This window comes from Carica papaya, chromosome 7, assembly GCF_054855325.1.
Source record: "Carica papaya isolate Zhongbai chromosome 7, ASM5485532v1, whole genome shotgun sequence".
NCBI lineage: Eukaryota > Viridiplantae > Streptophyta > Magnoliopsida > Brassicales > Caricaceae > Carica > Carica papaya.
This window is the reverse complement of record NC_142315.1, coordinates 13,718,852-13,790,940: the sequence shown is the minus strand read 5'-3', so window position 1 is coordinate 13,790,940 and position 72,089 is coordinate 13,718,852. Positions and strand designations below refer to the sequence as shown.

The window sequence follows — 72,089 nt, the reverse complement described above, 5'->3', positions numbered from 1 at the left end:
TACATTTTCTATTTATATTTAATTTTTAATTTCACAATTTAATCGTAAATCAACGCAAGACAAACAATACATGCATTAAGAAAACATAACTCAATCATTTTACCAATTTCTGTATATTATCATGCATTTAAAGATATAAAATCAAACAATCAGTTAAATAAGACAACAATAATAAATAACCGGTTTTGTCTCCATTAGTAATTTGTAATTAATTCTCGAAGTTTTCTAAATTATGTAAAATACCGTATTATTGATAATTAGATTTCAATTCCATAACACAGAATAAGGTGGGGGATATATGTGTTGTTCATCGCGATTTGATCTCGACTATACAATCGCGTTTAGAGAGGGAACGAATCTGTACCGTTCATCGCATTTAATCACGATCGTCCGATCGTGCCTGAGGAGGGAACAGATCTGGACCGTCTACGCACGCGGGAACGCATCAGGGCCATCCAATTACAGGCATGGAGATTGCCAGTGTAGCCTCTCGCGTGGCACTGAGTCAGCGTGCCTTGGCACGTGGTGCGCTCTGCTTCGTCGGAGCTACTGGCTTGGTAGTCCTATATGGCGCATTTTTCCTTAATTATGTTTTGATATTCAGTTTTTGATTTTTCTTTTAGAAAGATCTACCGAACCCAAAATTTTACCCTTTTTTTCTAAAATTATTTTCAATTTTATCCTCTACCTATTTTTTTTTTTCTAATTTTACATTAAATAAAAATTTATAAATTTAAAAACTATATTTTTATATATATATTATTTAATTTTAAAATTAATCCCAGGCCAAATCGGGCCCGGGTATTACATTTTATAAATAAGAAAAGATGGTTAATACACATTTATGATAATTAAATGTGTTGATAATCGTTTTTTTGTAATTAAAATATAATTATTATATTTTAATTTTTATAAAATATAATAACTCTGTAGTAAAATATAATTATCATATTTTAATTCTCACAATATATAACAATTATATTTTATTTTAAGGCTACTAGCTCGATCAAGACACGTTTTCTTTTATAACAGTTATCTATCATTTAAGCGTACTTTTAGTTGACTCTAACCATTATAAGTGGAGGAGAAAAATAAAATATTAAATTAGTAAATTATCCACTTAATTACAGGAATTAACATTCTCCCACTTGGCCTACTAATCGATTATGAAAACTATAATATATATAAATGCACATTTTATGTTAAAGTATATTTGTTGATAAATGAATTTAATACATAATCATGATAAAATCAGTCAATAAGTGTAAAATTAATATATCATAATACTGAAATAACTTAAATTATAAATGCGAATCATAGCAGTCACATGACTTCAATGTAAAAGCCCAAACCCCTATCATGGATTTTGAACGTATAACTCAGTAATAGTAAAATAAAAAATACTAAAATTTATAATTTAGCAGAAATAATTAAAGTTTGGAGTTATATTCTTTGCACTTTTAATTAAAATATATAAGAAAGGCTACGAGAATGTTCTTGAAACTTAAACGGAAAAAATATAAAAGAAAACGAATAATGTTAACCTCTACTTGAAACTGACGAAAGAGAAGAAACAATCTCTTAACACGTTTCTTGCCGTTTAAGATCCGAATCTTGGTCATCCTGATCTGAAATGGTTAGTAAAAAAGGAATGAACTACACTAACTCAGTAAAAATATCAACACATTACCATTGATACGAAAAATTAAAGAGTTGTAGAAAACATAAAACAACAAATGGAGCCTGTTTTTAATAAAACTCGAATGCTAGTGCATTCATTATTCGTTTCATTGAAAATATTAGCATTTTTTCGACTAACCTGTAACTTTTCAAATGCCACTCATTAAGATAAAAATCAAAATAGCAATCTAATAGTATACATAACAATGACATATAACAATTAGCCCTTTCATTCAACACTATTAATTCATGCATATCCATTTTTTTATTTACGATTTAGCCTTAACGACACGTATATCCACATTTTAAGAAACACATTAGTACGGAATTCATATTTCAGAGTACGTAAGTGAAATAAATATGCATTATGCTGACTAAAACATATTATGCTCACAATCAAATGACATAAAACATAGATTAAAAAACCTTATTATGTTAGCTATAGATTTAAAGCGAATAAATTGAAGTAAATAAAATAGTGAATAGATAAGCATAATAAGTGACACAAGAATTAACTAACACAGTTAAAACTCATAACAAGCATACACTGACAGGTTACTAACTCCATCGGCAATGTGTATTTAATTAATCAAGGGATCACCAATTTTTTAAAAGTTTTATTTATTATTAATTTGGCTTTAATTTAACTGTAACAGAGAAAATAGGTGAGGAATTCTTACCCTAAGTCGGTGTCCAAAATACCGCCTTTTTCACTACAGTTCTCGACGGTTTCCAGTTCTTGAATTTCTTGAGTTTTCTTGATAAGATTGAAATGTATGTCAAAATTGCATGAAAATAAGCAAAAAATGGCAAAAAAAAGATAAAAATTTCAACGGGGGATTGGGTTAAGGTTCTGATACAGCGGCAGTGCCATGCTTCGCCGCCTGGTCCGCCTTATCCAGCGAGTTCTCCTTTCGATCAGGCCAATTTTGCCTGGTTATCAGTGAAAATCTTTTAAAATCATGGTTAGGGGTTGTTTCTTGACGAAAGAAGGGGAAAAATGGGTGTTTACTGATAATTTTGGCCTTCCGGTGCAGTGGCTAAGTTAGGCTCCCCCGTCCCTCCCTCACGGTTCGTAGCTTTTTTTATTTATCTTACATCAGAAACGTGTTAGATGGCTAAAGGTGGAGAAAATGGGAAGAACATAAGGCAAATACGTCTTACCGAAGCGTTTTTCAGTTTCTAGTGCGGCAGTGCAACCGTGCTCTACTACCTCTTTCTTATGGTCGTGGTCTTCCTTGGTTTTTTCTGCGTTAGGGTAGTTTAAACGACCTAGGGTGAGAAGATAAGGAAACGAGATGAAAAATCGTGCTCACCAGCGCATTTTGGATCTCTGACATGGAGATGCCGACGTCCTCCGGTGGCTGGACTTCTCCTCCAGCTGCCCTTCTCATTATTCTCTAGTGAGGTGTGTTTAGCTAAGGTTAGGATTTCGGTGGAAGAGAGGTTTAAATACCTCTCCTTCTTCAATTTGGGTCATCTGTGTAAGTTCACGTGGTGCAACAGAGGTTGTTCGACCACATCTATTTCATAAATGCTTTTGGATTGTTTGATTGATCAACTCCACGAATTAAGGCCATCAATCATGTGACTGTTAGATTTGTCACGTGGGCGATCAGAGTCGTTCTTTTAAAATATGGGCAGGATATGATTTAGGCCATCCGTGCACACAGGAGTGGACACAGGTCGTTCTATCGCTTTCGCACGCGGATCGCCTGCTTGGCTCCAGCGTTGAGCCTGTGTCAATGGGTTCGCCACACAGCATATCCTTACTTGCTGTGCTGCTGACCTAACCATCATACGTGGCCCGTACTTTTATTTTTACGATTTGACCTATTTTTTCAGATATTTCTTTCAAATATACCCCTTCCTTTATTTACAGTTTCGTTTTGCTTTCTAAAATTATTTTTAAATTTGTCCAAAATATGTATATCTCAAAAAAATCAAAATTAATCCCTATAATTTTTATTATTATTTTAAAGATTAAATTACATCATTCTGAGTCTAAATCTCAGGCTCGAGATGTTACAACTCTCCCTCCCTTAGGAATATTTGTCTCTTAAATTGCTACCCCCTAATCAAACAATTGAGGATAGCTAGCCTTGAAAACTGATTCCAACTCCCAGGTGGCCTCATGGTACGAGTGATTTTGCCATAAAACTTTGTTAAAGGGAATTTCTCTGTTGCGAAGCACCTTACTCTTTTGGTCCAAAATGTTGACTAGTACCTCCTTATAAGATAAATCCTCCTGAAGTAAAAGTGGCTTGTAAGATATAATATGTGAGGGGTCATGGTTATACTTATGCAGCATTGACACATGAAAAATGATATGGACTCTACACAGTTATAGAGGCAGTGATAGTCTGTAGACAGATATTCCTAGTCTGTTCAAAATTTTAAATGGTCCGATGAACTGAAGATTCAATTTTCTTTTTTTTTTCAAACCTGGTGATGCCTTAAATGGGGTGACCTTAAGGAAAACCCGTCGTCTGTCTCAAATTCCAAATCTCTCGTTTGGGGTGTCTGCATAATTTTCTATCTACTCTGGAATGTTTGAATGTTTTTTTTAATTTTGGCAATCTTCATTGTGGTCTCATCTACATGATCTAGGTTAATCAAATTTCCTGTTACGTCCTTCCTCCCGACAGATTGGTGACCTACAAGGTCGACTATACAACGCTTCATATGGAGCCATACCGATACTTGCCTTATAATTGTTGTTGTAGGTAAACTTTACCAGGAGTAGGTGATCATCTCAATGTCCTTCGAAATCTAGAACACAAGCTCTGAGCATATCCTATAATATGCAGATAATTCATTCTAATTGTCGATCTGTCTAAGGGTGGAGTATTGTACTAAGAGATAATTTCGTTCCCATCGTTTATTGAAGGCTACTCCAAAACTTAGAGGTAAACTGGGGGGTCCCTATCTAATACAACTGTCACTGGAGATGCAGTCTGAAGATCTCCATAATATAAATTTTAACTAGCTTGTCCAAGAGATCTGTTATTCTAACAGCCAAGAAATGGGAAGACTTAGTGAGTCGATTAACAATTACCCAGATTGCATCGTGTCCCGAGCATGCCTTAGACAATCTTGTTAGAAGGTCTATGGTGATATGTTTCTATTTCTATCCTGGAATTAGTTGCAGCTGAAGTAGCCCACCTGGATGTTCATACTCTGTCTTAACTTATTAGTATGTGAGGCATTTGGAGACAAAGTCAATAATATCCCTTTTCATTCTGCTCTGCCAAAATCGGGGCGGCATGCTTTGGTACATCTTGGTGCTTTCAAGAAGCATTGTGAACTTCGAACTGTGAGACTTTATCATGATATCTCTCTTTAACTTACTATCATTAGGAACACAAGACTTTTTTTGAAACCTTAGCAACCCATATGTAAAAACTCAGAACTTTGAAATCAAACTCTATTCTATATTATTTCTGATAGCTACTACAGTGAAATCAGGAAGTTAAGCCTCCCTTATTCTCCGGATTAACTCAGGTTGGACTGCTAAATGAGCTAGACATGTGGCCCTTTTCAAGTCTTGGAGTTGTATCTCCTTTGTGGCCTTTATCATCATGTACTTAGAGACTATTATATAAGCTAACATACCTACATTCTTCATGCTGAGGGCATCGGTTACCACATTACCCTTGCCCAAGTGGTACAAGATCTTACAATCATTATCCTTAAAGAGTTTTATCGAATGCCTCTGACGCATGTTGAAGTCATTCTGAGTGAATATATGTTTTAGGCTCTTATGGTCCGTATAGATTTCAAATATTTTCTCATACGAGTAATGACGTTAGATCTTCAAAGCGTGGATAATGGTGGTAACCTCCAAATCGTGGGTGGGATAATTCTTTTCATGAACTTTCAACTGCCTAGACCCATAAGTTATGACTTTCCCATACTGAATCAGAACGCAACCTAACCCTTAATAGGATATGTCACTGTATACTGGATATCCACCTGTTCTATTTGGTAGAATCAGCATTAGTGCGGTAGTCAGTCATTCCTTGAGTTCTGTAAAGCTCTTTTAACATTCCTCATTATACTCAAATTTCATATATTTTTTCGTAAATCGTTTCAGGGGGGCTACTATACTTGAGAACTCTTCTACAAACTTGTAGTAATAACCTACCATACCTAAGAAGTTTTCAATTTCTTTGACCGAGTCAACTACATCAATCTTATCGGAATTTACTTACCCTCCATCTTTTTATACTATGTATCCTAGGAAGGAAGTCTACTCAAGGCAGAATCTACACTTTCTCAACTTTACATATAGTTTTTTTTCTCTGAGAACCTATAAGATCTAAGTCAGATATTGGGCATGTTCCTCTCTTCTCTTAGAGTAAACTAAGATATCATCAATGAAAACAATGACAAACTGGTCTAAGAATGGCCTAAAGATCCTATTCATCAAATCCATAAAGTTTATAAGCGTGTTAGACAATTTGAACGATATAAAATGGAACCCATAACGTCCATACCGAGTTCTAAAGACCGTCTTAGGAATGTCTTCTGCCTTGATCTTCACGTGATGATATCCTGAAGGCAGGTTGATCTAAGAGAAAATTTGATCACCCTGCAACTGATAAAAAAGATCATCAATCCTGGGAAGGGGGTACTTATTCTTAATGGTGATGATGTTCAGTTCTCTATAATTTATACGTAATCTAAAGGACTCATCACTCTTTCTCATGAACGTAACTTCAGCATCCCAAGGGGATATGCTATATCGGATGAACCCGTTATCATTTAACTTTTTGATATATTTTCTCAGTTCTTCCATTTCAACATGACCAATTCGGTATGGGACAACCGAGATGGGTTGGGTACCAACCTAAAGATTAATGGAAAATTTAATTTTTCGATCTACTGGTAGTCCTGCTAGTTCATTAGGGAATACATCCAGGAAGTTTTGGACAACAGAGATATCTTGAATGCAAATATCTTCCTTATGTTTACCTAACGCGGAAAAGAATAGTTAAGTTAAAGGCATTGGATAAATAATACAGCCATTATGTGTCGATAATATCTAAGATTTTATTATTAATGAAATACTCTTCGTTAGAAATACTGAATACAAGTTTCTTGTGATAATAATATATAGTAGCATGATACACCGTTAATCAATTCATCCCCAAAATTACATCAAAATCTCCCGTATCAAGTGCTATTAGATTTACGCTTAATTCCTTACCTGCTATCTCTATAATACAAGTTTCGTATGTAACATTCTCTAGTAATGTTCCGTTCCTAGGTGTAGACACCAATAATACAGAATTAAGACATTCAGACAAAAAATTTATATTTTGAGTAAAAGCATGTGAAACAAAAAAATGTGAAACATCAGTATCGGTCAAAATATGTGAAAGATGTTTGCAGATAGTGTACGTACCTTGTATCACATCTAGGTTGGCTTCGGTATCCTACTGGTAAGTGTGTAGACTTAACCCTGGACCACGGGTGTGGTCTTACTTTGATTCTTTGGGCACTCTCTCGCGTAATGTTGGACACTGCCGCTTATGCAACAGGTGTTGTTTAGACGATAATAAGGTCGATCTCCATGATCCTTGCCATAGTGCTGACAAATCTTGCTGCGTCCTATAATTGTAGCCTAAGGTATGGGTCTTGGTCTCTTATTCTACTGGTTCAGTGCAGTAGGTGCTGACCTGCGATACAAAACTGGGGACCTGGAGTTGCCCAATGCTGAGGGAAAGATGCGAAACTTCCTCTCTATTAACTATGCATTAGCTAAGATTATCGAATAAGTGCCAACCTCGAATACATATGGCTGTTGTCTGATCTCCGGATGAAGACCCTATTCAAACCTTTTTACTTTCTTATCTTCATTTGTCATGTTCTCAAGGGAGTACCGCCCTAACTCCAGGAATTTCAGAGTATATTCTAATACTGACAAATCTCCGTAGACCAAGTGTGCAACCTCTATTTTTTCAAATGTCAGAGATGTTTCGAAAGATACTCAGCATTGAAGGCCACCAAAAATTGTTCCCAAGTGACGAGAGTGGGTAGAGTAGCCTGATTAAGTTGCCACCAACGTCTTGCCTCATCTATGAGCATGTAAGTGGCAAGGATAACCTTCTGTTCAGGAACCACCCCAAGGGTCACGAATGCCTTCTTTGTCTCTGTTAACCAGTAATCAGTTTTTTTAAAAATGGATGCCCCTGTAAAAGTAGATGGATTGAGTCTCTTGCACCTCTCAATGTAGAGCTAGGTCCTGCTGAAGGGAACTAGATTATGTTGGGGAGGAACTGGCTAGCCCTGCGGCAGTACCAAGTTATAGGGTGGATGCACCAAATTGTGCTGCGGCGGTGCCGGATGGTACTATGGAGGAGGTAGGTTGTACTGTGGGGGTATTCGATCCTCTCGGTGTGGAGGTGGCTTATACTGTGTAGGGGTGAAGGGGAATCAAACAACTCTCTTCTCTCCTCCCTAGTCTGTTGGGCAGAAATGAGTCTATCAAGCATCTCGAAGAGCCGATCAATATCATCCCGAAGCGATCCCTCCTAGGCTGTTCTATTTAGCAGAGGCCTTCCTCTCATCTCCTCATGTTCTTTTAGCTACATTTCATAACAATGATTTGAGATTCGAGTTGCATTAAACTTATTCTAACCCTATGCGCGAGGAATAGTTTCGAAGAATACGGCTCTGATACCAAATATAAAAACCCAAACCCCTATAAGGAATTTCGTGCGTATAACTCAGTAACAATAAAATAAACAATACTACAATTTATAATTTAACAGAAGCAATTAAAGTTTGGGGTTACATTCTTTACACTTTTAATTAAAATGCACAATAGGGGCTACGTGAATGCTTTTGAAACTTCAACGAAAAAAACATAAAAGAAAATAAATATGGTTAACCTCTACTCAAAACTGAAGAAGCGGAAGAGGCAATCTCTTAACAAGTTTCTTGTTGTTTAAGATTCGGTTCTTGATTATCCTAATCTAAAATGGTTAATAATAAAGGAGTGAGCTATACTATCTAGATAAGAATATAAACGTCTTGCCACTAATATAGAAAATTAAAGAGTTGTTGAAAACGTAAAACAATCAATGGAGCCCGTTTTTAATAAAACTCGAATGCTAGTGTATTAATTATTCATTTTCTCAACTAACTTATAACTTTTTAAAAGTTATTTATTAAGATAAAAATTAGAATAACAATATAAAAGTATACATTCCAAAAGACATATAATAATTAACCCCTCACTATTTTTCAAAACTGAATTCCTTACCATATTCATCTCTATGATTTTACTTTTTCTTACTAGTGTCGTTGGGGATCCATAGGGATCTTCACTATACATGGACACAAACATTTCTTTACAATCAAATGGTCGTCCCATACCTCGTCTGGTAATGAGCGTCACAACACACAACTGCCTCAATACCACGTCTAGTATGAGTGAAATTAAACCAATTCTCAACCCCGTATGGTATGGGACTTTCTAGTCTTGTACGATTGAGAGTAACATCTACGGTAGGGTTTACCTTGTGCATCAAGTCTGTACACTCTTTTTTAATACACTCGAAAAGCCCTTTTATTCAACATCATTAATTCATGCATATCGCTTTTTTAATTTACTATTTAGCCTTAAACGACACATATATTGGCATCCTAAGCAATATATGAGTATAGAATTCATATTTCAAAGTACATGAGTGAAATAAATATGCATTATACTAACTGGAATATATTATGCACATAATAGAACACCAAGAAACATAGATTAAGAAACCTTATTATACTAGTAACAGATTTAAAATAATAAATTTAAGTAAATAAAACAGTGAATAGATAAACATAAGAAGCGACTAAAAAATTAATTAACACAATTAAAACTCATAACAAGCATAGACTGACCGGTTACTGGCTCTATCAGTAACCTATACTTAATTAATTAAGGGGTCAAAAATTTTCTAAATTTTTTATTTATTAATAATTTGGCTTCAATTTAACCGTAAAATGAAAAAGAGGTGAGGGATTCTTACCATGGATCGGTGTCTAAAACACCACCTTTTTCACTAAGGTTCTCGACGGTTTTTGCTTCATGGATTTCTTGGATTTTCCTAATAAGATCAAAATGTACGTCAAAATGCTGTGAAAATACGTGAGAAACGACAAAAAAAGATAAAACTCCCACAGGAGTAGCTCTTCCTCTTAGTTAGACCAGTTTTAGTCGGTTATCGGTGAAAATATTTCTAAATCATGATTAGGGGGTGTTTCTCGGCAAAAGGAGGGGAAAAATGGGTGCTTACTAGAAGTTTTGGCCTTTTGATGCAACGACTCAGCTGGGCTCCGCAATTCCTCCATCTCGATTTATGGCTTTTTTCAGTTACCCTACATCGAAAAACATGTTAGGCGGCTAAAGGCGAAGAAAACAATATGAACGGGAAGAAATTACAGCTTACTGGAGTGTTTTCTAATTTTAGTTGCGACTGCACAACCGTGCTCCGCCACCTCATTATCGTGGGTCGCTAACCCCCTTGGTTTTTCCTGCACTCGGGTTAGTTTAAATGATATAGGATAAGAAGATAAGGAGAATATGAAGAAAAATCGCGCTCATTGGTGTGTCATGTGTCTCCAATGTGGCGGGGCTGATTTCATCCGGTGGCTGGAATTCTCATCCGGTGACGAGGTGTGTTTGGCTAGGGTTAGGATTTTGGTGGAAGAGATGTTTAAGTTCCTCTTCTTCTTCGATTTGGGCTGTCCGTGTGGGTCCACGTGGTGCAACGGAGGTTGTTTGATCGCACCTATTTTTGAAACACTTTCACACCGTTCGATTGATCAACTTCATGAATCAGGGTAGTCGATCGTGCGACCATTGGATCCATCATGTGGGTGATTAAAGCCATTCATTTGAAATCTGGGTGGGATATGATCTGGGTCATCCGTGCGAGTGGGAGTGGACACGGGTCGTTCGATCGCTATGACATGCAAATCGCCTGCATGGCTCCTTTATGGAGCCCGTGTCAGCGTGTCCACCACGTAGCGTTCCACCATGCAGCACGTCCTGACTCACCGTGCTGCTGACGTGGCCATCCTACGTGGCCCATACTTTTTTTTTGTGATTTGACCCTTATTTTCATATTTTTCTTTCAAATATACCCTTCTTTATTTATAGTTTCGCCATGCTTTCTAAAATTGTTTTCAAATTCGTTCAAAATACGTATATCTAAAAAAACAATCAAAATTAAACCCTATAATTTTTATTATTATTTTAAAAACTATATTACATCATTTCGAGTCTAAATCTCGGGCTCGGAATGTTACATTCAATGTCATATTTTCTTCTATACACCACACATCAATAACCCTCACTAATTCAGTTCATAATGCCAAAATAGCCCCTATAATTTGTCTTGTCAGGACATTTTCTGTTGATCAAATATTAAAGTTGTGGACTCATAATTAAAAATAGAAAAGAACGTAAACAAACTTTAATCCACAAAAAGTCAATTACACAACCACTAAAATATCGATCGTCATGTACATTATGGATTACTTAAAAGACACGTCCTTAAAATATGTTCCATGTATGTCTTTGGAGGTAATTCTTTCATTAATAGATCAACAATTATAAGTATGATAGTAATATTTTTAATTAACACTTGTTGTTTTTAGACTCTTTCTCTACCAACTATGTACATTAAGTCTATATATTTGGATCCACTGCAATATTTGTCATTCTTAAAAAAGAAAATGATTATCTTGTTATCAAAAAATATTTGCAATGGTTTGATAATAGAGCCGACAACACCAAGCCATGACTTGAGATGAAGTTCTGCAACCACAAAACATGACTTAAGGCTTCAAAACATGTTATAAACTCAGCGTCCATTGTGGATGAGGTAGTAATGGACTATTTACACTATTCTACAAGATTGCCCCATTTGCTAGCATAAAGATAGAACTTAAAGTATACTTTAAGGTATAAACGACAACCACCATAATTCGAGTATGAGTATCCAATAACCCCTAATTGTTCTGATATATTATATATGGGCATATAATTCTTTGTCCCTTGGAGGTACCTCATAATCTTCTTTATAGTTTTTCAATGTTAAATTCTTGGATCACTTCGGTACCTCCCCAACAAACCAAGAACATAGTTGATATCCAATTTAGTACAGTTTGAGCCTATATCAAACTTCCCACAATAGATGCATAAGAAATTTTCCTCATCCGTTCCCTTTTTAAGTCATTCATTAAGCATTGACTTTTACTTAATTTGTCATCATTTAAAATCGGCACAACACTAGCTAAACATACTGCATATTGAAACTCTCTAAACTTCAGTTAATATATTATTTTTTAGGCAAACCTAACAATCTTCAAGATCGATCTATTAAGATTTTTCTTCTAATAACATAGGTTGCCTCACCCATATCATCCATCTGAAAGTTTCTAGAGAGATACTTCTTGATTTCATGCAACAAACAAAAATCACTACTAGTAAAATATCATTCAAATATAATATCGAAAATATAACCTTGCTCTCATTAATTTTTAAATATATGCACTAGTCAATAGTTTTTTTTTTAAGTCTGAAAGAAATTATGATATCATTAAAGTTTATATACTATTTTCTAGAAGCTTGTTTAAGACCATAAATGAATTTCTTTGATTTGCAAACTATGTGTTTTTTTTTCCTTTCTTTTGGAACCTTTTAGGTTGTTCCATATAGATATCTTCATCCAAATGCCCATTCAAGAAAGCAATTTTCATATCCATTTGATGTAACTCTAAAATTAAAATGTGTTATAAGTGTCATAATGATTTTAAGGGAGTCATTTTTAGAAACATGAGAGAAGGTATCTCTATAATTTATACATTCCTTTTGAGTGAAATCTTTAGTCAATAATTTCAGTTTAAATCATTCGATATTGCATTTAGCATTGCATTTGATCTTGAAAATCCATTTACAACTAATACTTTTATAATTATCAAACAATTCAACAAGATCTCAATCATCGTTATGGTCCATAGATTTCAACTCTCCTTTTATAGTTTTTATTGATTTATTAGAATTATCACTTTTTATGACTTATTAAAACGAAACCATATATTTTCTTATCACAATAACAAAATCAGATTCTTATAAACATACCACATAATCATATGATATGATAGATTTCTTTTTCCTTTGAGATCTTCTCAGACATATTGATTGAGGTTGTTCTAAAAAATTTTTAATGATGACATCTTCTTGTGGTAATTAACGATTTCTATTATGTAGCTCATTTTCGTAAATTGTTGAGAAGGTTTAGCAATAATTGTTTCTTGAGGTAAAAAAGGCGATGAGATATCCACTCATATTTCCTTAATGTTTACTTCTCTTGGTTCATCACTCCCATTAATTTCATCATTCTCTAACAATATTGTATTACCAGTTTTAACTATTATCGCACCATAGTTATGACAGTAAAATTTATACTCTTTTGACATATTTGGATAGCCAATAAAATATCCAAATATTCTTCTTGAATCTTTTTTTTATTTCTCATGAGGATTGAAGATTCTAGCCTCCGCTGAATAACCCCATCTATATAAATGTCTCAAAGTAGGTGTCCTACTGGTTTATAACTCGAAAGGAGTTGTAAGAATTACCTTACTAGGAACTCTGTTCAAGATACATATTGCAGTGTTTAAGACTTCAGCCCATAAAGAAATAGGGACAGAAAAGTAACTCATTATACTCCTAACTATTTCTGTTAAAATATGATTACGCCTTTAAGCAACACCATTATGCTGTGGCGTACCTAGCATTGTGTACTGAGCATGAATGCCACATTTTTCTAGGAATTTGACAAAGAGTTCAGGATTTTATCATGACTCATCATATATACGATAATATTCATCACCTCGATCTGATTTCATGATCTTAACATTTTTATCTAATTGTCTCTCAACTTCTGTAATGTACAACTCAAAGATGTCAAGGATCTGAGATTTATTATGAATTAGATATATATAACCATATCGAGATAGATTATCTAAAAATGTGATAAAATATCTCTCTCCAATGAAACAATGGATAGAGAGTGCTTCACAAATGTTTACATGAATTGTCTCAAAAAGCTCATTACTTCTTGTGACACCTTTCTTTGTATGCTTAGAATGCTTTCTTTTTATGCAATCTATGCAAACTTGAAAATCAGCGAAGCCAATAAATTATTAAAATTCAATCATTCACTAGACCTTGAGGAAATAAGAGTGGATATCTCTCAAGAAATAATTGTTTCTCTACCTTCTTAGTAAGTTACAGAAAATGAGTTATATAAGGGAAATGATTCATTACAACAAGAAGATGTCGTTGTTAAAAACATTGTAAAATAACCTCAATCAACGTCTTTAAAAAGATCTCAAAGGAAAAAGAAATATGTTATATCATATGATTATGTGGTATATCTACAAGAATATTATTTTGATATTAGGATAAGAACAAATCTAGTTACTTTTTTACAACCCATGAAGAGTAATGATTCTAATAAATGGATCGAAGCTAAAGAAGAGTTGAAATCTATGGGGTATAATGTTGTCTGGAATCTTGTGGAATTACCTGATAATTATATAGTGTCAATTGTAAATGGATCTTTAAGACGAAATACAATGTTAAAGGTAAGATCGAATGATTTTAAACCAAACTAGTGGTCAAATGTTTTACTAAAAAAATGTATATATTATAGAGATACTTTCTCTCTAATTTCTAAAAAAAGACTTCCTTAGAATCATTATAGTACTTACTTATAACACATTTTGATTTAGAGTTACATTAAATGGACGTGAAAACTACTTTTTTTAATGAGATTTATATGAACATATCTATATCGAACAACCTAAAGGGTTCGTAGGAAAAGGAAAAGAAAACCTAGTTTGTAAAATAAAAAAATCCATTTATGATATTAACAAGCTTCTAGACAATGTTATATAAAGTTTAATGATATCATTACATTTTTTAAATTTAAGGAAAATAATATTGATCAATGTAAATATCTGAAAATTAGTAAGAACAAGTTTATATTTCTGATACTATATGTAAATGATATTTTGCTAGCAAGTAATGATCTTGGTTTGTTATACGAAACCAAGAAATATATCTCCAAAAACTTTTAGACGGTTGATATGGGTGAGACAACCTATGTTATTACCATAGAAATCTTCAAAGACTGATCTCAATGATTGTTAGGTTTGTCTCATAAGGGATATATTTACCGAATTTTAGAGAGATTTAATATGTAGTCATATTCAGTTGGTATTGCATCCATTTTAAAAGGTGACAAATTAAGTAAAATTCGATGTCTTTAAAATGACTTAGAAAGAGAAGAGATGAAGAAAATTCCTTATGCATCCACTGGGAGAAGTTTGATGTATGCTTAAACTTGTACTAGACTAGATATAAGCTATGTTGTTAGTATGTTGTAAAGATATCAAACTGATCCAAGAATTGAACACTGAAAAGCTACAAAGAAGATTATATACTCACATATAAAAGATCTTTACAATTAGAGGTGATTGGATACCCAGACTCGGATTATAGTGGTTGTCGTGATAGCTTAAAGGCTACTTCAAGATTTGTCTCTATGATAGTAAATGGGGCAATTTCGTGAAAGAGTGTAAAGTAGTCCATTAAAATCTCATCAAGAATGGAGGCTAAGTTTATAACATGTTTTAAAATCTCAAGTCATACTTTATGGTTGCGGAATTTCATCTCAAAGCTTGGTGTTATTAACTCTATTGCTAACCGCTGAGAATATTTTGTGATAATATTGTCGCTATTTTCTTTTTTAAGAATAACAAATATTATAGTTGATCCAAACAAATGGACTTGAAGTACTTAATTATTAAAGAGAGGGTCTAGAAAAACCATGTATCTATTAAAAATATTAGTACCACGCTTATTTTTTTTTTATCCATCAACTACAATACTACCTCCGAAGACATATGTAAAACATATTGTAAAGTTGAGAGTTCTGAGTAATTCATAATATAACAATGGATATTTCAGTAGTAGAATAATTGATATTTTGCGTATTGTAGTTTGTTTATGTTCTTTTCTATTTTTTAATCATTCGTGCACAATTTAGTATTTAATCAACACAAAATGCCTTGACAAGACAATTTATAGGGATTATTTTGTCTTTATGGACTGAATTAGTAAAGGTTATTGATGTATGGTACATAGAAAAAAATACAATATTGAAGTCATGTGACTGTTATGATTCATATTTATAACCTAAGTTATTTGGGTATTATGGTATAGTAATTTTAGGTTTGTTAACTGATTTTATGGGGATCACGTATCAAATTCATTTATCATAAATATATTTTAAATATAAATATATATATATATATATTATTACAATTTCTTTCATTGGTTTAGTAGATCAAGTAAGAGAATGTTAATTTCAGTAATTAAGTGAATGATCTACTAATCTAATATTTTATTTTTCTCATCTACTCATAACGGTTAAAGTTAACAAAAAAGACAGCTAAAATAATATATAACTGTTATAAAAGAAAATGTGCCTTGATGGAGTGGGAAACCTTAAAATAAATTACAAAATTATATATTTTATGAGAATTAAAGTATAAAAATAGAAATAGTTATCAACACTTTCAATTACCATAAATTTGTTTTGGCCTATTCATTTATCTAGGATGTTACTAGAGTTCTGGATAATCTTTACATCCCAAAATCTAAGTTTGTTTATGGTTTAACTCAATGTAAGAGATAGAATAGTAATATATTTCTTTTTGAATATTATCTCTTTTCTTAAGTGAACATAAACAATTTTTTTCCTCCCTTATATACTCACAAAGAGTCATATCTTTTTATAAGAAAGATTTCTCTCTTATAAACTTACGATGGATCGTGTCTTTTTAAAATGAATGTTGTGGACATTTTTAATTTTATATAACAGTATCATTTATATGTTACATTGAGTATCTATTTATATAACATAAAATAAACCATCAGTTTATAATTAGTAGAAAGTGACTCTCGTTTGGGCTAGTCTCAGTCTTCTAATTATGAATATTGAATATATATATATTATTCCTTTATAAATCTCTTTTAGTTTTTTAATATAGTTTAATTAATGCAAGATTCATCAACTTATGTTACTTTGGTAATTATCTAAGTTAATGAACCTTAAGTCATAAAACTACTCGATCATAATTTATATAAAAATATATACATATATATTTATATTTCGAAATAATACCACAATGTTGATCAAATCCAACTCCACATGTAATAGTTGGTGGAATCAAAATTCATTATGCTATATAATTTATGCATGTTCTCATCATATATTTAGCTGCAATATATAAACATAAGTCAAATATAATAAAATCACAACATATTAACATGTGATGTTTTCCGGAAATAAAAATATGAATTGTTAACAACATTAGAATAAAACTATAATTCTAAACAATATTAGAATAAAGCCATAATTCTAAAATGTATGAATTCAATATGCTTTGATACCAAAAATAAGAAATAATGTAATGATTTAATTTGTCTAATTTTATTGAATTTAATACATGTTAAGAAAAACATAAAATTAGAATTACATACCATTCAAAAATGATGCAGCCATAGCGTGACTAAGAAACCTCTTTGATAAAATCCTTAATTCTCTAACTCACTTCTTCTTTCTATCTAACTATTATGCATAGATATTTTAGAACTTTTGTTGATGGAAACATACTGTAAAATGGAGATATGTGCTTATTTTATAGATAAAAGAAGATGGTTAAAACATATTTATGATTATTGAATGTGTTGATAACAGTTTCTCTATTAGAGTATAATTATTATTATTTAATTATCATAAAATATAATAATTCTATAATTAAATATAGTTGTTATATTTTAATCCTCGTAAAATATAATTATTATATTTTAATTATCATAATATATAATAATCATGTTTTATTTAAGGTTAGCTACTTCGTCAAGACACTTTTTTTTTTATAATGGTTATCTATTATTTATGCGTACTTTTAGTTGGCTCTAACCGTTATAAGTTGATGGAAAAAATAAAATATTGGATTAGTAGACTATTAACTTAATTACCGGAATTAAAAATAATTCCTTCAAAAATATATTAAAAAATTAAGATAAATACATATTTATATAAAGGGATAATACATCAAAAAGTTTTTATACTATTTAAAATTATTTGAATAAGCTTTTGTACATTTTAATTCGACTTATATTTTTAAAAATATTACCAGTATAACAACTATATAATTTATTCTACCATTTTTAGTATACTCTTTTGCAGCATTGTATTTCTAAGTACCACAAAGTTAGATGATGATGCTTAAATGAGCGTTAAAAAACTTGAAATTGTATTTGTATTGAGGATTTCATTCTAATTCTATAGTTGTTATCGGTCTTTTTTTATAAATTTATATTTAATTTATGACAATTCAAAAATAAAAAAAAAATAGAAAAAAAAAGAAAAATTGTTACCAGTGTAATGCCATATGGCAGCTATATAGTTACCATACTAATAATATTTTTAAAAAATATGATGCTTGTGTAGACATATTATCTGCCGTAGGTACCTATTTATTGATATTAGATACACTATTAGTAGTAAATGATTTATCGGAACAAAATTTAAAAATTCATGTTGTGTTTAAACAAAAAAAATATTCCATAGCTCAATTTGAATTTTGTAAAAAATACAATGACTTTTTGATGTATATTATCCCTTTGTATAAATACCGCATTAAAATAAATGAGATATCATCACTTACTATGAGAATTTTACACAAAAACTAAAATAAAACTTATTATTATAATTTAATGTATATGAGTTCTTTGCTTTTATATCTTTATCCCTTTTTAACAATATTATTGTTGTCTCGTTCATTTACAAAATATATAGTTTTATTATTGGTTATAATACTGAGTTTAGTTCAAATCTTAATTTTATAGAATAAAATTATGATATAAATATGACATAAACTTGAATAAAAATATCAGTTTAATCTTAAGTTATATATCAAATTGAAGTTGAATAAAAATTGTATATGAAGTGAAGTAATGTAATATGAGATTCTAAATATAAAAATTATTTAAAATGAAATAAAAAATGGACCAACGGTATATTCTCATCCTAATTTTTTATTAATATCGAATGTTTATTGATCTATTATTTCTCATTCTCTATCTCAACTCTTGTTCAATAAGGTCTTGTCCAACTATAATGCTTCTCTTTAGGTAATTGGTTCTATTTTCAAGTTATTTATATTTGATATATTTAATTTTTTATAGTATTTGGCCTTGTAGACCTTACCAATAAGGGAGTTTGGTGTATGTAGAAGTTGCCAAACTTGCTTGGTTAACATAGTTTGATTAAAACTAATAACGTACCTAAAGCTCAAACTACTTGGAAACTCACTTAAATATAGCTTAGACCATTTGGGCAAATGGATCTTTCTCTAACTTTTTCCTTGGTCTCACAAGAACTCAAGACTATGGACTCCATTTGATTGCATACCAATCGTTGGATTAGAAGTATGCTTATCACATATGTTGGGATTGATTGAGACACTATTTTAAGTATCACTTTTGTACTTGCTTTTGAGAGTTGTTTTATGTTCAAGTTGTGGACTAAAAATACAATTTTGTTAATTAGAAAAAAAAATATTATTTCAAAGATCGTATAATCGTTATTTAAAAAAAAAAAATTTATCACAAATTTTATTCAAACTAAGCCATAAAAAATCCAAGAAGCCCTTGTATTTTTAAAATCTATATCTAACCAACTCAAAACCTAAACCTAAACATAACCTAAATCTATATCATTCAACCTGTAGCAACCTCAGAAACATCATCTTTAACCTAATTAAGCTCATAGCCAACCATTCACTAAGACACCATAATGTCTTCTTTAACCCAAAAGAAAACCCACACAAACCCCAACCTGTTCATTAAACTGAAACCGGCCCATTCAAAATAACAAATCCGAAAAAGGACCCAACATATATAATGACCAGCCTGTCTGTGTTAAACACCCGATACGACGGCGTCTTGGTGGTTGGTTCTTTGTCTTTCTCTAGTTTCCCTAGAAAGAAGAAGAGAGGCCGAGAGCTACGAGCAGCAGAGCAGTGGCCGGAGGAGAGAGAGAGAGAGAGAGAGAGAGAGAGAGAGAGAGAGAGAGAGAGACCGCGTGAAGGAAGAAACGACATCTTCTGTTGGAATAACAGGAGGTCAAGAAGTTGCGTACCTAGCCTCGCGTGAGGATAAGGAGACAGAGGGAGACGCAGATATAAGGGCATTCTCTTTGGTTTTGGAGGAGGAGCTGCAGAAAGAGAAAACAGGAGAACGTAGACGATTAGAGAGAGAGAGAGTGAGCCGAGGAAGTGGAGAGATAGGGAGACGGGTTGACGAGAGAGAAAGCTAGGGAGGAGACTGAGAGGTTGACTGAAGCTTGAGGGCAAGGAAGGGTGAGAAGAAGACGAAGAAAAGAACTAAAGGGGGCCGACTTAGGAGAAGAGGATGTTTTTGGGTTTTGGAGTTTTGATTTGGGGTTTCGAAATTTAAAAAGGAAGAGGCTTGAGCCGAAACAGAGAAGAGGGTGCTCGGGTTTGAGAAGAAAAAAAGAAGGAAGAGCGTCCTAAGGGGGTAAGACGGAATCCAGTTTCCTTTTCTATTTCGCATGCTTATTGTGATCCATTTCCTTAGTCCGAGCGTTCTAAGGGCGCTCGGGATGTGTGTGTGGATTTCTGCTGTTGCGATTTAAATATATTTCTATATTGCATCTTATTTTGAAAATAAAATCGTTCAAAATGATTTCGTTGTATCATATTTCTTCCTCTATTTCTTTTTCTTTTTCCTATTTTCTATTTAAGTTATTGTCTATTTCATTTTGCTTTTGTTTGGTCATCGTGATATTCAAAATCCTGGTTAGCTATGAAATTGTTAAGATGTCTTTATGCATTGCTTTTATAATAAAAAAGATTGTTGACATGCCTTTATGCATTGCCTTTATAATCAAATAGGCTCTGAGTTTTTCTTTCAATTTTTTGGTTACATGATCATCCATTATTCATTTTCCAAATGGTGAGATATGGATATGTGAGAGGAAATTCTTTTTGACGAGAATTGCAGATATGAAGCTATGACTATCTGCATTATTTGTAATTTGATTTCTCAGTTTTTAGTTTTTGGAAGCATTTCCCTCCCTCCCCTCATTAATGGTTTGTAATTCTAGTTGTGTCAATTAGATTTTTGCTGAAACTTTGAGATAAGTTGATGAGTTTCTAGCACTATGAACAAGTGCACTTAGTAGAGACCCCAATTTAGAATGTAGATTTCATGGGTGCCCAAACACTTTCGTGTTTTGTCTTAATCTTTCTTAGTCTTTGTATATGGGCAGTTTGTAAAATCGGTTTCTAGCCCCACCATGATGATGACTTCCTATAATTTATTTGCAAGTTATTTTAATCAAAATGTCTGGTTTCTAATCTATTATGTACTTTTGAACCCTTATATAACTATGCATTTAAGGCTCTTACAATTTGCTCATTTATAATGAACTTTGTGCACTGATTACGGTGCAATAATTAGTGGTTAAGGAACCCTTGTTTATGGTTGTTTGATTTGGATAAAAGAACCTAAGATTACGGTTGTTAAAGGGGACATTTGGTTTGGCTTTTTTCAAGCTTATAAGCACATGGAGCACATAAGCTCCTGAGAAATACGTTTAAATATTACTTCCTTCTCCTTCTGCAAATCTTATTTCTTTTATTGTGATTCTAGAGTTTGAGCATCTTATTTTATTCTTTACGCAGGTAATTCACAATTCATCTATTCTTTTATCAAAACCAATTGAGTTAGGCTTAAGCAATGGCTGATTTCCAAACCTCGACTCACCGATCCAAGTGGATATTTACTCCTCAACAACTGGTATATCTTTTTTTTTGTTGCTTTCTTGATTGTATATTTCTATTTTATTGCCAAGAAATTAGAAAATAGTAAGAGGAATGAAATAACTGATGAAAAAATGAACTATATTTTTCTCTATAACCTTTCTTTGATCCTTTCTAGCGAGAGAAATCCTCTCAGCCAACATTTTTTCCCTTTTCTAGTCAACTAGTTCTCTATCTATGGCTTTTCTCTCATCTAGGAAATTCTCAGTGATACAAAAAGATATTGTTTTAAAAGGTGAAGTGCAAGACATTCTCATAATCAATGAGAATGGGCTCAAAGGCATACACCCTTTTATTTTTTTAACCAGAAAGTTAATTATTTCCTCAGGTCCTTTTTTGTGTTTTTGGGATTAAAGGGCATAAGTCATGGAGTCATGTCCTTGGGGGAGTAAATGATTCCTTGTCAGTTAAGGTGGGCAAGAGCAGAGGTCAATGCTTCCGAGAATTGAAGGAGAGGAACAAGGGGAAGTATAAGAAGACTACTCATCCTGGAGGGTATTGAAGTTGGCAGTTGGTGGAGATTCCTCATGGTAGTTGATCAGGTGTATGATCTGTGTGTGGTAGTAGGAAAGAAGGAGTTTCTTGGCATGCCTTCTTGGGATAGATGAAGAATGTCCTTCTGCTCAAGTGTCTCGTGCTTTAGAGTATTCTTTTCTAATGAATATAGGAGGCATGATTTGTTGCTTATCGTTCAATGTCCTTTAGAATGGTGGAGGAGATCGACTTGGCGTACGTGGAGGTTTAAGGCTTCCAGTCCAGGTGAGTCTATTTCTCTATTGCTCGGTCCACTTCTTCTTCCAATTCCATCATTGAATTCACTAGAGGAGCCAATCTCTTGTGGCTATCTGAAGCTTGGTCTGAGGGGGTGTGGAAGGGAGGTTGTTTTGGTGGGACAAGAGTTGGTGCTGTTTTCGGAGGTAGTCTTTGTCTGATATGTGTTTTTGGATGTTTGAGGTCAAAGTGATATTCTAGAGCTCTAACAGCTTGGTGGGCAACCAAAGGAGGGGTACACATGGAGGCAATGGAGAATTGACAAGGCTCAGATGTAGCATCGATTATAATTGGGAAGGAAAAGGGATATATTTAGTGGGCAAGGAGGAGAAGACTTCAACTCTGGTGGTTGTTAATGATTAATAGGATAATCTCTTGGAATATTGGAAATCTAACCACAAGAGCAAGAGATTGGTTAAAAGTTTCCTAAAGGATTGGGATGGAGGCCTTGTTTGGGAAACTAAGTTCAAAGTGGTTGAGGCAGGGTTGATCTAGAGCTTTTGGAACTATCAAGAGGTCGATTGGGTTGATCTAGAGCTGCTTTGGCACTATCAAGAGGTCGATTGGGTCTTCCATATCTTGCGGTGTCCAATGGCATTTTTGTCTTGTGGGTGTTGGGAAAGTTGATCTCATCAAGTGTTTGAGGGGCAGTTCCCGTTTATTGTGAACTCCATAGCAAAGGCTTTTCTTGTACCTAGGTTTAGGGGAAGGAGTCGATAGGTAGTTGTTATGGAATGATTTGGGCTGGTCAAGAAGTTTTGGAATCTCTCTTGAATTGGACAGAAACCGAACATGGGGAAAAGTTTGGACCATTGGTAGAAGGGAATTTGACAGAAACCAGCTTTTTGATCATGAAAGGTTTCCATGTCAGCCTCTTCTTCTTACACTCTCAAGTTTCTTAACATGGTTAATAGGTTGAACCTTATTGACTTCCCTTTATCAAGTGGTCAATGGATGTGGTCTAACATGAGAGAAAGTATCTCTTTTTCTCACGTAGATAAGTTCTTCGTTTCCCCTAGCTTTAAAGCCATTATCCCAAATCTATTCTAGAAGATCCTCGCAAGGGCTTCTTCCTATCATTATCCAATATGTTTAGAGCTCAATGGTGCTATTTGGGTATCCCTATCCATTTTGAAAATAGATGGTTCAAGATATAAGGCTTTTTAGATCTAAATGTTTGTAGTAGACGAACCTGAATGTAGAGGGTTTTGATAATTTCAGATTAGCTAAGAAGTTGCCTATGTGAAGTCACATAAAGAGTGGAACAACAACTTTCAAGCCAATGAATTTGCCTTGAAAATAACCTGACTTCTGAAATTGGTGATTGATAAGAAGGAACTGCTAGGGGTTTATCTAAAGTCAGATAGGGAAGGATGCAAGTATTAGAGGATGAGCTTGCTAATGCCTTACATATGAAAGAGGTGGCTTAGCGACAGCGGTTAACAGTCTTCTGGTTCAATGAGGGGGATACAAACACTAACTTTTTCGATAGAATTGCCAACTATCTCTGAGAAATAATTTCCTGTCCAAGGTTGTGGTGGATGGGTGATATATGAATTAGCAAGTGGTTTGAAGGAAGCTATTAAGGGTAATTATCAGGATTTGTACGCTTACGAGCAGACTTAGAGACCAAATCAAGATGGAGTTGGTTTTGACAAAATTGAAGATCGAGAGATGCTGGGCTGCAGAGACCTTTCTCAATAGAGGAGATTCATAGAGCTTTAATGAGTTGCAACCGTGATAAAGCACTAGGCTCAAACGAAATTTCTGTTATGTAAAAAAGTTGAGATTTAATTAGGAATTACGATTTGTCTCTTTTTCACAAATTTTCATGATACAAGAGAATTTATGGCCTCTTTGAGCTCAGGTTTCATTGTCCTGATTCACAATGTGGATGGTGCTTTGGATTTACATGACTTTTGGCCTATTAGCTTCATGGACAGTATTTACAATTTGATTGCCAAGGTTCTTGCCTACCTTCTGAGTCATATTATTGTTCAGGTGGTGGGGGAGAGTTAAAACACAATTTTGGGAGGTCGCCAAATTCTTGATGTTGCTTTAATAGCCAATTAAGTGGTTGATTTTGTTCTCTTTTTATTTTTTTGCAGAAGAAGTGGTCGATTTTGTTCTTAAATCTGGGAAAGGTAGAATCTTGTGAGTTGGCCATTAAAATAAGTCTCATGATCTCACCTCCTAGACTTTCTTGCTTTACTTGTGAGGATGGGTTCGGTGATAGGTGGTGTAGATGGATCAAAAGATGTATCGCTTCATCTTCTTTCGCTATCTTAATTAACGGGGGCCTCACCAAATTCTTTTTGGTGTCCGGAGACTTGAGACAATGGGATACCTTATCCTCATTTGTCTTATAATGGAGGCCCTTCACTTAAATGATTCAAAAGGATAAGCTGGAAATTTGATTCGGATATTGCATGTCCGTAATAGCACTTCTCATGAGAGATTACTCATCTAGTTTCTGCAGATGAAGTTCATTTTTTTGGTAATCCTGAGAGACGGTACATGGTGATTTTGTGGCTCAAAATCAATTTGTACAAGTCCTAATGGTTTCCTCAGGGTGGCTGTTTCCATCATGGATTTGGAAAGGATTTTACGGTGCTGAGTGGCTTCCCTTTCCATTGAGTATTCCTCCTTGTCTCTTGGTGCGAAGTTCAAGAATCTAACTATGTGGGCACCAATGATCTCCAAGATGGAAAAAAATGTTATCTACCTGGAAAAGGAAGTACCTATTGAAGGATAGGAAACTCACATTAATCAAGGATGCTCTCTCTTTTTTGCCAATCAAGTATCTCTCTTTCCCATCCCTTCCAAGGTTGTTAAAAGGGTAGAGTCTATCCAATGATCAGTTCTTATGGGGTGATTTAAACGAGTATGCATGGTATCACCTTGGCTTGGGAATCTGTTAGATGTTCTCTGGAATTAAGAGGGCTTGTTATTAGATCTTTACTGGTTGTGAACAAATCTGCATTAGTTAAGTGGCCATGGAAGGTTATCTTTTCAGAGGGTTATTCGTGTCAAGAGGTCATTACTTGTAACTAAGGCTTGGAAGGGAGAGGGTGGAAAACTGCCATGAATGGATAGGTTTACAGTACTAGCCTCTGGAAGTGGATCCACCGGGGCTGGAACCTGGTTTTCGAGCTTGGGAATTTTAGGATATGCAATGGTCATAAGGTGAGTTTTTAGCATGATAGTTGGTGTAGGAGTTGGCCCTTTAAAGAGTAGTTATCAAGATTTTTGAAGCTTGCTAGAAAGATACATCAGTTAGGGATCTTTTGCTCACTAGTGACCTCACTATTCTGTCCTGGAATATTGCTTTTTCTTGTAATTTTTATGATTTTGAGATGGATGACTTGGCTGCTTGATTGCTTTGGTTGTCTTGGTGTCAGGTCGATCTGAATGCTTCTGATTTGACAGTGTCATTGCTTCCAAAGATTGATGGATTCTCTGTCATATCCTTCTACCTTACTCTTTTTAGCCAATCTTATGATGCTTCCTTGGAGACAAATTTGGAAAAAGAAACCACCACCTCATATTCCTATCTTAGCTTGCGAGGCTGCCTGGGGCAGACTCCTCACCTGTAACAAACCTAAGAGAAAGGGGAGAATCATAGCGAATGGCTGCCAGTTGTGCCTCCTAGAGAATAAATTTCTGATCTTCGACTCCTCTGATGTCCTGAGTCTAGACCATCACGGTTTTCAACTCTTGGTCTCTTCAACCTCTCTTAGGTGGCCAACGGTTTGTTGGTGGATGAACTTTCGGGCTTGGAATGGTACTCTGCTAACAAGGATAAGAAGAGGTTCATATCTATTATTCCTTTGGTTATGGTCGGTGACATGGAAGGAAAAAACAATTCAAATTTTTTTGTTTAATGGGAACAATTGAGTTTTTGAGGACACTATTTTGTCTTTTGTAAGTATTAGGGACCTTTGGTTCCAGATTTTTAGTAATTTGTCAGAGGCCCATCCATCATTTGTTGTGAGGATCTTTTAATCATTGTGAATTTTTGTCTTCTTTTGAAGACGGCACCACCTGGTGTTGTCAATGTTCAAATTCTATTTACTCCTGTTTTTCTATACAGGCATCCATTTTCTTATTCTATTTTTCACACGATAATTTGTTACAAATACAGATTTAGGGACTTGGCAGGTTCATAAAAAAAGAACCTCTCTTAATGCCTTATCAGGAAACTTTGCTTAGAAGAGCAAAATGAGACTAGATGAGACATTGCTGATAATTAAATTGAGTCAGTAAATGTTGCTTTCATTGATGCAGGTCGAGAAATATAAAGCTGCTAATCAAAAAGCAATGCAAATGATTGAAAAGGTGTGTCTTTTTTTGTTTTCTCGTTGCTTGTTCTAAGCCATGCCATAAATGATTTTTTTCATTACTAAGGTGGTGAACTGTTTCAAGTAAATAAAGAAGTTATGTTGTTATGATACTAACCTAATAATATGTTTTGAAGTATGGTACAACACAAATGGAAGTAGATGTTGATGGTTCGTTATCCTACCCAGCACCTCAAGCTAATGCCAGAGATAATGGTAAAAAAGTCTATTTCATTTATATAAGCCATTTTTTCAATCATAATATCTCGATAGCTATTCTTTATGTACCTTACCTGGGTGAATATTTACCAATGTTTAGGATTTCGTTCTCTCTCTCTATATATGTTAGGTGACAAGCATTCTCGTCCAAAGCCTCTTAGTTTTGAGGAAGAAAAGTTTTTGCGAGTGTTTTATGAGGCTAAACTTCGAGAAGTATGCAGTGCTTTTTTCTTTCCTCATAAAATTCAGGTATGCTTTTCTATTTCATACAATCATAATAATCATAATTTTTTTTTAAAAAAGGAACAATGGTTGTGTTGTGTTTACAGACATCATTCTGAGCTCCATGTTTTGCAGGCGACGGCTCTCATATACTTCAAAAGGTTTTATTTGCAATGGTCAGTCATGCAACATCACCCAAAACACATAATGTATGATATTATGTGATCCTTTTAACACCCATGCCTTAGAAGTTGGCTGACACTTTTTTGATTACTTTGAGTATTACTTCTATTAATACATTAGATGCTTTCAAATAGAAGGCAGGAGGATAATTCGCTTTGTACTCATCGCTCGGCTCTGTATCACCTAAAATATGTAACACGTGATTTTGTTTGATCCTTTTAACACGCATGCTTTGGAAGTTGGCCAAGACTATTTTGATTACTACGGGTATTACTTCTATCAATGCATTACATGCCTTTGAGAGTGCATTAAATTATCATATAAAAATTCTTAATACTTTGTAAGAGCATAGCAGGTTCTTTGTGCAGTAACTGGATTCTTTGGCTTGGTTAATTGTGTTTTGTCTGAAACTATTGCTGCTTCACCTCTCATCCCCTGTGAAGTTTGCCCACTTAATTTTTTCTCACCATCACCAACTTCTAGTTGTCAATTCTGATACTTCTTTGTCTTAAAAGTTTCTCTTTTCAGTCTAAGTTGTTGCTTTTGCAGATTAACGTGTGTATATGCAGCCTGTAAGATAGAAGAAAATCATGTATCTGCGGAGGAGCTTGGAAAAGGGATTCAGCAAGATCATCAGATGATTCTTAATTATGAGATGGCTGTTCTTCAGGCATGATGGCTCCAAAGAACCAGTTTTTTGGCCTTTATCCTGCTTTTGGGTTATATTTATTTTAAAAGAGATATCTATCTATTTTGTGCAGAGTTTGGAATTTGATCTAATTGTTTATGCTCCGTATCGATCTGTTGAAGGGTTTGTCAATGATATGGAGGTCAGTTTAGTTAGTTTCATCTTAAAGTACATGTTCTTACTTCTAAGAATGTGCAAGAGAATATCGACTTACATCTTTTTTCCACATTTGATCCCACTCCCTTACGCTCTTATATTTCGACAAATATAATGCATCCAAGCAAAGCAAAATGGAAGAGGGAGGGTATAAATAAGTTGTGGAGCAATAAAAATAAGAAAATGTTGTAAAATAACTCCTAATCTTGGGAAAGCCTGGAAAGCAATTTCCCTATAATTCAGTAATCTTTTGTCAAATATTATGACTTTTTCCTTGATCCTGTTTTTGTTTGCTTTAATTGATGGACATTTGGAATTTTGTTTTCTAGGAATTCAATCGAGCAAAGGATGAAGAAATTGAAAGGCTGAGAGTGAGTTAATTTTTGTTGTTGAGCAGTCTTGCTATGTAAGTGTTCTAGTTCAGGAGAGAAGATGCATGGATTAGCTCAAGAGTCTTTTCAGCTTGATGCTACATAATTTGGATATTGTTGAAGTTACAGTCAGTCGGACATGTGATTCTTGGTGTACATGGTTATCACAACCGTTGGTTGTTTAAACTTGAATGCTCAAGTCAAGTATTTGACTTGAAATTTCAATAAAAAGAACATTCTGCTTTCCACATGGAATTTAATTGCCTATGGTTTATCAGTAACTGTCTATGAAAAATTGATAATCTTTCTACCAGAAAAGAGACAAGAGAAATAATTTGTTTAGTCTGTCTGTTATGTACTTGATCGCAACTCTTCATGAAAAATTGGTAAGTTTTCTACCAAGAGAAAAAGGATTAGGCAATTAACAGCAAGACATATGATCAAACATAGGAAGTGCATGAATTAAAACCATGGCCTCCTTTTTGTTCCCATTTCTCTGCAGCAATTATGAAAACATTGTTCATTCAAAAATACATATAGAAGTGCCCTTTAATATGGTTCATTTGCTAAATATGCAGAGAAGTCTTTGAATAGTGTGGTTTAATTGCTATCTGCAGGATTTGCATGAAACTGCAAAATTGGAAGTTGATAAGATCATGCTAACTGATGCGCCACTTTTGTTTTCTCCGGGACAGGTATTGCTTGGTGGTTCAAGCTTTGCTTGAGAATTTTCATTTTTCACAACTCAAAGTTGTGACTTCTTTTCATTATTTATCACATACCTAACACTCTATAATCAACATTTTGAAGAAACTAGATACTCTCTTTAGCATCTTTTTATAGAAATACTAGGTTTTATTTATGTTATAGCTGTATAGAAAATTTGTAGCACCAGGTGACTGTTGTAAGATAAATGGAGATTGGATGCCTTGAGTAACAAATACTTGGCCTGGGTGCTTTAAGGTCTTGGGAATCAAATTCATAGGCAGCTATCCAGGGAGGAGAACAGGAAAAAGTTAGAAGGATTATCACGGTTAAAAAAATGATATTTATATTTGGTAGATGAAATAATTCTGTTTCTGATTGCTAAACTTATTTATTGATATTGTGCAGTTGGCATTGGCTGCTTTACGGACTGCTAATGAGGTGCACAGGGTTCTTGATTTTGAGAGGTTTTGACTTCTTTCATGAAGTCTTCTATGAGCATTTTTTATGGGAGCGGGGAAGGGAGCCTTTAAGTATTTACATTGTTCCTTTTTTTTTTTTTTAACATACTTAAACAAGTGTGCTTTTCTGCAGATATCTGAGCAGCATCGTCTCTTGTCAAAATTCTGCACACGCTGTTTCAGAACTTACCAAATTTTTAGATGCCATAGATTCTTTGGTATAGACAAAATCCTGAACAAGTTGTGATTTTCACAATCTCAATACAAACTTTGAGCAATGCAATTGTGTTGGAGAAATGTGGTTTTTTTCCAGTAAGTCCAAAGACATTTGCCTAACTATTTTGTTTTTCCACAGGTAAAGAGCTATAAATTCCCAACTGAAAAGGATATGAAGCACATAAACCGCAAGTTAAAATCTTGTTGGGGTCATAATGCACATGAAGAGTATGTTCTTTGCTCTTGTTTTACATAGAAACAATTGGTGTTAATTCTGGTAACCTGCATTTTGTCTAAACCAAGAGATTGCTTGGCTGCAGTAAGAAACGGGAGAAGAAGTCCAAGCACAAGTCCTACAGGAGTTCACATGAAACACAAAATGCTTAACTATTGTTATGCTGTGTGTATTGGTTTTCCCTCCTTTGGATATGATACCACACCATGTTTGAAGGCAGGCTTTAAACCATGCACAGGAAATGGGTGTTTTTGCAGCATGCATGGAAAAAGAATCATTGCAGAACTCTCTCCAGTGATATTTTGGCCATTAGGACTGTTGATTGAACACTAAGGGAGAAGCTAGAGAGAAACAAAGACTAAAAATGCATTGCTAGTACGTGAAAGATGAATGTCAGTATCATGTTCTCATGGAGTAACTTACAAAATATACCATAGGCAAAGAAGGTTGTGGTCTAGAACTCCATGATTGCAATTGAATTCTTCTAAGGCAATTAATGTTGAGTCAAACAAGAATTTGATGACTGCAATGGAATTGTTCGTTTATCATAAAGATTGTGGGTCGGTGAAGAAGATGTAGAATTTATTTGGAAATTAAAATTTAATTTCATAAAGAATTTATTGAACTTTTCTTTCAACTCAGGAAAAATTTATTAATTCAAAAATTAATTACATAGACCAGGTGCACATTCACAAAACACATGGCTTGCTAAATTGTAGATAAAAACAATACAAGTAGGAAAAAAGGACTGACATCACACCATAGCCCAACTTTTTAAGTTTTTCAAATAAGACTAAAACCTAATTTAAAATTTCTAAAATGATAAAAGAACAGCTACAAATGCCTATATATTCCAATTCTGCTTGAAATATTCTCTCCAGCTTTTAATACACCACGTTTTGTGACCTTGTTTCAATAAGTTAAACATCCATACATGTACAAAATTGAGGCCCGAATAACAAGATCGCTATCAAAACTGGACTTAACCATCACTGCATGAACCTCTCTACCAAAATTTGGATCAAAATAATCTGCACAAGCTCTTAAAAATACAAGGATATGTAAATTTAGAAAGAAATTTCAAAATCTGCACGATGATGGGTGGTGGAGGATGCAATATTGAGGTCGAGATGAGAAAGACTAGGAAAAGGGAACAACGATTACTGGTAATGATTGTACAGGCATACTGTATTTCAACTGATGAGAAAGCAAAAAAAAGGAGAATTTTACTTTTTAAAGTCTTAAGAAGAAATGATGCGGATGCCATGTTTATAGAAAAATAAGGTGGAAGTCATGTTAGATGCCATATAGCAATATTTTTAACAGTCATTTAATAACAGTTAAAATAAGGGGTTTATTTAAATATTTTTGAAATATACAATGAATAAAATAGACGAAAAAATTCTATAAGAACTTAGGAAGAAAAACAGAAATAATATAAAAGTCATTTAAATATTTAAGATAAATATTTTTATTATAGAGTTATTACGTTCTTTAATAATGTTTTTGTTAACTCCAGACCATCACCATCAAGAAGAAGAAGAAGTTAAGAGCAAGTCGTACACGTAACCAGAGAAGATATGCCTATGACCTCCAGCGAATTTTCAGCGGTATAGTAAAAATCAATTCACAAAATTTTTGGAAGATTTTTCGGATGGAAAAATTGATCTTCAAGGCTTCCCTCGTATTGAAATTGATTCTATCAAATTCTCCTATTTTGTACACAGTGAAGATATCTATTATGGGTGTAGCATAGTAAAATACGATTGAGTCAACAACACACTCAATATCAGCTACAATTTTATGCTATCGTGAAAAGAGAAAAAAGAACATCCTTAAAGTGTCTTCACAATGACAATGGTGGAGAATACACTTTAAAAGAGTTTGAGAATAATTATTTACAGTATGGAATCAAATATGAGAAGATTATTCTCACTATCCTCAGTATAATGGTGTTGTTGAAAGAACAACATAATCATACTAAAGAAGGTTAGATACATACTGAAAATGTGTAATTTACCAAAACCATTTTGGAGTGAAGCATTTTACATCGTCTGCTTAATGAATTGCTCTCCGCTAGCTGTTTTGGATTTTAATATTTCTAAGAGAGCATAGTCTGGAAAAGATAATATCTACTTTTATTTGAAGGTATTCAGGTACAAAATATTTATGCATGTGCCTAAGGAGAAGAGACAGAAATTAGATGACATAACTATTCCATTTATTCTTCTAGGCTATGAAGATATAGAGTTTGGGTATAAATTATGAGATCCAGTGAAGAAGAAAGTCATCAGGACCAGAGATATGGTCTTTAATGAACACAATATCCTATTAGACTTTGAGAGATTAGATAGGACTACAAAAAGTGAAGACATTCCTCTTCTTGTACTGACTTCTCTTTCAATCAGAGATGCCACTAGTGAAAAAGATGAGATTAATTATATGTCAACACTAGTAGATGTCAATGATGATCTTAAGTAGGAGAAACAACCCCTTCCTCCTCATATTGTAGAAGAACTTTATGTTATAAGGTCAACCAGAACACATCATCCAACTACTAGATATTTGAGTTTTGAATATGTCACTATTACTAAAGAGGGGCAGCTAAATAGTTTTCAAGAAATTCAGAATTATAAAGAAGAAATTCAATAAATAAAAATCATGTATGGAGAGTTGAATTCTTTGAAGAAGATTCACGCTGATGAGAATCCAACTTACCTGTTGACTAAGGTGGTGGCTTGTGATAAACTTTTATCTTGCACCAAGATAGTGGGACTAAGTGATAATTAAGCAACAGATGTAGAGGCATTCCCTCATTGGCTGGATGGGGAGATTGGTAGTTCCAGCTCATCACCATTAAGAAGAAAATAAGAGTTAGTCATACATACAACTAGAAAAGACATGTATGCGACCTCTTATGGATTTTCAACAGCATGGTGAAAATCAATTTATAGGATTTTTTGAAGATTTTTCAGGTGGGAAGATTGATCTTCAAGGCTTCTCTTGACTATAAAAGGAGAATGCTTGAAACAAAGAATGACAAGCTGAGAGGTGAAGAAAACAAAAAGAAAAAAAAAAAAAGAGAAAAGTTGTGTGGCATGAAAAAAGAGAGAAAAAAGAAAGAGAAGAGATATAGAAAGAGAAATGTTCCATATATACATAGATACATATATATATATGATTGGTAGCCACCTGTAAAAAAAAACATTAGGCAATCACAACTTATTTTAATATTTTCTTCTCTCTCTCTCTCTCTCTCTCATCATTATCACGACCCACCATATTTCTTATTTAGTTTCCTCTCTCACACATACACAAGAAGAGGAATAATTTTTTCCTCTCTTTTTGTTTCATTCCGGTGAATTACCTTGTACTCAGTTTCCAAATATAGTAGATTTAGCCTGGAGTTTGGTATGTAGTTTTTTTCTCTACATTTTCATGTAAAATCTTTTGTAGTCATTTTCTTTTATTATTATTATTATTATTATTTTCTTTGATAATTATTTTAATTTACACAATTAATTGTTTTTCAATTGGAACCCAACAAGTGATATCAAAGGTTGGTTAATCTATGGGTCGAAATTAATTTTGTAAATTAAAATGGAAGAATTTGCAGGTATAATGATTAAGTTGAAGACTTTAAATTATTCAATTTAGAAGTTGAAGATAAATGATCTTCTTTATTACGAATATTTGTATGATCATATTAAATTAGAAACTATTAAACCATGCAGGATATCAGAAAAAGAATGAGAAAAAATGCATAAAAAAACTATCAAAACTATCCAATAGTAGGTAGATATCAGTGTCTACCATCCAACAAATAAAGGAATTAATGCAAAGGACTTGTAAAAGAAATTGAAAACTATATATAAGCAAAAATGTTCAAAATAAAACTTTTGTTATCAATAAATTGGTGAGCATAAAGTTGCGAGATAGACGGTTAATAGCGAAACACTCAAGTGAATTCTAAAACTTAGTAAATTAATTGAACACCATGAAAATAACTCTAAATGATAAAATACATGTATTATTGCTCTTGAGTTCGTTACTAGACAGTTGGGAGACCTTGATGATGTCTCTAAATAATTTTGCTCCAAACGAGCATTTTATCCTTATTATTAGAAAAAGATAGTCTCTACAATTAGGAGACTAGAAGAAATGATATGAGTATTAATATTTTACAGACACTTATCACAGAGAGCAGAGATAGAAGTAATAGCAAAAATCCTAAAAGGTAAAATAAATGAAAATTCAATTGTTATCACTACGGCAAGGATGGACAAAAGAAATGAAACTACAGAGCCTAGAAAAAAGATAAAAATAATGCGAAAAATCAGAGAAAGACGGATGATTAGAATACCAGGATCACTATAACTGATGATGAAGGGCTGATTGTACTTTTTTCTTTGTTGAGGATCATGACCATATTTTTTATCCTTATACTGAATGGGTTGTTGTCTCAACAATATCCTACCATACTACACCCAATATATATATATTTATTATCTACAAAACATGAGATTTTAGTAGAGTGAAGATGAGTAATACTAGTTATGCAGATATAGTGAGCATTAATGATATTTGTATACAGACAAATGTTGATTTCATGCTAGTTTTGAAAAATGTATAGCATATGTCCAACTTGTACTTGAATCTGATTTCTACTTATGCTCTTGATTTAGATGATTATTATAAGTCTTTTAGTAGTAGAAAATAAAAATTCTCCAAAGGTTCAATTGTGCTTGCTAGAGGTAAATTGTATCACATATTCTACAAAACTCAAGTGAAGATAATCAAAGGTGGTTTGAATGTAGCTAAGGATGATGTTTTGCCAGACTTGTGGCAAGGGAAGCTGACTCATATGAGTGAGAAATGGTTACAAATTCTAGTAAAGAAGTTTCTCATTCCCTTTACCAAAGACACGAGTTTAAAACCTTGTGATAATTATTTATATGTCAAACAACACATAATTTCTTTTATTAGTTTTTCTAAAAGAGAAAAAACTGTACTTGAGTTAGTCTATTATGATCTTTGTAGTCCCAATTATATGGAATTATCAAGTAGTAGTAGATATTTTATTACCTTTATTAATGACACTTCACGAAAAGTTAGCGTGTTTATTTTAAAAATAAAAGATCATGTTCTATAGTACTTCAAACAATTTCATGTTTTAGTGAAAAAAAGAAAAAAAAAAGATCATTAAAGTGTCTTCATAATGACAATGGTGACAAATATACTTTAAAAGAGTTTGAAAACTATTATTTACATCATGGAATTAAATATGAGAAGAATATTCCTAAAACTCCTCTGCATAATGATATTGGTGAAAGAACAAACATAACCATATAAGGTTAGATTTATATTGAAAATAGCTAATTTACCAAAGCCATTTTGAGGTGAAGCACTTTACATCGTCTGCTACCTAATGAATCGCTCTGTATCAACTGTTTTGATTTTGATATTCAGAGAGTATAATATAGGAAGGATAATACCTACTCTCATTTGAATGTATTCAGATGCAAGATATTTGTGCATGTGCCTAATGAGTATAGACAAAACTTGGATGATAAACTTATTCCCTATATTCTTTTGCGCTATGAAGATGTATGGTTTGAGTATAAGTTATGAGATCTAGTGAAAAAAAAAGTCATTATGACTAAAGATGTGATCTTTGATGAACATAAGATCCTATTGAACTTTGAGAGATAAAAGAAAACTAGAAAAAATGAAAACATTCATCTTCATGTATTGATTTCTCCTTCAATAAGAGATATTACTAGTTAAAGAGATGAAATTGATAATGTGTCAACACTAATAGACGTCAATGATTATATTGAGCAAGGGGAGCAGAAGCTTAGAAGATAAAATTAATGCAGGAGAAGATGAATTATTTGAAGAAGATTCACGCTAATGAGAATCTAACTAACATGTTGACTAAGGTGGTTATTTGTGACAAATATCAATCTTATACTAAAACGGTGGGACTGAGTAACAAATGAGCAATGAATGTATTGGTATTCTCTCACAGAATGGAAGATGAGATTGTTAGTTCCAGCAGATCACCATTAAGAATAAGATAAAAGTATGTCGTACATGTAACAAAAAATGATATATTTATGACCTCTTACAGATTTTTAGCGGTATAGTAAAAATTACTTCACGTTATTTTTTGAAGATGTTTTGGGTGCAAAATTGATCGTCATGACTTCCCTTGGTTATAAAAGGGGAAGCCTTTTAAGTGGAGAATGACAAACTGAGAGGAGAAGAAAGTAGATAAAAAAAGAAAAGAAAAGTTGTATGCACTTGAAAGGAGAGAGAAGAAGGAAAGAGAAAAGAGAGAGAAAGAGAAACAGAAAAGTTATATATATATATATATATGTGAAGATTGCTTCGCGGGGGCCTCGAAAGAAAAACAATGGACCATCATAATTTATTTTAGTATTTTCTTTGCTCTCTCTCATATCATTTTTTATTTGATTTTCTCTCTCTTTCTCATGCACAAAATGGGAAGAAATTAATTAATTTTTTCATCTTTTCTATTTTATTCTCAATGATCTTGTACTTGTTTATAGATATAATGGATTCGACTCGAAGCTTAACTCATATGTTTTTTTTTTTTTTTATATAGAAAAGTTTTTTTACCTAAAATTATGTATTAACTTTTCTTTTACAGTAATTTTCTTTGATAATAATAATTATTATTTTTTGATAATTATTGTAATTTATACTATTAATTATTTTTTTATTGGGACTCGACAGTTTTTATTTTAAAAAATAAATTATTTATTAACTTTAAAAAAATAAAAATTTAATAAAAATCTAAAGATTGCAAAAATAGTAAATGTAACTTTCACGCAAACAAGAGACTTTGAAATAAACAATACATAATTTTTTGAACAAATATCTATACTTTTTTAAATATCGATATGTAAATACATATATATAAATATTGATAGATCGTATATGACTTTTTTTTTTTAATTTTGAAACAAAAAAAAAATATTAAACTTATTTATTAATATATATTATATAAAAGAAAATTATGATATTATTATCTACTCATATTTTGTATTTCAATGATATTATAAATTTAAATTGACAAAAAAATTATATTTTAAACATCTATAACTCATGAATTATATATATTTTCTTCTTATATATTTTTCTTGTTATATAATTTATTTTTATATTTAATTAATAATATTGAGGAGGCGTCGATGAATACGGCTGCCATCTATCTTGATGGTTCAGCCAAGTTCTGGTGGCAGACCAAAAGACGTAAAGAACGCGGAGCGTGAAGTGCAATTAGATCCATTTTGAGAACGAGTTTCGGGCAGAATGGAGGGTTCCTGTCCGGTTGTGGTCCGACATGTTGATGAGCCTGAAGCAAAGAGGATACTGAACTTATTAATAAAGGTTATATAAAATTTTTAGACGGTGTGATAAATTTAAAGAAATATTCTTATTTATTTTTTATTGTTCTCTTATTAATTTTATATTTTTGATAATAATAATATTATTATCATAATTTAATTAACTTACAAATATTGTTATTTGTGTGTAATATGAGAGAGAAATTTAATTTATTATAGAATGCATATTCAAAGTGAGAGTATAATAAACTTTCACCATCTATAACTTACAAATATGTATATATTTTCCTCTTATATATTCTTTTTATTTTAATATTTAACAAATAATTTCATGGAAAGACTATAAATAAAGTTATATGAAGTTTTTGTTGTTGTCTTATTATTTTTTTATTCTTAATAGTTTGTAATAAAGTTTAATAGAGTTTACTTTAATTTGATTTCAAAATTTTCCAAATCAAATTGAAACCTAATTAAAAATTTAATTTCGTTTTTGAGTTTGAATTAAACAGCCAACCCCACCGGTCACTCAACCTAGCTATACATACAGTTAAAATGTATTTACCGCCTCTAACCATTGTCCAAAATTTTGATTCAACCCGGTCTAAACCCTACCAGGCATCCCTGTAATTTGCTAATCTCTCTCGCGCTCGTCTCCGACTCTCTTCCAGACTTTGCCTCCAGCCTCCCTGATTGGAATATCGCTCGGCGGTGATCGCTGCTCTCAGTACCGGCAGCACCCTTATCTCGCTTCTCAATCTAATCTCTGGTTCGTTTCTCCGCGTAAGAACTGTACTTCAGTTGCCTCCCATCACTTGCATGTCTGAATTTGTGAAGTTTTCTCGCACTTTCATCTAGGTAATTATGATAAAGATTATATGTCTCGCTACTAATAATTATACCAACGCAACAACCAAACATGTTAGCAGCTATTACACATGTAATGACTATTCCTTAGTTGTTCATCAGGTTTTATTCTGTAAACCAAACTTGCCATAAATTTTTTCACCATCGCGGTTCTTCTTCTCTTATTTTTCCGTTTTTCAGGTTATTTTGTTGTTTTTTTTTTCTGAAAGTTCTTTCGATATTTGAGTTGGTAAAGATGCATGTCGCCATTGGTGTCTGCTATGCGATTGACGATAGGTGCGAGTTAAGGACTTTTGCTGGCAACTGCATTAGAATTCTTTCTTGTGCAGATGATTGAATATTGTTATTGGGTATACCTTTTGTTATATCTTTTATCTATTCATGTTGGCGCAGAGGAATTTGATGTCAGTTATTGAGTTAAGTATTATCTATTAGCCAGTTATTGGGTACTTTGGATAGAAGAAAAAACAGCTTTTGACCTTTTCCAGTTAGCAGTTATATTCTATGATTGTTCAATGGGTTATTATTGCCCCTTGAAAAGTACAATTTATCTGGTTTTTTCCCGTCTGTAATAACTAATGCTTCGGGTTGAAGTTTTTCATTTTAAAATAGTAGTTGTCTTCTTCCTTCTCCATTTACAGCATGCTCAAATGCCATCTGGTATCTGGATCCATTATTTTTTGACTCATTTTCTTCTTCCATCAGGTTTTTTGATTCGTACAAGGTAGTTTAGTATGGCAGAGGAGAGTGAAGAAGTGAAGTCCTTTAAAGAGTTGGGATTACGAGATGAACTGATAGAAGCTTGTGAGAATTTGGGATGGAAAACTCCTTCAAAGATACAAGCAGAGGCTATTCCTCATGCAATAGAAGGTTTATTATCTCTTGCACATTCCACAACCATGTTATAAGAGTCTTTTCTTTTCTTCTTATTTTTTTTTTAATTTCCTTAATCACATCTTTGTTATTTTTGATTACTTCTTTGCCTGACTTTTGAAAATCAAAGAAAATGAGATAATGTGAAATCTCATATTTATCACAGAAAAGTTGTTTTTGTGATTCCTGCCACCTAATTTGTTTTTGTTGGGGCAACATTTTTTTTTCCTTTTCCCCAGTTGGTGCACCTTTTTGTTTCATTGTTTTGCTTTCTTCTTGTTTTTCTTTTTTTTTTTTTTGTTTTTTTTATATTTCCTTTTTCTCTTTAATTGGACAATTTGTTTTACCTTCTGTTTTAGACTTTTGGTAGCCTATCCCATATTTGGTCACTAGTGGGCTTTATGTTGCTTGAAAGTTCAATTTTATTGCCATGCCTATGTTGGATATGATACGATATTGATATCGTTGTGGATTCTGTATGAAACACTTGATTGTATGTTTAAAACTTGATGTCTGGAACTAGTGGTTATGGTTTATGATAAAACGTAGATAATGATAAAGACTCTGAGGTGAAAAGTTGAAAAGGAACAAAGAAATAGGAGTACTGTTTCTTAAGTGCCAAGAACTTTTTTGTAAGCAATACACAGTAGTTGTGAATCTAAGTAGCATCTTACTTTGTTTTTTCTTTTTCATTTTCACTACATAACTGAAACTGCTGTCTTTCTTGGTTAAAGGTTGTATTTTATGTATATGACATTATGTCAGCTACCTATTGGGTTATATTAATTATGTAATTTGATATACCCCTTGGCTTAATTAATTTTATAATCTTTCTATATCAAACTAACCCAAGTACCTGTGTCCATTTGTTAGACCCTCTTTTTGACTGTCATCATATCTTTAACTGTAAAAAGTTGCCAAAGTCAGACACTTATATCCATTACTGTACCTGAACTTGCACCAGAATCTAAGCAATATGTTGGTGTTTGTTCTATGCGATAGATGTTCTGTTATTTAGTCATCTGAAATTTTGATATATGTAAGTGCTTTCCTCTGTTTAAAGTTCTTGTTTGTTATGATGTTGACGTGCTGATTACTCAGGCTTGGAAGTTAATTTTATGTTTTCATAGCTGTGTTTCTCTCTGATTTTCCATCCCTTCAGTTGTTGTTGGAAAATGAAAGGTCAAAGAAAGAGCTTCTAATCCTTATCACTGTTGGTTGTTTTTGGCTAATAAAGTGGAAATATTCATTTTAACTTCCTGCAGGGCTGTTCTCTCTCAGCTATTTAGTATTTGGTTGTCATTTTATTTTATTTTTTTGATTCGATAGTGAGTTTTTCTCTTTTATCTTATCTTATGGCAATGAGATGAATTTTGTTTTTTCTTATGGAGTCAGGGAAGGACTTGATTGGACTTGCACAAACGGGTTCTGGTAAAACAGGAGCTTTTGCTCTTCCAATATTACAAGCTCTTATTGACTATGTTGCTGAACGAGAGTCTAAACAAGGGCACAAACCAGATCCTGTATTCTTTGCTTGTGTACTCTCTCCAACAAGGTATAACATCTGATCAGAGGTTGCAGTTATCAAAAAATATCTGAATGGACAGGTCATGGGTTCATGACTGATTGTGTTTTCTTTTTGTTGTGACCTTTAATATTTTGTTGTCTCTAGAGAGCTTGCGATTCAGATTGCTGAGCAGTTTCAAGCTTTGGGATCTAGCATTGGAGTTAGGTGTGCAGTGGTAAGTTGATACGGGGATTGGATTAGACTTGCAGTTATTTGTGTTGTGTGTTTTTTGTATCTGTTTCTGGTTGTTCATTGCTTCTTTCTTGTTTCCCGTGATGCATTGAAAGGATTAGTTGCTCTATTGAAATTAAGCCCCCCTTAACTCTCAACTCCTTGCTATGTTGAGTCTGATTATTGATGCCTTTTTTTATCTGGGAAAAGATAAACATGATATTGCACTACAAAGTCTACTGCCAGTGAAAATGAAATATCCTTAATATTTGTAAAATATTGAAAATAATGTTATTGTCATTGATTTTTTGTTCCAAAACTCGAAGTTGAAATACTTGTGGGCATTGATAATGCCTGGAAAAAGTTTGCAAGTGATTGGCTTTGATAAAATTCTTTACCTTTTTTAGCTTGTTGGAGGGGTAGACATGATGCAACAGACTCTTGCCATTGGGAAACGGCCACACATAATTGTAAGTTTTATAATACTTCTTTTCATTGAAGGAAGAAGATTTTTGTATTGCCAGTTTTTTGAGTTTTAACTTCTTTGATGCGTTCTGGATAAGATGATGGTTGCAACTCTTGATGATATAAGAGACTTTATTGATCTTTCAATTGAGCTGTAAATTCTTTTATACATGGATGGCATCCCCTTGATATCTTCTTTATATTATTCCTTTTTTCCCTCAAAAAAGAAGATGTGTCTAACTGTGTCTGTGTGCTTGTTCCCTTTCTCATAGCCATGTCTGATTTAAATGCAAGTTTGTCTGTTTCTTTTGTTTTTTATTTGAGTAACACAAGGGGCTTTCTAAATGAAATTTGATGTTCATATTGCATACCTATGTCCTTTGGCATTTATCTTTTCTTGTGCTTACTTAGTTGAGTAAAGGGGCTTTCGAAATGAAATTTGATGTTCATATCGCATTCCTATGTCCTTTGACATTTATCTTTTTCTTGTGTAGGTTGCAACACCTGGGCGCCTTCTGGATCATCTTTCTAGTACCAGAGGCTTTTCACTTCGCATGCTGAAATATTTGGTATGCTTTTCTAATGTTTATGACAAGAACATTAGAGTCTTTAGATTCTTTTTTCTGCAATCATGGATTTTGATCTATTGCCCATGTTTCTTAATAATGCATTTTAAGAAATTCTGGTTGTTTCTATGAGCCTGCAAAGAATCCAAGGTGCTTTTAGGGAAAGTAACTATTTCAGTCCCTTAATTGTTTGACATGTTACAATTAGTCCATAAAAATTTTTCTTTTTTGGGTTACGATTTAATCTTTCCACTTAAAAAATTGCATTAGTTCATGATTATTTTATACAACTGCAAGAATTTTGACAGAAATGACCAAAGTTCTTTTTGTTTTACCTCCATCTTTTTTAAGCAAATTACCGAATTAGTTCTCAAAATTTAGCACTTGTGAAAATTTAGTCTCTAATATATTTTTCGTTACAATTTGATTACCAACGTTTTTTATTTGTTTCAAATGTTCAGTTTTCTTCCATTGGCTAATGAAAAAAGTTAAAGTTGTTAGGTCATGTTTGGATGCTTGAAAAGAGCTCAAGAGAATGATTTTGATTAATTAATTAAATTAATAACAATAAAAGTATGTCTATTCTTATTGTTATTAATCTAATTAATTAGTTAAAATCATATTTTTTGTTTTTTTTTTAAATATCCAAATACAAACTAACCATTTTAGTTTTTTCTATTGAGAAATGGAAGGAAACTGAACATGTGAAACAAATAGAAAATATCAGGGACCAAAATATAACGAAAAAACATTAAGGACCAAAATTATGACAAGTGCCAAACTTCAGGAACTAATGATAATTTACCTTTCTTTAATATAGTTTTGAAAGTTATAATAATGGAAGACTAACATTAATAAATTGAACTTTAACAATCAATTTGTTAAACTATGCAAATGATTGTAACAAATATTATGGAAGAAAAAGAGACTGCAATAAATATTTTTTGAATTTTTTAGTTCCCTAGTTCTAAATAAAGGAATTATATTTTCTAAGTCATTTTATGGCACCCAAGCAAAATAAGAAATTTTGCTACTTATGTAAAAAATTTCATTAAAAAAATTAGGATTGAATTGTAACATATCCCATAAGAACCGAATTGGTAATTTTTTCTTAGTTTACTACACTTTTAAATCGTTTATTAGGTTATAGCTTTAAATAATGAATAACAGTTTCCAAGAATTCCTTTTAATGAAAAAAAGAGTCTTATTAGATAGCAAACATAAAAAGCACATTGGAGGAGGCAAAAGATTCTTCTAAATAAAGAGAAAAAAAAGAAAAAAGAAAGAGGATAGAGAAACAAAAATCAAATCCTTTTGCAACATAGCCAAAGAGATATGCCTGCAATACTCGTGTGCCTTAGCTCAGAGAGATGCCAAAATTCTATCCCCAAGCAAAGCAGGTAATCACCAATCTTTAGAAGGCCCTGCATTTTTTTCCAGCCACAACACCCACAAATCAGTAGAAAAAGTACTCCAGAACAATCATTCTTATTTTTCCCAGAAGCCAGGACTCAAGAAAGTGTGAAAAAATTTGGCCCAGAGTCTCCAGACCACATCAGGATATAGAGAAAGGAAAGGTGATTATGGGATTCAACCTTCTAATAGAACATTCTAGGCATAGTTGGTGGAAAGCATGCTTTGGCCTTTGAATATGGGGAAAATACTTTGATTTGAGACTATTAAGAACAAGAGTCCGGATAGGAAAACTTAACTTTGAGCGAGCATTCACCCTGCGAAAGGCATTTGTGAAGGCTATGTTCTTATTGGTATGATTTTTGGTAAGGAGGTAAAGGAGTTGCAAGAGTAAACACCCAAAATTATCAAAAGTTCAATTCTTTGATTAGGATATAGGGCAACAGAAAACTTCTCAAGGAGGTGATGATCTCAATAAATAAGAGGAATATTAATGTCCTTTGTCATTATATATATGTATAAATATTGATTGTTTGAACTTTATAATGCTGATAATGGCTCTTGCTCATTCATTACATGATACTAAAATAAGATGTGCATGTAGTATGTGGCACTTGAATGCGTGTTGATAAACCTACATCTTTTAAAACACTAAACTGAAAATCGACATTGGCCTTTTCTCTTTTTTTTTTACTACTAGAAAATTTTGCTTATCAGTTTCATGATTACTGAATTCTGAGTAGGTCTTGGATGAGGCAGACAGATTACTGAATGAAGAATTTGAGAAATCACTTGATGAGATTTTGAAAGTTATCCCTCGCGAGCGAAGAACATTTTTATTTTCTGCAACTATGACGAAGAAGGTACATACTTAAATACCTTAATTGGGAAAGCATGCTTTTCAAGAGTAATAGTCTGACATTTAATAAAACATTTTTTTTTTTAAATAAAAAGTGTGAAATTCTATTAACATGGTACCAAACAATCAGAGGTATCGCCCCTATTCAAAAGCTTTACAATGTAGTTAGCGAATCAATAATATGTTCAAAATCCACATCGTTAATCATGTCATGCCCTAACAATAAAAACCCAAAATAATGCAACCACTTGTCTCTCAAACTATATAAATCATTAGCTTTACCCTCAAAAGCTCTAGAATTTCTCTCCTTCCATAGAATCCAAAACAAAGATAAAGGAATTAGATTTTTCAACTTCTTCTCTACATGCATTCCTTCCCAAGCCCACAATTCCTCATTAATAGATCCAGCCATCATCCAGTTAACACCAATCATACTAAAAATAGCATTCCACAACCCAGAAGCCACAGGACATTGCAGCAGAACATGCACACAACTTTCCTCATTAGCCATACACAAATAGCACTGGTTTGGAATGGCCAACCCCCTAGTTTTAAGTTTATCAATTGTCAAGATGCATTCTCTATTTGCTTCCCATGCAAAAAAAGCAATTTTAGGGGGGTACTTTAGCCTTCCAGATATGCCTAGAGGGAAAATCAAAACTTATCACATTGTTTTTGTCTATTAAGTGCTTGTAATAAGATTTGACTGAAAAAAACACCACTATTATCTAATTTCCACAACACCTTGTCCTCCCCAGCAGACATCTATTGAGCAGCCAATAAAAGTAGCAAATTTTCAAACTTGCTGAGTTCCCAATCCTGCAAATTTCTCGAGACATTGATCAGCCATTCAACACAACCATTGTTAATCTTGTAAGCATCCTGAATCAGCATATTTTTTGTCTGAGAAATGGAAAAAATTATGGGAAATCTCCTGATTAAACACATATTATCTATCCAAATATCCTTCCAAAATCTGATTTTATTGCCCCTGCTAGTCTTCCACAGCAGATTTTCCAAGAAAATAGGCCATTGCATCAAGATTTTCCTCCACAAACTCATTCCATGGGCTCTTCTAAACCTTGTGACCCCACTCGTTCCAAGACATTTAATAGAACTTTATGGAGCATGAATCAGAATTATAGAAATTTGCATTTTAGATGAGTGTGAAATATGTTTTTATGAAGTTAATATTTCCCTATAGTTATGTGAAGTAAACTTTAATAGTTTTTATGATTTGAATCTTCCCATAGATAAAAAGTTATGGTTTCACAGTTATTATTGTGGGCCTCTGTTAAGAATTGTAAAAAAGAATTTTAACCACCTATGAAATACGGTTCACCTATACTATTAAGGTTGTAGTCTGCTATCTTTGCTTCTTTTATCATGCTTTTTCATGATTGTTGTTGCTTTTTCCAAACACGGAATGTATACTATGTATTAGAAGTAGGGTGGAAATGAGCCAAGCTGAATATTGGGTGTTTGCACTTGATTTAATTGAATATTGCTTAGCTTGAGCTTGACTTTGTTTGGGCTCTTTTTTTGATCAAGAGCCCAACTAGTAGATTGGGCTCAGTTCGATTCACACAAGTACCGAGTCAAATCAAGCTTGAGCTTGATTTAAAATGTGTTCTAGCTTGACTGTACAAGCACCAAACAAATATATATGTGTCTATGTTCTGAAAAGAACAAACATATCCAATAAAATATTAAATATATTAATGTGTTTAGGAAAAATAATATATATTTTTTGAAATAAATATATATCATAGCAACATATAAAATGTTGTTATGGTCCTGAGTTTGTAATTTGATTTGGGGCCAGACAGTGTGAAGTCCACTACAAGCTGGCTGCTTGCTCCTTTAGAATTCCGGCCTTGACAGCCAATAGGGAGGCTTGTTAAGGAGAGCTTCCAATATCCTTGGAGTAAATTCTAAAATTTAGATTGACTAGCTTATCAACTTAATAGGTAATCATAACTTATTTATGGGGAAGTGATTTAGAATTGGATGCCCATTAGATCTACTCCTAATTCAACTTCTTGTTGGAAAAATTTAAATACTGTATAAAATAGAACACTTACTATAATAGAGACTCCTACTCTAACCATCCCTCCTAGCCGACTCAACCTCTATGGATTAACCTTTAGCTTATCTAGGAGGATAAGGCTAAACTTTAGTTGTCACATGGACCCCCCTGCATAGTAAGCTGTTTGAATATTTCTGGCCTAATTGCTAACTGCTTTAGTTACCTTAACATTTCTCCCTCTTTGACAAGGTTTTCCCTCAAACATCAAAGTGAAATTTTGTCTAAGGATGTTATCTGCTTTCTCCCATGGGGCATCTGCTGGGAAAGCCTCCCTTGATGTATCAGCAATTAATGCGGAGCCCAACTGCAGTTGGCTGTCCCAGTACTACTTATAAGGCTGGTCGAATTTCTCCTTTAACTGCTGGCACTAGTGATGTTCAGGTGCCTTCATTCCCACGAAATATTTTAAGATGCATGTTGTTCTGGCAATCTAAGCATTAAGCAACAACCCCAAAACCTTTCTGTTATTCAAAGGGGCCATAAAGTCTTGGACAAAACTTCTGGTTGTGGTGGCAGCCTAAGGATAGTTGCTGACATGTTATAGGCTGAACAAACCTTTTCTCCTCCTTGGAATTGTACTTCTCACTGATTTGTATCATAAACGCCATCATTGCTTGGGCATGGACAGTGCATTCCTGGAGGTTCCTTTAAAACTGTCCCAAGACTGTAGCTCCGAGTCCACCACCTGCACTCTTGCTAGCCAAGACAATAAGAGAGAGGTTTGGGAGACAATAGGTCGTAAAGTACTTTAAGTGGCTTCAAAGATGAGTGGTACCTTGTCTTATAACAAAACTCAGACCAAGATAGCCGTTCCATGGAACACTTCGGTTTGCCGCTTGCAAAGCACCGAAGATACATTTCAATTGTTTGGTCAGCAACCTCTATTTGGCCATCCGATTGGGTGGTAAGCTGAACTTGAGGCCAACTTAATGACAGAAAAAAATGAAGTTCTTTCTAGGAATGTGCTTGTAAAAGTGACATCATGGTCACTTATTGTCGATTCAGGCAACCTATGCAACTTAAATTTTTTTGTCAAAGAATGTGTGGGCGGTGCTTATCACGACATATTGGTGGGACAATAGTAAAGAAGAGCTTGCTTAAAAATGTTGTTAAACAGTACACGGGTGGGACAGTGGTAACAAGGAGCTCACTTGACGAAGTGGTCAACAACCAGTAATAACACATTCTTGTCACATGATGAAAACCAAACTTCTACAAAGATGTTGTCAAAGAATATGTGGGCGACATCATATACCATGGTATATGGGTGAGACAACGGTAAAAAAAACTTACTTGGTGAAATGGTCAACAGACAATAATATAGTATTCTTTCCACATGATGAAGGAAGGTCTTCTACAAAGTCAATGGAGATATCCACCCAAAATTTGTTTAGGAATTGCCGAAGTTGGAGGATAACTATGGATTGTAGTTGTTCCATGTTATGATGTTAGCATGTTGGCCAAAGTGCCCATGTCTCGAAATTGATGGGATAAGGCATTGATAACAATGTTCTCCTTCCTATACCGGTACTCAAGTTGAACGAATCCTATCAATTTGCTTAGCCAATGTAATCACCACCTGTTGGTCTAGTAAGAACTTGAGGCTATAATTTTTTTATGCAGACCCTAAAGAATTTTCTTCATGATAAGGTCTACAATGGCAGACGATTTGTGATAACTCAATCAATTCCTTCTCATAAGCAGGCAAGTTGTAGTTCTTAATAGAGTCTTGATGATGGAGTTGGTATGCAATCTCAATATTAGGAGATTGATAAATATGTTAGCTTAATTCAATTCGTATCATCTTTTGGGAGCCTATCCATAGCGTTGGATGCACCTGTTTGGAAGATTAGCAGCAGAGGGGACTTCATAGTAAAATCATATTATAATGTTTTGAAAGGAATGAAGCAGCGCTTGAGGGGTTCTCATGGAATTTGATATGGAGGGTTAAGGAATCTCCCAAAGTGGCTTTTTTTGCTTGGGAAGCAGTAAGGGGCCGCGTTTAAAGGTGGACAATCTTATCAGAAGGGGAAAGGTCATTGTGAATGGATGCTAATTGTGCAAAAGGGGCAGCAGTGACGGTCAGTCATCTCCTTTGGTGTCTGGTATCCTATCAACTATGGTGCTTGGCTTATAGTCCATTGGAAGTGAAATGGGTTGTGGCATGTTTGGTCATAAAAGTGTGGGTATGGTGAGGAATCCTAGGGGATAAGTGCTATAACAAGCAATTAGGCATTATCCCTCTGGCTACCTTATGAGTGATTTTGAAGGAGAGAAGTAGGAGAACTTTTGAGGGTATTGAATTGTTTTTTAATAGAATTAAGGATACTTTACTCAAAACCCTAGTTTTTTTAAGGTTATCCTCTCTAATCTAATGAGGATTTAGGGGAGCTAATTGATATTTTGATACACTTGCATGTAGCTTTGTATATAGGTTGCATTCTTGGTGCTTCTTATTACTATACTATTTTTTTTCCTTAAGAAAAAGCGGCTGAGTTATACTGTCAAGCAGGCAAAGTCTTGCTAAATAATGCCACAAGTTTCTCCCCATGTTGGATAATTGCTTGGATTCTATAATCCAGTGCATCACACTCTATAATAGAATTTTCTGAGAAGTGGAAGAGAGCCAACACTAGAGTTGTAGTCACGGCTTCTTGAGGCAATCAAAAACCTTGGAGAACTTCAAGAGTCCATGTGAATGTGTTTTTCTAGAGCACAGAAATGTGTGGTGTTGCTATCACCCTATAGTCTTTCATAAATTTTGATAGTCCCTATTAGACCTAAAAATCCTTGCAACCCCTTGATTGTCACGGGCTTCAATCATTGCAACATTGCTGAAATATTTTCTGCTTCAGTAGCCACTCAATCATTGGAGATTGTGGTTCCTGGAAAGAAACCCGAGTTTGTTTAAAGAGGCATTTTTATTAAAATGATTTTGCAACCATGAAAAAATTGACCTGAGATCTCCCAAATGTTCTACCCATGTTTTGCTGTAGATGAGGATATCATAAAAAATACTAAAACAAACTTACGCATATCTACTTAAGAAACTATGTTTATAAGGGTCTCAAACATTGAAGATGCATTAGTGAGGTCGAAAAGCATGGCTAAGAATTTATAATGCTCATGATGGGTTCTAAAAGCCGTCTTTGGGATGTCATCATAATGCATTCAAGTTTGACGGGATAGCTTGAGCAAAGATCCAGCTTTGTAAAGTTCGTGCTCCATTTTTTTTTTTTTGAAATAAAAGTATGAGATATATTAATGTGTTGGCGGCGCTAATGAGGCGTGACCCATGTACAAAAAGTTTACAGATCAATTTAAATATCTACAATGGAGCCAAAATCATCTAACCTATCAAGGTTGTGCCCCAATACGATTGAACCAAAATAGTAAAACCATCTATCATTGATAGTAGCAAAATCTACTTCTTTTCCCTTGAAAGCTTTATTGTTTCTTTCGTTCCAAATAGCCTAGAAAATAATTAGTGGGATAAGTCTGAAGTGTTTGTTCCTGTCGACAAGTCCCTCCCAAGCAAGGAGCTCATTCATCGCAGAACCAACCATGACCCATGAGATACTCAGCAGCCCAAAAACCAGAGCCAAGAGATTGTAGGTGAAGGGGCACCAAAGTAAGAGATGGTTGCAGGTTTCCGAACAATTTTTGCAAGATAACGTCTATCAGCTGTAATTACACCCCTTTTCATTGGGTTGTCCATAGTGAAGATGTGTTCCTTCACAGCTTCCCAAGCAAAAAATGATATCTTAGGAGGAGCATGAGCTTTCTAGATTAGCTTTGTAGGGAAGTACCTCTGTTTGGTAGAACTATGGCCATTCAAAAATCTGTAGAGGGGCTTTACAGAAAAATCCCCATTTTTCCTAAGTTTCCAACATAATTTGTCTTCTTTGTTGCTTAGTTGAATATTAGCTAAAGTTTGAACCAGATTTTCATATTCATCCACCTCCCAATCCTGTAGATTTCTATTAACCACCATATTCCAACCTTGATGCTGCTATCATCATAAGCTCTCTCAACCATTATATTTTTGTCTCTAAGGATAGTGAAATAAGGGGAAAACAGGTCTGGAGCTTATCAGAGCTGCACCAAGTAACTCTCCAGAACCGCACCTTGTTTCCTTTTCCAACAACCCATTTAGTGCAGTCAAAGACATGTTTGTTGCATTGCATGATGCTTTTCCAGAGGCTCATACCATATGGACTGGTCTCTAGGATTGTTAGATCATGTTTGTCTTTCCCAGATCATTTACAATCAATGACAAATTTCCATAAACAATTGCTATCGTTCCAGAATCTCCATATCTATTTACCATGTAGAGCTTTGTTAAGAGCACAAATAGATCTTAGACCCAGACCAATTTCTTCAAAAGGTTTTTTAACCTCATCCCAACTAACAGGATGAAGCTTCTTCTTTGTCTCGTTGTCCCCACAAAGGAAATTGCGTTGAATTGATTCAAGTTTCTTAGCAACTTTCACTGGAATAGTAAGCACCTTGGAAGATTAGAGAGAGTATTTTTGACAAGTATTAATCTACCACCTTTGGAGAGGAATTTTCTTTTCCAGCTTGACAATATATTTTGAAACAACTCAATGATTGGATCCTAGCACCTGCTATCCTTATGCTTATCGCCCAATGGGATACCCTAATATTTCATAGGAAGCTGCAATGCTTTGCAACCCAAAACCTGTGAGACAGATTGGCCGGAGCTATTATCACCGCACACCACAAGTTTCAACTTTTTCAGATTTATTTTGAGACCAGAGACTGCCTGGAGACAGAGGAGAATGCACCTCAGATTCAGGAGGGAGAGTTCATCTGGCTGGCAGAAGATTAAAGTGTTGTCGGCGAAGAAAAAGTGGGTGATTTCAATTTGATTGCCATTATTTCCCACCATGATGCACTTTATCAGCTTCAAGTCTTTAGCTTTTTCTATGAATTTGTTTAAAGCTTCCATCACAATGATAAACAATAGGGGAGAAAGGGGATCAACTTGTCTTAAGTCCCTGGAAGCTGTGAAGAAGGAAGAGGGGCTTCCGTTAACCATAACTGCAAAACTCGTAGAGGTGATGCAATTGTTGATCCATCTTCTCCATTTTTGGCCATAACCAAGTTTTCCAAGCATGTAGTCGACAAAATTCTAGTAGACATGATCGAAGGCCTTTCCCATGTCCAATTTACATAAAACCTCACTGCCCCTGTTTCTATATATATCATCCACAATTTCCTTTGCAATAAGAATGATATCTGTGATCTGTGATTTGTCTCCCGAAAACGAAGGCGTGCTGTCTTTTCTCAATAATCTGACTTAGTACTCTTGATAATCTTTTGGCCAAAACTTTAGAGAGGAGCTTTTATAGCCAACTAACCAAGTTAACAATGTGAAAGTCACTGATATATCATCGACAATTTCATTTGTAAATTTCCTATTTCAATGATTGATTAACTCTTGGAAGAGTTGCATGGTAATCCACTCAAAAACTCCAAGTACCATGTGATTTCTTCACAACTAGGGATGAGTAAGGAGAGTGACTTGGTTGGATTCTTCCTTATTGAAATGTCTCTTCCACTTGCCTCTCAATATCATCCTCTTGGAGGCGAGGGTATCAAGATGGTTTGACCAAAACTAGATGGTTGTTGGATTCCAGAATGATCTTGTGATCATGGGAGCGTTTAGGAGGTAATGCCACCAGTGTTACAAATATTCCCTCAAAACTTTGGAAGTAATTGAAGGAGATTGGCCTAGTGTAGTCGTTTCTATGGTGGTGAGGTGCGTCTTGTTTGATTTCTAGCATGTCTACTACCGTAAAACTACCTTGGTGGTTGAAGGACATTTTCATTGCAGCAAAATCCCATTAAATATGCCCTAAGATTTGGAGGCAACTTACACCTAGTATTGCACCAAAACCACCAACCAGTAATGTGAACAGATCCAATAGGAAAAAAAGAGTGTCATTCAACATTATTTGGATGCTCTGATATTTTGATTTCTCCTGTATATCATTGGTACCATTCATACGGATGGTTGCATATGGATTGAATTGCAATGTAGTTCTCCTCTCTTATGGCATGATCAACCCCAATGCCTATAGTGAAAACTAGATAATCAGATGTGTTTAAAATGTAAACTTAGAAAAGAATGTCTGACTGAAGTTTATGATCAGATATGAAAGGAAAGCATTGGAGAGAAAGGAGGATAAACCTTTTCATGGTGATCCAATTGCTTGCACCAGACAAAAAGAAGAGGACTTAACTGATCTAAGGAATTAAGGACATATTATATGTCATATTTAACCTATCTAGATGGAAGTATTATTATCCAGTAATGATTAGCTCTTTTAGGCAGCAAAGAGAAGTGGATTTCCTTTTCTGTAGAAGGTTTGGTGCTGTAAAATGCTCATACATACATCAGTTCCATATCCAAGTTCTATTGGATCCGTACCCAAACTGTGATTGTATAGCTTTCCTCAGGCAACAAAACTTAATAAAAGGTGACTCAAATCTTGGAATTGTATATAAGCAATTGTTACTAAATATGTGGTGGCTGTTTTTCCAAAAGCCTTTTTGGCTCTGTTTTTTTGTAACTCTATGTTTGTATTTATATTGAGAAGTTATATATCCTGGCATATCGAAGGTCATTTTAACATTGCTACAGTTAGTTTTATTTAATTGAAATCTTTGGTGACTTTAGAATACAACTGAAATGGAAATTTTAATTTTTTTTAACAATCTTATAGTGATCGACAAACTTCTAATGACAAAGGGAAGGAGGGAAGATATAACATGGGTGAGAATTTGACCAGTTACTTGTGATTTTTACAGGTGCGGAAGCTCCAGAGGGCATGTCTAAGGAACCCTGTGAAGGTTTGTCAATAAATACTAATGTTTAGTCACTCCGATTAACTTTGCTTGCACTTGTAACAATTATAGTTTTCTGTTTTTTCAGATTGAAGCAGCTTCTAAATATTCCACTGTTGACACACTGAAGCAGCAGTTTTGTTTTCTTCCTGCAAAGCACAAGGTTTCTTCTTTTATCAATGTTGAATGCTTTTGGAGATGTCATGTTGAAAATGCTTGTAATTAGTGCAAGAAAACTTGACATGTAAATTTACATCTGATTGGGGGTAGGGAGAGATATTTTTGTTGTTTGATTTAAAAAATTTCATCAGAAGAAGGCCCTTTAAGAGAAAGACTTTTCGGAAACAGTTTATCTAAAAAGAACTGTGTAAAAGGCGGAAGCTTTCAGTGGTTTCATATTTCAAAGATTTTACTTGCATCGAAGAAAGACACATGCACATATACTTTGATAATTAGTATCTTAAAAGCCCCTTGTATTTTATCTATCGTATCAAATTGCTCTTTCTGTTTTTTTTTGTTTGAATCAATCAGCCCAATTTGTTAAGTTGTAAAAGTTTTAGTTGATTTCTGAAACATATTTCTTTTTTTTTTTTTTTGTGTGGATGCATAACATAATCGTTTTATGTTCAAGTTCAATTGATTTTATGGTACCATTTAATACATCTTATAAAATGATGGGGTTAATTGATTTAACCCTATATTTAGACACAGATTCATGCACATATTTTGTCTCTGAACACATTTGCACAGATAGTTTTGCAAAAGTCAGCTAAATAATTAAAATCTGCTTTTATTCATTAAATCTTATGTGGATGCGGATGATTTGTCTTTATTCGATCAGAAAGCTGATTGTTTTACAGAAGTAGCCATATATGGTGATTCTAAAAACGCCTATTATTTGTGGATGTTTGAAGCCCTTCTTAACTATAAACAGTTGAGAAATCTTTTAATTACTTGGAAATGTTTTTGTTATTCATTTTCATCTTCAAAGCTTTTCCTCCCTCAATCATGGATTTCTTACGTTTTGGTGTGTCTTTTGGGGGCTGGAAGGGCCGCACTGCAGTCTCAGTATTTTGCCTTTGAAGAAAATTGAAGGAATTTCTTTTGGGAGAACCCCTGGTTCTAGTTCAGGCATGTGCAGTATTATGAAGGAAATGCTAACTTGAAACTACATTTGAGAAATTCAATTTGAAACTGGATGCTGTTGCACTCTTTTAATTGTTTCACACTATTATTCTATTGATGGTTAACATTTCTCTTACATGTATCTTCACTTCACCATGCTTACAGGATTGCTATCTTGTATATATTCTGACGGAGATGTCTTCATCTACGACAATGGTTTTCACTCGAACATGTGATGCAACCCGCTTTTTAGCTTTGGTTTTTCGAAACCTTGGTTTAAGGGCCATTCCTATCAGTGGTCATATGAGCCAGGTATGTATTGAATGTGTATGCATGAACTTGTTTAACGAAGTTGTAGCTTGTTTCCCCTTTCTTTTTGCTGCATTGATCTTGGTGACCCAAAATCTGTCGATGGAATTTTCTTTCAGTCGAAAAGACTTGGAGCGTTAAACAAGTTTAAAGCTGGGGAATGTAACATTCTTGTATGCACCGATGTGGCAAGTAGAGGGCTGGATATTCCATCTGTGGATATGGTTATTAATTATGACATCCCTTCAAATTCGAAGGTAGGTAGCTATCTTTATGATCCTTACTGCTGGACTATACATGCTATGTAGTTTAGCATTGACGTCCAAATTTTCTCCCTGTGAAGGAGTTTGTTCTTCCTATCTGAACTTTATGATTATCTTGTGAATTTGTTACTTTTGTAACTGGTAGCTGTGAAATCATGCATCCTGGCATTGCAAATGTATTTGGTAGACAAACCATGGAAGATCTCATTAGTTTCTGACTTATATTTCCTTCTAGTTTTTTTACCAAATTCAAGTGTCTTAACAGGATTACATCCATAGAGTCGGACGGACTGCACGTGCTGGACGATCGGGCGTAGCCATCTCACTTGTAAATCAGTATGAATTGGAGTGGTACTTGCAGATAGAAAAGCTTCTTGGTAAGTTATATGTGTACCATTGTTGCAGAAAACCATTTTAAATGAGTGTGCCAGCACTAAAATGTTGGTTGTACCTCAGGCAAGAAGCTACCAGAGTACGCTGCTGAGGAGGAGGAAGTCTTGCTACTGCTGGAGCAAGTTACAGAAGCCAAAAGATTGTCACAGATGGTATTACTTGTATCTTTCGTTTTGTTTTCTTTTTCCCCAGAAAAAAAAGGAATTTCCAATACCAGATGCTGAAATCTGTTGGCAGGCAGTGATAGTTTAATATTCACATAATTAATTGGTCATTTAATTTGTATATCTACTATAAAAGTTATTTGACATGATTATCATGCTTTTGTAGAAAATCAAAGAGATGGGCCATAATAAGAAAAGGAGGGGAGGGGATGAAGATGACGTTGACACATACTTGGGAATCAAGGACAAGAAGTCGTCCAAGAAGTTGAAAAGAAAGTGAGCTCCCTCTTATGGGTTTTTTTTTTTTATATTCCTACAGCATAATCTGATTTGCTTAAAAAAGTATATTGCACCATGGCAACGAGGAAGAAGACCCTGGATCCTTGGTTATTGGTTATATGTCCCTGATCAGTGTTACTTGAAGTATACCATCTACGACTTTTTAGGGTTAGATCTAATAGCAATTTTGGGTATAGCTAAAATTTCATTCTCTTATCACTCTACTACCAGAGTTTTTGTTCTGTTAGCTTAGACAAATTTTGATGGTGGTGATTTTTTTTTTTTTAAATTATTGTTTTCTGTCATGTTCTAGTGGGTAGAGGATAAGGTAATACATTACCTGCTGTAAACAGAATCAGCCAATAACATTTTTGTTTGGACGGATCAGTCAGTTTTGTATTGACTGTCTGATGATAGAAGATTGAATTATTTCAATGATAATTATGCGTTTCTTATAGAAGGATGTTTTTGTAAATTGCTATATAACACACTCGAGATTAATTATATAAATATTTTTAATAATTAGCAGTGTATTATTATGGGATGTTCATAATCTAGTGTGGATTGAAACCAAATTATGTTTATTTAGGGTCTAAAATTCTATGAAAAGTAATTAAAAATTAATTATGAACTGATATCAAATAAATTATTATTAATTGTGGTTTGAGAATGATTATGGTTTATAAATTTATGTTTGTTTTAATTTTATTTTTATTAATTAAAAAAGAGAAGTTGAAAAAGAAAACAATCCAATTCAGTTTCTATGTCAATGAATTAGTCTCATTTTAGCTCTGTAAATAAGATGTATCTTGATAATTCAAAGAATTTAACAGGATGAGAACAACAAGGCAAGGTGGCCCGAAGAAGAGGAAAACACTGGAGTAAAGAGTAGTTAAGTAGGTAGAGTTTGTTTGGGTTGGTAAAACGTGTAAGGGTTTTTAAATTGCTTAAGCTTATATTTAGGCAAATTACTACTTTAATCCATGAACTTTATCCACAATTTTATTTTAATTCTAAAGATCTTTTATTATAATTTTATTCCAAATTTATTTTAAAAAACTTATTTTTCTCCATCTTCATCATTAGTCCTTCAATCACCCTTGAAGGATTTTCAATTTGTCTTTAATTCTTTTAAGTCTCTCTTCCTCTTCTTTATTATTTTGCTTCTCTTATCAGTTTTGCTTTCTCTATATGTAAAGCTGCAAGTAGTTATGGTGACATCTGCATTGAAATATACGTAATAATTTTCTCATAATAACAAAAATCATTCTTAAACTGAGATATTATCTGTGTTGGGTACTATTGGATTGAAAAAATTCAAAATTGATCATTGCATTCATGAATAGGATTGCCAAAGGGGAGCTTGAAAGGAACATGATGTTGAACGCTGAGGCTTTGGAGTCTCAGATGCTAAAAGTGATCTTGTCTAAACATTTAATAGATGTGTCATAATTTGAAGTATATAATCTAACTTTTAAACGAAAATAATGCTGTATGTACAACACAATATTGAGAAGATATGTATTAAAGAGCATAAAAAGAAATATATTTCACAAAATATTAATTTTAAAACATGATCTTTAAAGGAGTGATAGATATTAAAATTTGATATATTTATTAAAACATAATTTACATTACATTTGAAAAAATCAGTATACAATTTAAAATTATATTAGTTTAAAGAATAAGAGTGATATATTTACCGAAAAATATATTATATTTTGTATTATTTTTTTCTTCATAAGATTACATCTCATTAAGTTATTCTTCTAAAATTTTTAGCTAGAAAAAATTTTTTATTTGAAAAATAATGATTTTTTTTTTCATTAAGGTTGCACCAAAACATTTGTTCTTATAAAAATGAACAACTAAGGGGAAATATCTTGAATTTTCAAATTCTATAAGGTATGTAAGTTATACATCTTCCTCCTCTTTCATAAATAACTCATTAGTCTGTAATTTTTTTGTTATAAGAATTCATAACTTAATGTGAGTTTTGACTAAATCTGATGAATTTAAAGAAATAATTTTATTATTTTTTTGTGTTTTTTTTTATTTGTTATATTTTTTTATTATGTTATTTATATATATTTTTTAAGATGATACTCATTATTTGATAAATAATTTTAGATCAACTAAAATTGATATAATTATAATATGCAATATTCATATTATTATGTTTAAACTGATACTAAGTTGTATCATAATATATGAAATATTTGATATTACATTTAAATTTGACTCGTATTAAAAAAAAAAAATATATATATATATATATACAATATAATCATACATGCTTATGTTGTGCCTAAACATAATAAAAAAAAGCACAAAACATATCGAAGATACGATATTCTCTCTTCTCAATATTCATAGACGAGTCTGTCTCATAAGCAATCTTCTATTTGCAAAGTTTCATCCAGTTAACGAGTGAGTCCTTTTTTAAACCTGTTCAGTTTCTCTAAGCTCACAGATACTTTAGATCAATTTCCTCATTGTCAATTCTCTTTTTGAGTTCGTTTGTGAAGATTATTTTTATTTTGAGTAGTAAGCAAGAGGCCTAAAAGATGATTAGATATAAACAATTACTGTGTATTTGAATTAGTCTTGCATTTGCTAAGAAACCTCATTTTTCATTTTCTTTAGGGTTATGTTATAGCTCTCATACCCCAAGTTCGCAGTTCATGTTTATGTATTGACTCTTAAAACATTAGAAATTTCTTTTCATTTTGATATAGTCCCACTCAGAACAGAAACTCAAGAACATGTTTTTCTCTTAGGGTGAGAAAGAACTACAATTTTCATTAATAAACTTCACATACATTTGACCACCTTGTACATTTTTAAATAGAGGAAATAACATAACTGCTCCTTGCTAATCATGAGTACGATTTAGACAGTTTAGAAATGAAAAAGAACTGTTTGGACGAACTACTTAGGGATAACGGGAAACTGCTCTGCAACTGCCCTTGTTGACCCAGTCATGGAAAACGGTTATTGGAGGACGATTGGTTCTTGGTCGAATAGCAGGGATTGGGTACAGGTTGCCGCTGTGATCTCCATGGTGTATCATTACTCCCCCTTTTATCGAGAACCTTCTCCTCAAGGCTCAAGTTGGGGAATCTTTCTTGCAGGATAAAGGTTGATTCCTAGGTGGAATCTTCAAGAGGAAGGTGTGCCATTTGATGAGGCTTTCTTCCAAAAATTTAGACCCTTTTTTTTATCCATGTGGTGTCTAGAATCGATTCTGGTTGGATTATGAGGTTGCCTTCTTCACTTGTAGGTGGTAATATGTCAGTGGAAGGAGAGGAATCACAAAGTTTCTTTTGGAGCATGGAAATGTGAAGGACTTGATGAATGCAGAATTTTGTTGGCAACTCTAACTTGTAAGCCACTGGTCTTATGGGTTGAACAATCTTAAAGGGGCCATAAAAGCAGCATGCTAGCTTCTGGAATGCCCGTTTGAAGATAGTGCGTTGACAATATGACCGAAGTTTAAGGAATACCCAATCACCTTCTTGAAATTCGGTGTTACGCCACTTAGAGTTAGCTCTCTGCTATAGACAGTTGGTGGGGGCTTGTAAGTTTATTTTGAGTTGATGCAACGGTTCATCTCGGTTGGTCAGTCGAATATCCACCTCATTTATAAGAGAAGTGCAAGTGTGGTAAAAGGGAATAGTAGGAGGTGGTAATCCATATATTGCTTGGAAATGTGTTATTTTGATGGAATAGAATGTTGTGTTGTACCACTACTCTACCTATAATAGTGAGGTACTACAACGGCGGGGTTGCTAGTGACATAGACATCGTAGATATTGCTCCAAATTCTAGTTAGTTACTTTGCATTGTCCATCGGTCTAAGGGTGATAAGAGAAATTGATATTTGAGTTAGGTTTTAGACATCTTGAAAACAAGATTATGATCATTACTATGGAGCGAGGCATGCCATGCACCTTTACAATCATGTTAATAGAAGTCTCAGTAATGGTTTTGGCAGTATATGAATGAACTAATGCTATAAAATGCACTAATTTACCTAGGTGATCCACCGCTACTACAATGTTACTTTTGCCATGTGAGGTTAGCAATCTTTCTGTAAAATCCATAACAATATCTTCCCAAATTTGGCCTAGAATGGGTAATGATTGAAGGAGACCAGCAGAAGTGAGGGTATCTGCCTTAGTTCTCTTGCAAGTGTCACAGGAGGATACATATTCATCAGATGGCTTTGTGCATGGATGGCCAGTAGAACTGCTGGGTGGGCCGTCTGAATGTCCTTTGAACTCCTGAATGTCCCCAACTGGGTGAGTTGTGAAATTCACATAGTAGTTGATGCATGAATTTTGACTGAGGAGGAATAACTATGTGGTGTTTGAAGTAGATAAATCCTCTAATTTTTTCTGTAGAGTTTATTAGGGTTCTCTGTAGCTAGTTTTCTCAATTCTTTGCATATAAGAGTTTGTAGTGAGAGTTTGGCATAGGTTGTCCCACAATTGAGTTTAAGGAACATATAGGGCATCCGAGGTTGGACTATCATCCCTTTTGGAGAGTGCATATGCGACAAACTTTTTTTTTTTAATTTATAAATGACCTCATAATCATACTCAAATAACTTGGAAACCCTTTTCTGTTGTTTGGAGGTGGAAATACATTACTCGAGCATATATTTTAAGCTTCTTTGATCGGTTTGTATATAGAACTTGTGACCCAATAGATATGGTCTCCACACGATTGCAACAACAATAACTAACATATCCTTACCTTTATTTGATCATGCTTGTTTAGAAATCCCCAGTACTCAGCTCATATATGTGGTTGGTTGCTCTTTTTGTGGGAGAACTACCGCAATACCATTGCCTGAAGCATCAATATTGACTATAAAAGGAGTGTTGAAGTTGGGCAATAGGTGTCGAAGATAGAGCTTGCTTGAGTTGTTTAAAAGCTTGTTCGGCTTCTTCTAACCATCTAAATTGTCCTTTCTTCAAGAGGTTGGTTAATGGTCTAGTTAAGATCCCATAATGATGGACGAATTTTCCATAATAACTGGTGAGTTCAAAAAATCCCTAAAGTTCAGTAATGTTGGTAGGTCGGGCCATGATTCCATTGCTTGGATTTTATTTTGATCGACCTTCACCCCTCGTGATATGATGATGTGCCCCAGATACTCGAGTTATTATTGGCCAAAATACACATTTTTTTAGCTTGATAAAGAAGTGATGCTACTTTAGTATTTGTAGTGCCTGCTTGACATGATCAATGTGCAAAACTCAACTGCTACTATGAATTAGAATATCACCAAAAAATACCAACACAAACTTACGTAAGTAAGGTCGGAAGATGAAATTCATGATAACTTGGAAGGTTGATGGGGCATTGCACAATTCAAATGACATAATCATATACTCAATAGTATCTATTGTGAGTATGAAATGTTGTCTTTTGAATATCTGACGGATGAACTTTGACCAAGTGGTACCCGATATTCAAGTCTACTTTGGTAAAGAATTGAGCTCCGGGTAATTCATCTAACATGTCGTCTATCGTGGGAATAGGAAACTAGTCCTTAACGATTGCAGAATTGAGAGCTCAATAGTCAGTGCGGAACTACCATGTTCCATTTTTCTTCCGTACTAATAAAACTAAGGATGAAAATGAACTTGTGCTTGGTTTGATCAACCTGGAATCCATCATACTACTGACTTGCCTCTCGATCTTGATTTTTTAGAAATATGCATACTACTAGGACTAGACATTAATCAGTTTTGTACCTTCCTGAAGGATGATTTTATGTTTAATTTCCCTGACCAGCGACAAACCTTTTAGTTCACAAAAAAGGTTGCCGAAATCTAATAGTAACTTCTGCATCTTCGGGTTCATTGAGGGTTGTGTCAGTTCTGATTTGGTGGCCATGCAGACAACGAGCATGGAGTGTTTCTATTGCATTTCTCTGCTCAGTTCCTTCATTGACGTCAGCCGTATGGTCTGGTGGTTAATTCTATAGAGCTGTCATACTTGCTTGTCCAGACAAATTCTATTGTCATTCGCTTTCAATCACATATGATGGGGTCTAACTCCGATAACCACAACACTCCCAATACCAAGTGCAAACCGATCAATAGAAAAACATAAAAGGTGAGATGAAAAGTGATATCTTGTGTCTCGAGGGGAACTTGCTCGAACCTCCCTCGACAGCTGATCGATCGTCTGCTCGCCACCTTGACCAGAAAAAGATCAATCGAAATCATGGATAGGTGTATGAGGTTTGTGAGTCGCTCACTGATGAAATTGTGAGTGGATCGACTGTCCACGAAGATCAACATCCACTGTTTCCCAATGTAAGCATCGATCTTCATGCTTCAGGTGGACGACCATCCCGAGATAGCATGCAGAGAGATCTCCAGATCCTTGTTTGTGACTGCAACTTCTGCTTCCTCTACTTTCCAGTAGCAACAATTGCGACTTATGACATTGATGACCGGAGCCGAACATTTCATTGCAGTTGAAGCACAAGCCTTGTGCTTGCTATTTCTGCATCGCCTCCCAGGAAAGATGTTTGGTCGCGATAGTCAGCGAGCTCCAGTTGATGAAGACGTGATGACTAAGGTTTGAGTTTGTGAAGCAGGAGCGAACCACCCGGTTCGGGCAGAGTGTGGTTGCCGGTCTAACTGATCCTCCCTCAATCGGGCCAAACTGATGGCCTCTTTAAGGGTCTTGGGCCGAAATAATCTGGTACCATCTGCGATGTTGGGCTTAAGCCCGCTCATGAAGGTGCCCACCAACGACTTTTGAGTCAAACCTTGAAACTGGTTGCCCAAACGTTTGAACTCCTTTTGGTATTCGCGAAGCGACTCAGTTTGCCTTACATTGGACAAAGCTTCATCAAAATCTTCACACTCTATCAACCCAAAACAAGTCTAGAGCTCTTCTACAAACTTGGTCCAACCCAGTTCTCTTTCTTTTTCGTTGACCGGCGACACTTTGTGCTCCTCTGAAGTTTCCTTAAGTTCAAAAAATTGTTCAAGCCGATTAAGCCATTCATTGGGATCAGTGCCGTCGTAGGTGGAAAAATTGATTCTAGCGAGTCAGGATCCAAATGCTGGTCAGGATCTATTATTTTGTTTCGAGCTGCCTGTTCTGGTCGATCGCTCTTGACTGATTCGGCTGGCTGTGTTGCTGCTAGAGCCTTTCTTATTCAAGCTCAGTGTTTTGGTCAACATGTCTGAGAGTTTCCTCAATTGAATGGAGTTTATCTGCCGTTCCGGCCTCCATTTGGCTGAAGTTGTCTTGCAGGCCACCCATACTGGCCTCTTAAGTTTTCTATCCTCTCATTGTTTGTCGCCAGAACCTATATGAATTGATATGGTCCTAGTCAGAACAGAAACTCAAGAACACGTTTCCTCTTAGGGTGAAAAAGAAGCACAATTTTCATTAATAAACTTCACATACATTTGATCATCTTGTACATGTTTAAATAGAGAAAACAATATAACTGCTTTTTGCTAATCAAGAGCATGATGTAGACAGTTTAGAAATGAAAAAGAACTGCTTGGAGGAACTGTTTAATGATCATGGAAAGCTGCTCTACAACTACGGCTCTGCAACTACTCTTGCTGATCTAGTAATGGAAGATGGTTATTAGAGGACAATTGGTTCTTAGTCGAATAGTGGGGATTGGGTAAAGGATGCTGCTGTGATCTCCATGGCGTATCACACTTGATATATCATTATTATTTTAATCCATAGCTATTGGGAAGATGGATAATAACAACTCATCACCTGGGTCTCCAAAAGAAAATCCTGAGATTAACCCACTTTACGAAGATGATAGCTCATTCGAACCCATACGTATTTCAAAGGTTGCAAGATTCAATTTCCAAAGGCAAGAAAACAAGTTCTGGGAAACCCAGCCTGTAGGGCAGTTTTAGGATAATTAAACCCCCAACACCATTATGTTGGGTCAAACAAGAGCCCTATAACTTGCCAAGTTAATATGAGTGGGCTACTTGTGATATGAACTCATAACTATTAGGTTGATAATGCATCAATGACACTGCTTGTTAACATTTGAGCAAAAAAAACCTTATATCAAAAGGGGATTTTATTTGTGGAAAAACACATATTCGTGTGACAGCACACATTATTAAATTGATCGTGTAAGATGATTTGGACAAAAAATAATATTAGCATTTGACTTTCTACGCGTGATAGTTAAATATGTTAGACAGTTATTTGGTAGGTTGTAGAGGTTTAGAAAATGTATAACAATTGAAGAGGAATACAAAGTGAGACATTTTTCTTTCTTGATTTTCTTACACTAATAAATTTCAATAGATTAGATGAAAAGGAGAACCCTAAAATGCTCTTAAGAGGATTAACGAATTGTTAGAAAATTTTTACGACATTATTTTATGTATTTATGGATCTTTTAATGTAATAGCTAATAATATATTTCTTATGAAAATAACTGTAATCTACTTAATTAATTGATAAAAAATGATGAACTCCATATAAGAATAATATCATAGAACATGTGATAAAAGTTTGATAAGTATTGATGTTAGATTGATAAAATGGATATGCTAGTTTGCATTGCATTTATTCTTGACCTGATGAACAACTTAAAAATTTTAAATGCTACCTTATATACTCTTTATGAAGAGGAAAAAACTTATAAAATTTTGAACATAGTAAAAAAATATCTTTAGGAACTTTGTGATAAATACCCAAGGTTTTATTCATTTAATTTTGTAAAAGCAATTATGTTGGTGAAAACTGTCTCTTATTACCAATATTTGAAAGAGAATAAAAGATCTACCTTTATTAGTCGCTCTCTTTATATCCATGTGGTAGAGTTGCAAGAAGTCAAATATTAATTTTATGGGTGAATATATTTTATAAGAATGAAGTAGACAAATATTTAGTAGAATAATAGAAAGTGATGATGTTAAAGAGTTTGATATACTCCTACAATTTAAAGTCAATAGTCATAGATTTTATATTCTCTCATTGATAATGTGAGATGTATTATAATCCTCATATTTCTAATAGCTTTTAAAATAACATTTCGTAATGGAAGATACATACATAATTAATTTAAGGGTTCTTTAAACACGAAAATACAATATAATTTTTTACTAATTTTTTTTTTTTAAAAATTAGAAACATATACAAATTGTTACCACCATTTATGTATTAATTTTTTTTTTATTTTTTTTTTTAAAATATAGATGGGGAAAACACCAATTGGTGCAAAAATTGGCTTTTGAGAACAATTAAAGTAAATGAAGATGAGGATTATAAGGATAAAATGAGAAACTTGAACAAGGTTTTAGCGGTACTCATTTATCATATGTGCCATTTGTTTTCTTTTTAACTTCAATTGTACTTATTACTTTTAAAGATTGATCGCATGAGATTCAATAACTTAGTTGAGTTGGTTATTATATTAAAGTGAGTTTAGTAAAATAGATGTTGACGAGGAGGACGTGATGAAAGCTTTCTTTAATTGGATTTTTTTTTTTTTTTTTCCTGTAATCTTATTAATAATCAGTGCACTTTATTTTATAAATGAAATAAATTTGAACATTAAGGAATGAAAGATTACCCATTATTTAATAATTAGTACATGTTTTATTGAAGAGGTAATGAGACTTATTTTTTGGATTTTCTTATCATAAATGTTTTCGTGAAACCAAATTTTTTATAAGTTTGTGTAGTATCATTAATGTATTTATAAAATGAAAACTACGTGGGTTACGGGCGAGTCCATTAAGTCCTCAAGCCCGGAAAAAGACTTGTTTTGCGGCACAGATCCATGATTCACGTCAAAACGCCCAGTTTCATTTGCGATAGGAAGTAACTTTTTCAAACAGGATAGCCAATCCAAAACGTCCACGTGGCAGCATGAGGATGGCGGTTTAAACAGCTCAGCAAATCATAAAGACTAGTGGCCTTCCCTTCTCCTATCTGTTGCTGAGAAACAGAGACTTGAAGAAACAACAAGACGAAGAAAAAAGAGGGAGAAGAATTTAGATTTTTTCAGCGCATTATTTTCCTCCCTCCGCAAAAAGTCTTCAATCACAGTAATGACGTAAAAACATTTCTCATTTGAAAGTTTCTGTCCAAGGAAACAAGAGAAAAAAGAGTAGAATATGGAGTGCATCGGAGCTCGGAACTTTGCAGCAATGGCCGTCTCCACTTTCCCTACGTGGAGGTCTCGAAGGAGAATACTAAAAGGCGAACAGAGACACCTAAGCAATCGGTGTAGTTGGTGCAAAGTGAAAGCGAGTGGTGTAGGAAGCGAGAGCTGTGTGGTTGTTAAAGAAGATTTTGCAGACGAGGAAGATTATATAAAGGCCGGTGGCTCTGAGCTTCTTTTTGTGCAAATGCAGCAAAACAAGTCTATGGAGAAGCAGTCTAAATTAGCCGATAAGGTCATTCTGTTTCTCTCTCTCTCCCCCCCTGCTAGTTTTCTTGGTTTATGTTGTAAGAAAGTTTTGATGAGTAAACTAATTTGTCACTGTCTTCAAGTTTCTTCATTATCATTCGCTTCCGTCAATTGTAGAAGGTTTATACAGTGTCTTGCTCTGCTCTGTCTATGGAGTTTGTCATGGAACCGAATTACAACTGGTTTCAGGATGTATTATGTTGTTTATGTCGCTCAGTCTTAGTTATTTACTCGAGTGATTTCCGTTTATTGTTTTTTGATTGTACGATGGTGGATGTTATTTCCGAATTACGAATTTCGAATTACTTTATGGAAAGCCCGTTGCCTCACCATACTGGATTTATTTCCGAAGATAATAAAGTTATCACAACATAGCATTATGATGACATTGATTGCTAATCAATTTGTTTATCTCACGCTGTTATTTTGCACAATATTACGTTAGTGAGAGTGGAGCCATGGCACCAATGAGGCACCGGGGTAACACCCTTTCTTTGATTTGTTTCACAGTTACCACCCATAGCAGTTGGAGATGATATACTTGATTTGGTGGTTATTGGCTGTGGCCCAGCTGGTCTAGCTTTGGCTGCAGAATCAGCTAAGGTAGGATTAAATGTTGGACTTATTGGTCCAGATCTCCCTTTTACAAATAACTATGGCGTGTGGGAGGACGAATTCAAAGGTATTAGTTTGTTGCCATCAATTATGCGTTTTTTCTTAAATAATATTTTGATTTTATTATTCTTTCTATGTTTTTGAAGTTTTGTTCTTAGTCTGTCCTAGAACTTTTCTATTGATGACATAGAATAAGCTTTGGTTGTGCATAATTTTTGTTTTCTTTAAGGAGGGGATTGGTTGTTCGATTCCCCTCGTTAAGTAAATGTAAGTTAATGCAGTTGTGTATGATGCTATCTTGCTAACATCTTCATGACCTGATGGAAAGACTATCTTCGTTCCTTCTCTAAGTTGAAATAGGTTATTATACTTTCAGATCTTGGACTTGAAGGGTGTATAGAGCATGTTTGGCCAGACACGATTGTGTATCTTGACAATGATAATCCTATTATGATTGGGCGTGCTTATGGAAGAGTTAGCCGGCATCTACTTCATGAAGAGTTGTTAAGGAGGTAAGGCTGGCTTAAAATAATGTTTCAGGCTGTTGTTATTTTATACTGTTGCTACATTTCCATTATTAGCTTGTTAACATTGTTGTTTGGATTAGATGTATAATTTATATTAATTTCTGCTAGGTGTCTCGAGTCAGGTGTTTCATATCTTAGCTCGAAAGTGGAAAGAATAGTGGAAGCTGCCGATGGTCATAATCTTGTTGCCTGTGAAGATGATATTTTAATTCCCTGCAGGTACAGTAGGATATTCTATGATCTTCCTTAATGTAGACAATTTGCTTATATTTCCATGACTATATTATATTTGAAGCTTCTAATATGTATTGCTGTAGGCTTGCCACTGTCGCATCTGGAGCAGCTTCAGGGAAACTCTTGCAGTATGAGGTGGGGGGTCCAAGAGTTTCCGTTCAAACTGCATATGGTGTAGAGGTTGAGGTAGGATTCGGATATAATATTCCTTAGTTGTTGGAGAATAAAATATAGGGTATAGGTTCTTGCTCAGCATTCATGATATGGCACATTGATTTGTCCGATAGCGATTGTATTTTTTTTTCTTCTAAATCTTAAAAAAAAGGGAGTTCCATGCTAAACTTTATTTGAAGAAGGTTTGAAGGGCTAGTATGCAGATGATGTATGCTTATAAATTGAACATTTATTCATTCCATAACCATTTTGTGTAGAAAATAAAAATTGTTTTGTTTTCTCCTCGTGTAAGTAGAGATTTTACAAACTATACTGGACACAACTTTTATTATTTAATTTCATTAGTTTTCTCTCGCAATTTCAGGTGGAAAACAATCCATATGATCCAAAGCTGATGGTTTTCATGGACTACAGAGATTATGTTAATCAAGAAGTTCGATCTTTAGAAGCTCAATATCCAACTTTTCTATATGCAATGCCCATGTCGTCAACTAGAGTCTTCTTTGAGGTTTTCCCAATTGGTTCATCCTCTGTTTGACATCGTTTATTTCCCTGTATTAACAATATGGGAGTCATTGGAGAACATTTTCTGCAGGAAACTTGCTTGGCTTCAAAAGATGCTATGCCTTTCGACTTGTTAAAGAAAAAGCTCCTGTCAAGACTAGAGACAATGGGAATTCGAGTTTTGAAAATCTATGAAGAGGTAATCTTAGTGCAAAAACACCGTGTTTACCTTAGTTCCTTATTTGTATCTGTATTTGCATTTTAAATTAATGACAGCTTTCGCCTTAAAGCCAAAACTGGGGCATTAGACAATATAAACCAGTTATACCTTCAGATTCATCCATTTAAACAACCCATTGGTCCAGCAACCTTCATTGAATTTCTTTTCTCATATGATGACCTAGATAGCACGTCACCTATTGATGTGATAGTATACAAACCCCTGTAAGTCAAGAAGGACGTAGTTTGAACTTTTATGCTGAAGCCTACAGAAACTGATGCATAAATGTGAAGTTATTATTGTTAGTTCCCAGCCAGTCTCAAGCAATACTTGTGTTTTTAATGGAAAATATAAATATTATAAAGAAGGCACTAAAGGGCTATGACCCCAGAACAAAAGAATTACATCTTTCCAGAATAACAGAAAAGGTTTGTAATGGTTCCGATATACTTCCTGCAACGCATAGATTGATCTTCAAACAAAATACTCAAGATCCAAAACCAATAATCTTCCATGCTACAAAAAAAAAATGGCCAGTGTCCTTTAGCACTCTGTTTTTGCTTTCTTCCAAATGACCAAAATGATAGCCAAAGGAATATGAGTTTCTTTTTGTCTTCGTAGGGGTATTGCCATCCCAAGCCTAAGTTTCTTTAGTCACCGAGCCACTAACCCGAGAGAGGCTGAATCTCATAATCTTCTTGCCTCAAAACATCAATGAAGAAATGACTGGGGGATTCATTCTCAATGAGGCAAAACAGGCACCACTAATAATGGTTCACTCTCTTTTGGTTAGGTTATGATAGGTGAGAATTTTTCCCAAGCAAAGAAAGTTAAATGCGATGATCCCTTGTTTATTTCAAATTTGTTTCCAAGGAAATCTAGAAGCAACTTTAGTTTGACGAAGGAGATTTAGATAAAAGGATTTAGTAGAGAACTCTGCATTCCTCGAGAGCAGGGTAAATTGGGCTCTCAGATACAGTGGGACCAAGATAACAATAGCCATCATGGGGAATAGTTATAAATGACATTTGAGGGCAGTGACCAAGGTGAGGGTTATTTGAGCGTCTGGAAAGTTCAGGTTCAATTTGAATTTTAAAATACAATATCGACCAATTTAAATAAAATTAAATAGTACATGGGAGAATTAAGTAGTTAAACCTTTATTACTGTTAGCTGCACTATCTTCAAGTTAATGGACGATAGAGTCACCAGATATCTATATTTAGAACTTACTGAAATGTACCAGGTTCATGCTCTGCCAGTATTTTGACCCTTGCTGGACTGGAAGGTTCTAATTGTGTATTATAACACAGAACGAGCTAGGCACTGTAGATTGAATCATCACTACATTATGAATAATTGATTATCTGCCATTCATTGATTAAGCCTATCCGTTCTTTCTTATCTGTTAAATTCTTATCAGTATTATATTCCAAGAACCTTCCATGCCTATGTGCAGTTGATATTGTACTAGCAAAAAACGTAAGATGTCAAAAACAAATCATTTTAGAAGAGCAGAGTTTCTTTGGATACACGAAATTAAAAAATTAGTCTTCCAATTCTTTATATAGGAATGGTCTTATATTCCAGTTGGTGGTTCTTTGCCAAACACTGAGCAAAAGAATCTTGCTTTTGGTGCTGCTGCTAGCATGGTGCATCCAGCCACAGGTAAGAAAAGAACGACCTAATTCATTCTTCTTTAGTGATTTGGACTTTAGGTGTTCATTTATTTATCCTGTCAACAAACAGGGTACTCAGTTGTTAGATCATTGTCCGAGGCTCCAAAGTATGCTTCAGTAATTGCAAAAATATTGACACAGGATCACTATAAAAGCAAGCTTACCTCTGAAAGGAGTAATACGAACATCTCAATGCAAGGTTTGCTAGCACAATCTTCGAACCTTTATATCTCGCATACTTTAATATTATGAATATACTTTCAGTGGTCAAATCTTTAAAGGTTGCCTGAGGATGACAAATGCATCTTATCTCTTGGTGTGTGTATTTTTGCTGGTAACTTGCATCTTATATCTTGGCGTGTGTCTTGAGTAAAGCACTATCAACTCTATTGGCTAGTATTTCCATTCTTGACAACTCTTGGGAAGTCCCAAAAATTTATAGCCTCAACTTCCTAATGCATCCTCATGTCAGGGTAATTTCTTGGCTCTGCTTCTACTATTTGGCAGATAAAAAAAAAGCTATGATAAGCAGCTCAATCTTTGCATTATTATATATTTCCTTTTGCCTTTAGACTTGCTAAATGTTCCGCATTTTTTTTCCTTGGGAAACTTGGAACGAATTTAGCTGAAGCTCAACTTATGTAAATTTAATCTTCTACTACCTGCTTTAAATTCCCATCTTTCACTATTCAGTTGGTCCTTAGGGAGCCCCTTGATCTGGATGCAGATCATCAAGCTAGAAACTTCTTCTTTTATTACAGTTATTTCTTTTTAGGAATTTGATCCTCAAATTTCGTGGTATCCTTATTTTCTAACGTGTGAATGCAAAGTTCTGGATATGGAGTTGAGAAAGTACTTTAATATCAAAGTTTCTTCAAAGAGCTAAATCTCAAACTTATTAGTACTTCAATGTCTACGCAATTTTTGCAACTTGATCAACTTCAGAAGCTGGCGCTTTTCTGTTCAAGAAACATGTTCTACAGTTTTATAATATCAACCTTTATTTGGTCTCGTACTCTGTTAATTTCTTACTTGGAAGTCCCTCTTACATCTCTGAACACTTAATCTTTATATCTTTGCTTGAAATAAATGCATAAATAACTAGATTTCTGAACTTGAACACAAAGTTGAATTTGTTGTTAGTTTTACTTATGTTCTGAACATTAGTGAAACTAAAAATTGGAGTAATGTTGATCTGTTGATTTTCCTTTGCTCAGTGATGGAGAAATTAAACATAACAACCAACTTTTTCACTTTTTGTTAATAGTTTAAACATATTATATATTGCTGCTGCCAATCCATTTATTCATGATAACCTATTGACGCAAATATTTTTCATTTTTCGCATCTTGTAAACTGAGAAAATGCTTGCTGACTAGCATTTCTAGCTGGAAATAAAACTTGTAAATTTATATTCTAGAGGATGCAGCTTAGAGTGCAGATTCCGTTCCTTGGCCATCAGTTTATCATTTTTATGAAATATCCTTGAAAACAATTTTCAATGATATGAAGTATCATGGTAGATATTAATTGTAATTATTTGAATTTCCTCTCTCTCTCTCTCTCTCTCTCTCTCATTTTCTCTTAAATTTCAGCTTGGAATACTCTTTGGCCACAAGAAAGGAAACGTCAGAGAGCATTTTTCCTCTTTGGACTGGCACTCATAATCCAGCTGGACATTGATGGTATTAGGACATTCTTTCGTACTTTCTTCCACCTACCTGACTGGTATGCTTTAGGTCTTCATCTCTTTTCATTTCTTATGCCAATATCTCATTTGCATATTCAGTGGCTA

At 34.0% G+C, this 72,089-nt stretch overlaps 3 protein-coding genes across 12 annotated transcripts in view; all 3 read left to right on the top strand.

Annotated features, from left to right (window-relative positions):
- The first annotated feature begins 19,758 nt into the window (after positions 1 to 19,758).
- Positions 19,759 to 30,797, top strand: CYCH;1 (cyclin H;1). 3 transcript variants are annotated; one of them, XM_088207314.1, is made up of 14 exons: positions 19,759 to 20,371; positions 21,541 to 21,655; positions 26,737 to 26,787; positions 26,927 to 27,005; positions 27,109 to 27,257; positions 27,366 to 27,439; positions 27,963 to 28,083; positions 28,175 to 28,243; positions 28,587 to 28,628; positions 29,246 to 29,323; positions 29,742 to 29,800; positions 29,928 to 30,012; positions 30,150 to 30,238; positions 30,331 to 30,797. In XM_088207314.1, exons 2-14 carry the CDS (start codon positions 21,596 to 21,598, stop codon positions 30,395 to 30,397), a joined length of 1,023 nt encoding a protein of 340 aa, XP_088063440.1. In that variant the 5' UTR covers positions 19,759 to 20,371; positions 21,541 to 21,595; the 3' UTR covers positions 30,398 to 30,797. The 3 variants fall into 3 exon arrangements, with proteins under 3 accessions (XP_088063440.1, XP_021901994.2, XP_021901995.1); XM_022046302.2 differs by having other exon boundaries at positions 19,763 to 20,371; positions 27,139 to 27,257; XM_022046303.2 differs by lacking the exon at positions 19,759 to 20,371 and having other exon boundaries at positions 21,547 to 21,655; positions 27,139 to 27,257; positions 27,366 to 27,406; positions 27,983 to 28,083.
- A 7,387-nt stretch (positions 30,798 to 38,184) lies between these two features.
- LOC110814315 (DEA(D/H)-box RNA helicase family protein) lies at positions 38,185 to 56,967 on the top strand. Of its 8 annotated transcripts, none has more exons than XM_088207096.1 (15): positions 38,185 to 38,387; positions 39,214 to 39,355; positions 40,754 to 40,913; positions 41,031 to 41,100; positions 41,504 to 41,566; positions 42,056 to 42,130; positions 44,284 to 44,403; positions 53,326 to 53,367; positions 53,450 to 53,524; positions 54,652 to 54,798; positions 54,915 to 55,052; positions 55,324 to 55,435; positions 55,515 to 55,603; positions 55,782 to 55,891; positions 56,728 to 56,967. In XM_088207096.1, the coding sequence occupies exons 2-15, from the start codon at positions 39,220 to 39,222 to the stop codon at positions 56,777 to 56,779; spliced, it is 1,389 nt and encodes a 462-aa protein (XP_088063222.1). In that variant the 5' UTR covers positions 38,185 to 38,387; positions 39,214 to 39,219; the 3' UTR covers positions 56,780 to 56,967. The 8 variants fall into 8 exon arrangements, with proteins under 8 accessions (XP_088063222.1, XP_021897485.2, XP_088063218.1 ...); XM_022041793.2 differs by having other exon boundaries at positions 39,210 to 39,355; XM_088207092.1 differs by having other exon boundaries at positions 39,191 to 39,355.
- An 8,886-nt stretch (positions 56,968 to 65,853) lies between these two features.
- Positions 65,854 to 72,089, top strand: part of LUT2 (Lycopene beta/epsilon cyclase protein) — a 7,253-nt gene continuing 1,017 nt past the window's right edge. Inside the window, exons 1-10 of the mRNA XM_022046323.2 lie at positions 65,854 to 66,327; positions 66,852 to 67,023; positions 67,333 to 67,468; positions 67,592 to 67,702; positions 67,801 to 67,903; positions 68,256 to 68,399; positions 68,487 to 68,594; positions 70,187 to 70,283; positions 70,365 to 70,493; positions 71,890 to 72,022. Of these exons, the coding sequence (XP_021902015.1) occupies positions 66,046 to 66,327; positions 66,852 to 67,023; positions 67,333 to 67,468; positions 67,592 to 67,702; positions 67,801 to 67,903; positions 68,256 to 68,399; positions 68,487 to 68,594; positions 70,187 to 70,283; positions 70,365 to 70,493; positions 71,890 to 72,022 (1,415 nt within the window). The 5' untranslated portion in view covers positions 65,854 to 66,045. The remainder of the gene's footprint in view (positions 66,328 to 66,851; positions 67,024 to 67,332; positions 67,469 to 67,591; positions 67,703 to 67,800; positions 67,904 to 68,255; positions 68,400 to 68,486; positions 68,595 to 70,186; positions 70,284 to 70,364; positions 70,494 to 71,889; positions 72,023 to 72,089) is intronic.

Excerpts from the sequence above, each read along its gene's own strand:
- LOC110814315 (XM_088207096.1), top strand. The coding sequence starts at position 39,220 with ATGGCAGAGGAGAGTGAAGAAGTGAAGTCCTTTAAAGAGTTGGGATTA. Across the intron at positions 54,799-54,914 it reads TCAGTGGTCATATGAGCCAG|TCGAAAAGACTTGGAGCGTT; the intron begins GTATGTATTGAA and ends ATTTTCTTTCAG. Across the intron at positions 55,436-55,514 it reads GCAGATAGAAAAGCTTCTTG|GCAAGAAGCTACCAGAGTAC; the intron begins GTAAGTTATATG and ends GTTGTACCTCAG.